We start from the raw sequence: 69712 nt of genomic DNA, 5'->3' as shown, positions 1-69712 counted from the left end.
TCTCTCTCTCTCTCTCTCTCTCTCTCCCATTGGCAGGTCAGCCCCAGCTTCTAGTGTGCAATGTGGTGTTTGCTTTCTCATGGCAGCACCCCCACTCTGGCTGGGATCCCATGTTCTGGGAAATGTCTTGACAGCCGCAGCTATTTAACTGCGTGCTCCCCAAGCTCCATTGCGCTGCTCCGCATTACCAAGGATCCACTGGAAGGGTCTCGATATGAAGCGCTGTGCCCCATTGGAATGTTAGCCTCTCCTCCCATCTCATGCTTTCAGGGTCACCAGGCTCCGATCAGTTAGGGATGGGAAAGACCAGGAGAGCATGTGCCTTCAACGCGGGGGTTGGGACCATCCTCCCCTTCCCACACTGCCAATAGGAGAGGATCCCAGCAGGATCCTGGCTTGGAGACAGGGGGTCAGGGAATGGAAAAGGTGTGAATCACTGCATTAGAGCCATCAGAGCCATTTACTCTTTGGGGCAGGGACTGTCACTTTGTTCTGTGTCTGTACAGCGCCTAGCACCATGGGGCTCTAGTCTATGGCTGGGGCTCCTAGGTCCAATTGTAATACAAATAGATAATGATCATTAGAGCACTGAGCCCATCCCCCTGCAAGGACAGGGTACGGGCCCCAGAGCCGGGACATCACACTGATGTGCTGCTTCGCCTTTGGCTGTGCCTGCCTGTGTGGGAGGGGCAGTGGGAAGGTCAGAAGCCGGCAGCTGGTGCCTTTTGGGGGTCTGAGCGCTCCTCCCTAGAGTGGGGGTCACCAGAGAACAGGGGCGGTTTGAGCCAGGACCCAGCCTGCTACTTGGGTCACAAGCAGTGGGGACCTTACTCTTCAAACAGCCTGGTTCTCCCCTTTACCCTCAGCCTGTGTAGCCAGGCACGGTGGTTCAACCCTCCCATTCCATCCTGCTGTGCTGCCCACTAACGGGATGGCCACATGTTCATGCCAGCTGGGGATGGAAAAGGCCTTGTGGGCCATCCCCAGTGAGGTTAGCACAAAGGCGGGGGCTATTCCCTGGGGCTTTGGCCAGCCTGTTGGAAATGTCCCAAGCACAGGGGGGCTCCCAGTGCTTGCCTGGAGAGGGACACAGAAAGATCTCTCCTTTGGGAAGCTTTTTCCCCTGATGATCTGCCTGAAGACCCAATCCAGAGCCTGCTGAAGTCACTCGGAAGGCTCCCAATGAGTTCAAGGGGTGTTCGATCAAGCCCAAATTGCTCCACTTGTTCAACTTTACCCCATTCCTATTAGTCAGACCATGCTAAAGTTCCCCATCCCCCCAACCCCGCCTTGCTGTTTTCTGCCTGTGAATCGTGCCAGCAGACGGCTCTCTTGACTTTCCATAGTTAGCAGCTAGCCAAGCTAAGCAGCTCTACGTATTTAGTGCCTCTGGCTGCCATATCTCAATGCAAGCACCTATCCATCCCTGAGCCCTTCAAGACTTTGGAGAAGGACCCAGATCTGACAATGCCCACACTTGGGTTGAGTTGTGTCTGGAGCCAAGCTCTGCAGTCTAGGCCCATTTCTAGCTGGAGGAGTTAATCAGTTGAGCTTTACACAAAGTCGCGATAGCCGAGTTGGGGTTTCGTTACGGACTCATAGCTTGGGCCAGGTTCACATGAACCTGGGGCCGGTGCTTTGCTTTTCTGACACCCTGGGATGCTTGTGGTTCCCACCTCAAAATCCAATGAAACTCTGCTATTTCAGCGGGACTTCCATTTGAGTTTCTGCCATTTATTCCACCCTGAAGTTCAAAGCTAAACCCAGGGTGCGTGGCCTCCCACAAACACTTTCCTGTGTTAACTGACATCTTTCCTCAGCCAGCGGTTGCAGCGCCCAATGATACTTGCCTGGGGTGATCACAATAACAGATGGGCCTTGGACTAGCTGCAGTGCAAACACTCTGCTTTCAGAAGTTTGTGCCTGTGACTAGTGATTTGGGGTACCTCACTTGTTAGCTTCCCAACTTGAAGTGCCTGAATGGGCTGTGATGTTCAGACAATGCTGAGCATCCCCCTCTGCAAGTTGGGCCCCCTGTAGGGTGTCTAGTCACTTCTGGAAATGTGCAGGCCTTTGATCAAAGTGACATCTGGACACGGTGGCTACCGGAGCCCTATAGATACCTGAGGTGAATGAAAGAACTTTAGTTGAGCAGAGAATGAGATTAGTTCATGACTGCACCAAGTGGAAAGCCCTACTGCTGCTTTTGGGTTCACGCACCCACTCCTGAAGCCTGTTGGAGGGAGATGGCTGGAATGGCATAATGATCTCCTGGGTGGGTTTGAACCTGTGAGCTACAGTACTGCAGCACAGACTAATATCACATCAGCTAAAGGAGTAGCTCTGTGAGCTGGCACCAGTAGTAGGCTATTATCCTGTCATGGACTAGCCATCAGAGGGGGAAGAGGCACTCACTTGGCCAGTGTGTTACCATAGGGTCCCTTCATGGGAGGAGTTCAATCTCTGCTTATTTTCCCTCTCAGATCATCCTGAACTTCACGTCCCTGGATCTGTACCGAAGCCGGCTGTGCTGGTATGATTACGTGGAGGTGAGAGACGGGTTCTGGAGAAAGGCCACACAGCGAGGTAACCAACAGGAATCTTGGACGGGTGGGCCAAGCTATGCTGTGCTGCTGGAAGTCAGCCCCTCTAATGACCCCTTCCTCCAACATTAACTCCCAGCTGTAGTGATGCTATCCCTCCCCGCATTCCCCGCCTTCTCTGCTTTATTTGCTTGTGGCAAGGAACTTTCCGCAGCGATGCTGACCGATCCACATGCTGTCAGCCAGAGTAGGCAGAATAACCAGTGTCTTGGGCCTGGTTGCCTCTCACTCACCCCATTGGTTTAAATGGGGTTAATCCCAATTGACATGAGTGTGAGATCAGAAACTCACCCAGAATCATAGGGCTATAACGCTGGAAGGGACATAAGAACGGCCACACTGAGCCAGACCAAAAGTCCATCTAGCCCAGTATCCTGTCTTCCAACAGGGCCAATGCCAGGTGCCCCAGAGGGAATGTACAGAACAGCTAAACATCAAGTGATCCATCCCCTGTCGCTCATTCCCAGCTTCTGGCAAACAGAGGTTAGGGACACCATCCCTGCCCATCCTGGATAATAGCCATTGATGGACCTATCCTCCATGAACTTATCTAGTTCTTTTTTAAACCGTTATAGTCTTGGCCTTCGTAAGATCCTCTGGCAAGAAGTTCCATAGGTTGACTGTGTGTTGTGTGACGAAATACTTCATTTTGTTGGTTTTAAACCTGCTGCCTATTAAACATCAAGGAATCATCTAGTCCAGTGTTTCATAAACGACTGGTCTGGGGACTGGCGTCAGTCCCTGAGATCTCCCTGACATAGTTTAGGAAGACAGCAAGCTGGTCCCTGGTATCAAAAAGGTTGAGAAACACTAACTAGTCCATCCCCTAGTGCCGAGGCAGGATTAAGTCTACCTAGATCACCCCAGATAAGTGTTTGTCTAGCCTGTTCTTATAAACATCCAATGACGGTGATTCACTCCCCCATGTTCACCCACATCTTCCAAGTGCTTTGCAAATGAAGCTAGTGCAACTCCCTCAACCTCAGTGGAATGACCTCTGCATGCGTGAGCGCTGCATGTGACCATTAGCAGATTAACCTAATCCGCATGGCCCATCTGGCAGGCAGGCGAGTCAGTCACCCCATTCTGGGAAACAGAGGCACTGAGAGACATGATGGGCCAGATTTTCCAAAGATCTCAGCCCTCCCTCAGCGACACTCTTTTGAAAAATCTGGCCCTTGAAGACTCGCCGAGGGTCACACAGCGAGTCAATGCTGGGAGCAGAACCCAGGAGTTACTTGATTGCTAGTCCCCGGCTCAACCACTAGCCCACGTTGCCTTTTAAAAATGGCTGATTCAGACTTACGGCTGTACAAGCCATTTTCAACCAACCAGTGTAGGGGCCTGCAGAATTCCTTACCCAGGGGGAAAAGGGGAGGACCTTCTTGGTAACTTGCTCTAGCCCTAGAACTTGATCTCTATGACAATGATGACATAAATGTTCCCTAAAATTCCACATCCTCACATTCTGGGCCACTTCTCTCTCTCTCTCTCTCACACACACACACACACGCTCACACTCACACATACACACACACCCTGGAAACATCAGATGTTTGTGAGATTGCATTGGATTGAATGGTCATTTTCCCATACCAAACTGGCCACATTCCAGTGCCAATCAGGTATTGTCGGGAAGCGATGTTGCCTTGCCAAATGCTTTGCTCCACAACTGCAATGCAGGGAGCAGAGGGCGTGAGCTGCTGGCAGTAAATGCCATCGAGAGATACCCAATAAAGCACGTGTCCTTCTCCAGGTAGGTTCTGCGGGAATAAGCTCCCCGAGCCCATCATCTCCACTGACAGCCGCCTCTGGATTGAGTTCCGCAGCAGCAGCAACTGGGTCGGCAAAGGGTTCTTCGCCGTCTACGAAGGTACCGGGCTTTGCCCCTGGGACTGGCTGAGTCGCTCGTGTTGATGCGGGGAGGGAGGTGACTCCAGGGGGGAGAGATTCCATGCAGTATCTCAAGGGTTACTTTTCTTTGGGGAGGGCTGATTAGGATTGTCAGTGCTAAGCCTTCTCCTGGGAATGGGCTGGGTGGTACCAGGCCCTCCAGATAACTTTCTCCCCGGGGGCTGCCCCCGAATGCTAGGGCCAGCCTGGCAGCAGCACCACCGCTCCCCCAGGCAAGTGTCACCCTGCTGTGCACTGCCTGGGCCACTGCTTACAGCCGGGCTGGCATTACCTTCTCTTGCAGCCATCTGCGGGGGAGAAATGAAGAAGGATAACGGCCACATCCAGTCTCCGAACTACCCGGATGAATACCGGCCCAACAAAGTGTGCACCTGGAAGATCACGATCTCTGAGGGCTTCCATGTGGGGCTCACCTTCCAGTCGTTCGAGGTATGGGCAGCACGAGTGTCCAGCCCGCACTGTGAGTGCATGCAGGGCAATGGGCACAGGGCATGGAACCTTGACGCTCGCCGTGGCCCAGATCCTGAGACATGCTGAGCTTCTGGGACTCTCTCTGGCCCTGTTGAGGCTGGCAGGAGCCCAACACCTCTTGGGATTTCACCCAACACTTCGGTAGCCTGAAGATTCCAAAGCGCCTCCGAAGCATTAATTGGTGAATCCTTGCAGCTGCTGGGCGAGGGGGCAGCATTGCCCAGTGTATAGGGCATTGGGCTAGGCTTATATGTTCTATTTCTGGCTCTGCTGTGACATACTGGGTGACCTTGGGCAAGTCTTTTTCCCTCTCCATTCCTCAGTTTCCCCATGTGGGTGTAATGATCCTTTAAGCTTCCTGAAGGAAAAGCCCCATATAAGAGTTAAGTATTGCTATCTTACCCACGGTAGAGCTGAGATACAGAGAGGGGAAGTGACTTGGACGAGGTCACTCAGAAGGTCAGTGTCGGGATTATAACGCAGAATGCTTGATTCCCTATCCTCTGTTTAAACCCCTTCTAAATCCCTTTGGCAGCACTGAGAATCTGAGCCCTAGATCACACCTCACTCATGTTAACAGCAATTCCCATTAGGCTGCAGCAAACGTGTACTCTCCTCTCTTTTCATCATCCCCTCCTCTTGCCCAACAACAGACAGGCTCACAGAAGTCACCACATGCCTCCACTCCGTAAGCAAAGCCACAAAACTGAGTCATCGGCACTCATCCGAAGTCACCCGCTGGCTCTTCTCATTAGAACAGCGTTCCTTAGCAATGAGAAACCTACCGGCGAGCTCGCTGTAGAGACCGTCAGAACTCAGAACATCCATCCCCTGGGAAATCCAGAAATTGCAAAATTTCCTTGTGCCCGAAATCACATCGACAAGTGAAAATTTCCAAAAATTCCCACGAAATGAAATTTCAAAAAACATGGTTTTGTGCTAATATCGAAACGATCTTGTCGAAGTGCTTGGTTTTGAAGGAAGCGTTTTGACTCTTGATATGATATTAATCGAAATGTAGTGCTTTGCCCTTATTGAAATAAAACCTGCAGATTATTTTTCATCCAAAATATTGATGACAAAATAGTGAAATGTGTCGATTCCATTGAATCGATGTTTTCCGACAGTAAACGGTTCTGCTGGAGGATTTCTGCCCAGCTCAGCTCTATAGCGGTAGGAAGCCAGCATGGGCTTGAGGTCAGAGCCGAATGGGGCAGGGAGTTGTATAATTGCACCTCAGCCGCACCTTGGAACAGCTCCGCCTAGGCAAGCGTCATTTGCCTTTTCAGGGTCTATGTACACTGCAGTGGAGAGATCCGATTGCAGCAGGGGGTGCCATCCCCGCGCTAGCTTTGATTGAGGTAACTTGCTAAAAATAGCAGTGGAGACTTAACAGCGCAGGTGAGTCCATACTGGGGATCCAAGGAGGGCTTGTATTTGGGCTGCTAGCCCGTGCGGCCCTGCCTTCACCACTGTTTTTAGCAAGCGACCTCAATCAAAGCTAGCCCAGGTACACGTGCTGCAGTGACACCTCCCACGCTTAGCACAGACATGCCCGTAAATGCACTTTACCTACCCCTTGTGGGCTGGCTTATGCTTTCTCGGTGGTGTAAATCAGGCGTCCCTGCTGAAGGCATTAGGATCAGACCAGTATAGAAGTGGTTCAAGTGAAAGCAGAATCAAACCCTGCATCCCCAACTTCCATTTTGTAGCTGCAGTACCATGACCCCCACTCACACACCTGGTCTATACCTCTCAGGCCTGGTTGCATGTCGAGTTTGTGTACTGGGGTATGAAATTGCTCGCACCTTAACTGAACCTGTAACGTTTCTCCTTTGGATCAGTTGAACTAGGTCCTACTCCCTTCTCTGCCACTGACCTGCTGGGTGACCTTGGGCAAGTCCCTTCCGTGCCTCAGCTTCCCAAATTTTAAAATCATGGTATTTCCCCTGCCTGCTGGGGCTGTTGTTCAATTGCTTTGGGATCGTTAGCTGAAAGGAGCTAGAGCGACCAAGTGAAAGCACAATGGTTTTGGCCATTGCTACTGGATTTGGGAGTTAACCTCAGCAGGTGAAGTTGCCATCTGACTGATCAGGCCCCTGAGCAGCTGAGGGATCCTTGGGAGCCCTCTGGTGAACTGCTGTCTTGCCTGCTCCCCCCGTCCCAGATCGAGCGGCACGACAGCTGTGCCTACGATTACCTGGAGATCCGGGACGGCAGCACTGAGTCGAGCAGCCTGATCGGCCGGTACTGTGGCTACGACAAGCCCGACGACATCAAGAGCACTTCCAACAAGCTGTGGATGAAGTTTGTCTCGGACGGCTCCATCAACAAGGCTGGCTTCGCCGTCAACTTCTTCAAAGGTACCGGAGCCTCCTTCGTCTCTCCTCTGCCGGCAGCATCTGGAGCTCATGTGGCAATGGACCCTTTCTTCTGAGCCTCCTGGTGTATGGGATGGGCTTGGCACAGCGTGCCGGGGTGGATGGACTCTGCTTGCCAGCGGGAAAGGGGCAGGCTGAGCTGTTCCCTCATGTCAGCTGGGGGAAGCTCTTTGGCTTTAAAATCCCAACCTTTATCTTTGGGCTTCCAGGAGCAGAGGGACCAAAAGCAAGCCCAGTCCAAGGTATGGCCCAACCCGCTAGCAACTGGCCAGGAGCTTAGCTTGCTCAGAGGCCTCTCTCTTTTCAGGCCACTGCTCCCCAGTTTTTCTCCTGAGTGCTCAATTGGGGCTGCAGTCCCCAGCCCTGCTTGGTTCCTGTCCTCCATGGGGGGCTCTGAGAATGGCACTGCCCCCCTTGCTGGCCAGCGCCGAGACGTGGCCCTGGCAGCCTGTTCCAGGTGTCCCGCTACCAAACCCTTTCTCTGCTTTTGTCCCCTCACAGAGGTAGACGAGTGCTCGCAGCCCAACAATGGTGGGTGTGAGCAGCGCTGCGTGAACACCCTGGGCAGCTACCGGTGTGCCTGTGACCCTGGCTACGAGCTAGCTTTGGACAAGCGCCGGTGTGAGGGTTAGTATCTACGGGTGGCCGTGACCCTTCCCTTGACCCTGCTGACCGCCCCAGAGCTGTAACTGCTCTTCCCCCCTGCACTTAGCCCTGCACTGCTCCAGCACACCCATCTGCTTCTGAGCAGTGCCTGGCCTAGAACAGTCAAAGTGTCACTCAGGAGGGAAGCCTGGCCAATGCTCCCATGCTTTGTACCCTGCAGCCGCCTGTGGAGGCCTCCTCACCAGACTCAACGGCTCCATCACCAGCCCTGGCTGGCCCAAGGAATATCCGCCCAACAAGGACTGCGTCTGGCATCTGGTGGCGCCTTCCCAGTACCGCATCTCGCTGCAATTCGAATTCTTTGAGACCGAGGGGAATGACGTGAGTACCAAGGCCTCATCTCCTTATAGGAGGAGCTCCTCCTTTCTAAACTCCTCACCGCCACCTGCAAAAGACCAGCTTGCTGCAACTCCAGGTGCAGATCCCCGCAAAATTGTAAGCCCCGGCATGCATGGTCTGGGGGTAGGGGGAGGCATGGCTGCAGAGGGAGGTCAGATGTTCATTTCTCACGGTGGTTCTATGTCCTGGTAAGTGCATGGGTCAAAGCCAATGTAGTAGCTCTCAGAGGAAGTGAGGGACTTTTCTACATCGGGTTGGTTGTTGCACTAGATGCATAGACTCCAAGGCCAGAAGGGATCACAGTGATCATCAGAGAACTTCCCTGAAATTAATTCCTGTTTGAACCAGAGCAGATCTTTTAGGGAAACATCCAATCTGGATTTTAAAATTGCAATTGATGGAGAATCCACCACGACCCTTGGTAGATTGTTTCAATGGTTAGTTACTCTCTATGTTGAAAACGTGCCCCTTATTTCCAGTCTGAATTTGTCTAGCGTCAGCTCCCCGCCACTGTCTAGCTAGTGCCGATACATTGGTGCAAAGCTTCAATATGCATGTGTGCACGGCTGTAAATCGTGACCTGCCTCCCCCCGTTGCTAGTCACTTTCTGCACTGCTGCAGCACATTTATAATGGCGGGTAAGCCCACTGTAGACAAGCCCTGAGCTCAGTGCTCTAAGCCATTGTCCAGATGAGCCGCTGGTCAGCTCCTGCTGGCTGCCTCTCCTTACCCCATCTCAGCCCGGCTCCTCTGTCTGTTCCCTCCACCCTCACCCCAGCAGGTGTGCAAATACGACTTTGTGGAGGTGCGCAGCGGGCTGTCAGCCGACTCCAAGCTGCACGGCAAGTTCTGCGGTGCCGAGAAGCCCGACGTCATCACTTCCCAGTACAACAACATGAGGATCGAGTTCAAATCCGATAACACCGTCTCCAAGAAGGGCTTCAAAGCCCATTTCTTCTCAGGTAGACCCACCAGCCTGCGGCCTGGGTGTCCTCTGTCCCTCCACCCCCACCCCATCGCTAACCAGCTCCAGCCGCTTACCTATGCCTAGAGGGTGCAGTCCCCAGCCCCTTTCACTGGAGGACACTCTGCTGCCTCCAGGAAGTTCTATGCAGATGCTTCCCCTGCCCCACCTGCAGCTGCACCGGAGAGCCAGGAAGGAGTGGGGAAACATGTTCGAGGTTCTGCAGCTCATTCCAACTAGGAGCAATGGCCAGATCCTCAGCTGGTGTAAACCAGCATCAGTGCTACACTGATTTACACTAGCTGAAGATTTGGACCAAAATCCCAGCCAGGCCCGTTTAAGGAAATTGGCTAAAAAAACCAACCCCCAACTAAGGCTGTTTCCAAAACTCTCCATTTAATAGGCAAAATCACTGTCCCTCTGGAGTTAGTTCCTGTGGGTCCCTGTATGCTACGGGGTGTGTACAGTGTATGGGTCACAGTCTGCCCCGTTACAGGGGTAAATCCAGAAGATGCTGAAGTGGCTGCAGGTCTGCACCAGCATCATGGAGGTGGAAATCTGGCCCAGTGTACTTAGGCCCAGATCCTCAGGTATTCAGGCACTGAACTCCTATTTAAAACACTGCGAGTCCGGTGCTGACCTATCTTCGAGGATGTGGGCATCACGGCTTACTCTGGTCCTCATTCCGCCACCCTCGCTCACGCCCGGTGTGCAAGTGCAGTCAATGGCAAAAAGACAGGACTCACCGTGAGTGAGGGCAGCAGAATGTGGCCTTGTGTGTGTCAGATATAGCCAGACACCCCCTGGAATGAGCCCGGGCAGCCCCAGTGGATCCCTCTGTGCTGCGTTCAGCAGTGACGTAAAGCTGCACTGTTACCGGGGTAAGTTATACACACTGGGCTAAATTCGGCTGTCAGCAACATGGCCTCAGCTCCCGTTGACTGCTGTGTGTGGCTAAGGATACGTCCATATGGCAGTCAGGGGATGACAGGCTCTAAGTAAGGGATACGTGCCGGCTAACACAGCCGTATGCCAGCTCATGCCTATGGGCCTTCATTGGTTTCAAACAAACTTCCCACATGAGTATTCCTCCAATGCAGGAAGCCTGGGCATTGTCAACTCCCAGCTAGGAAAGCTTTTAGTGGCATTGTCTACACAAAGACTGCGTGCGTGGCCAGCTGGGGTGTGAATCTACAGCCTGCCGCACATTAAGGGGCTGGGTGGACCCTGCTACCACGCACTAAAATTTCCCTAGTGCACTTTGGCACCTTGCTGCTTGAAATTCCAGCTTGCCACGCGCTAGGTCTCGGAATAGACACGCCCACATGCTTTTTATTTCATTTGCAAGGCTAGACGTTGAAGTCAGCCTCTAAACCTTTAGCCCCTGCAGTCAATTACAGGTGCAAAACTGCCAGAGCAAATGACAGAACCAGCGTACGGCTCCAGAACCAGTTGTCATTGCCTGCCTGACTTTAAAAGATGCTGAGCTCCCACAGGGCCAGATGAAGTTAATGGGGCCTGCCGGTGCTCAGCACCTCTGCAAATCAAACCCCAGATATCTAAGTGCTGTCATTTGTATATGGAATTATTAATGATGTGTATTGCAGTAGCACCTAGGAGCCTTAGTCATGGACCTCTTGTGTTAGGCACTGTACGAACACAGAACAAAGAGAGGCCCTGCCCCAAAGAGATGGGGCACAACTAATCAGATGGTCCTGCCATCTGATTAGTTGTGCTACATTTAACAGGATGACTCCTGGGAAAGCAATTAGTTGCCCTAGCCCCTGACTGCCCTTGGTGCTGGCCTTCCCTTTCCAGGGCACTGCATTCTCTAGCATTATTGTATCATAACAGCTTCAAGGAATTTGAGCTATCCGAGTGGGCCACTTCTCGCCTGGGCTACGAGTGTCTCCTCGCATCGCCACCTCCGCTTTGCCTCCCCCCGCGGTGCATCCCAATCCCTGGCTCTGCTTTGACGATGGCACTGTCTGCTCAATGCCTTTGGCAGTTGTCCCTCCTACGGCCGCGCTGGGAACGTGGCAAAGCATCTGCGCTCCTTCTCTGCTTGAGGGTGTCCCCTCTCTTCCTCCTCTTGCTGGGATGTGTGCTGATCTAGAATGGACTAAAAACTCTCCCTACTTTCCTCGACTAGTAACAGCGGTGAGATATTGACCCGTCCTACTGTCTTGGCTATGCAGGGTCATTTGGATCCCTGGCTTGTTCCTTATGCAGCAATGGAATTGTACTGGGTCTAAGTCTAAGGCATTGCACAGGGGTTTAAGTCTAGGCAGGATTTGTCCTGAGATCCCTTAATTATGCCGTGGTGGTGAATCATCTTTGATACATGTAGCCATTCAGCTGCCTACGCTCCTTGGGTTGGGTCTCCTTCCTTTAAAGCAGACAGGGAATGTTGGGACAGTTCCAGTGAAAACCATTACCTGCTTATTTCCTGTGTGGTGTGTGTCTTTCTCTTCTTTCCTACACCAATGCCTTGGAAGCAGTGTTAGCTTTTGGAAATCCTTTATCCGCTTCTTTAAAAAAAACAAACTCCTGGGTGAGCTGTCCAGCTGATGTAAATCAGCGTAGCTCCATGGAAGACCAGCTGAGGGGCTGGCTCAAGGACCCCAATTCATTTTTGTTTAGGACGGGTTTTAAGTCTGGACAGGATTTGTCCTGAGGTCCCTTCATTACATTGCAGCTGCAAATCGTCTTTGATACATTTCATACATGTTTAGGACATGGTTATCTTTAAGCGCATGCTGAAGTCCCAGTGAAGTCCAAGCGACTGAAGGACGTGTTTAAAGGGAAGCACATACTTCTTGAATAGGGATGAATTTAAGCATTTGCCTAAGAGCATTCCTGAATTGGGGCCAAAGAAAGTAGAGCAATGATGACAAACTCCTTGAATCCCCAATGGATTCCTCAAGGTCCTGGCCCCTTCAAGCCATCTGCCTGAGCAGTTTTGCCCCCAAAGCTCAGAGAATTTCCTACAGCTCCTGATGAGCACCCTGCCCCATCCCATGCTGCCACAGGAGACGTTCCAAAGAACCCATCCAACAGGGCTTCGGCAGCTCCTATAGCACCATCACGTTGCTTGTTAATCAAAGCCTTCTGCAGCGGCTGGAATGAATGAAGAGCCAATGGACGGGCTGCGGGTATGGTATTTTTGTTTTATTTTTTTAAATGAAAACAAGGCAAGTAAGGTAATCCGGCCTGGCCCAGCCGACAGGAATCGCCACCATCCAACAAAGAACAACCTCAGATAAGCTTCAGCAGCTGATCATCCAGCAGGATTGCCGAGGCATCCGGGTAAGTGTCTTATTTTCCTCTACTTCCTAGCTTAATGGCCTGCTCCTGGATCCTAGTCACCTAGGTGAGTGAAATCAGGGCCCTGCTGAAGTCAATGGGAATTTCATCATTGACTTCAATAGGGTCAGGATTTCACCCGTTCGTTTAGTGGCACTACTTGGGTGGGAAGGGGCTGCAGGATCCCAGGCGCCGGTTTAGGTCTTTCTCAGCCTTTTGATGTGCCTTGTGTTTGCTCCCCTGCCCCATCTGCCATTGTAGAAACACAGCATTCCCCAAAGACTTCCCAAATCGCACCTATCCACCCACAGAACAATTCAGATCCGTGGCTTTATAACTGCGATGGCTACTACACACCCTTGTTCGCATTTTGTGGCAACTAGGGAACCGTAGGTGACTTCTCAGGGAGCCCCCAGTTTGTCCCATGGGTTCTACTCGCTGGAACGTCCTCAGGCTGTGGATTACCAGAGGTGCCCACTGCTAATGAGGCCATAAAAATATCCCTTCTCTCTCTTCACTCAGGTCACAGCAAGATGAAGCTGGAGGACACAAAGAGATCTGGATTCCCTATTTGGTGTATCACCCCTATTTACTCCCAGAATATTCTATTGTTACAGTCCAACACCAGGCAGGGCCAACCATGAGCAGCTCCCAGATGTTTGTTTGGCTGGCTGGTCTCCTCTCTAAATGTATTCTTATACCCTTGGTCCTCTCTGGAGTTCTTGGGCCACTCATGCTCCAGATTCAGGCAGGAAGCAAAGCCTGGCTGCCACTGTCCGGTTGCACAGGAAGGAACCCTCCTATCTTTGTGACTGAGTCGTGTTCCTCACCTCCTGCGCTACTCTGGGAGCTGGGGATAAGCAGAGGCAGCTGGCAGGAGGCAGATCACTCTGGATTCTACCTGAGAAAACGCTGGCTGGGACCAGAACTAATGGCATGGGTTAATGTGGGTGCGTAAGTTAGACAAGTAAACGTGATCAGCAAGAGAGAGAGCCGTGGTGGAACAGCAGCTGTTGACCACCCAAATGGAAGACATTGGCTGGAATGTCCTATTCCTTAGCAGGTGCTGCAGAGTCTTGGTGCTTATCTAACCACGCTTAAGGAACCATTTCCACTGGAGCTGCCAGTGTCAGTGCTCAGGTAAGCTCCCCTTCTAATGTCCCTTCCACACTGGAGCATTGCTTCACAGCTGTATGTTTGTGTGATTCAGTACCTCTTGGGCTTAGGTATCTTTCTGGCCTTCCATTACTATTGTGCAGTGTTATCTGCCTACTTGTTGCCCTCCATCCCAGTGGTGGCTGCATTTCATCACCCGCTACATGTGGCCCTGCTCCAGGAAAGCACCTAAGCATATGCTTAACGCTGGAAGTCAGTGGGACTTAAGCACGTGCTTTGGCCAATGGTGTGCTTTCGTGAATCGGGGTGTGTGTCTCTACAAACGGGTGTATACAGCCCAATGCTGCATCGCTCGATTGCGGTGGGATGCAGACGGAAAGCAGAATTGGGCCCAGAGTTTGTAGGGTGCTTTGGGATAAATGTCAGACGATATCGTTATTGCTGATTATTTATTTTCAATGAACGAACTGATAGAATAAACAGTTACTAAAGACAGCTTTCCAGTGGGCTCTTTTCCTATGCAAATTCTTTCTTTTATCTCCCCATCCCAGGTGTCCCTCCTGAAGGGGGTTTATTACGCACAGTTCCCTTTGCAGCCCCCTAGTCTTGATTGACACGCTTCTCCCCCCTGCTCTGTTTGCTGCCTGTACAGTTAGGCCTTTCAAAGCCCCCTCCTCTGCCGCATCATGAACTTTGAGCTTTCTGGTTATAAGCCCCCAGGAAACAGGTCTGGCCATGTGCAGCAGTGGGCGGTCAGAACAAGGGGGTACATATTGTTGCACATGGGAGTTGTAAAGGCACGTCACCCCTGTTCTTAACAGCAGCCAGGCTCGTAAGAGTAACTGGACCATGCATCATGCTAAACAGAGCCCTGCGTGCATGTTTAAATAAAAGAGCCTCCTGAATGCAGCCTGTAAGCGGTGTTTCACCTGGACCCTTGCACACGGGAGACACCTGGCTTCCTGGGGGGTGTTCTTTTCCCCACAAGACAGCACGGTCACACAAATTTTGCTATTCTTTGTATTATAGTAGCACACCTAAAGGCTCTAACTGAGATCAGGCTCCTATTGTGCTAGGCGCTGCATGTGCACAGAGTAAGGGACTGGCCCTGCCCGGCGGAGTTGACCATTTAAACAGACAAAGGAAGGACTGTTAAGCCCCAGTTCTACAGATGAGGAACTGAGGCAGAGAAGTGAAGCAACTGGCCCAAGGCTGCATGGGGAGTCTGGGAACAGAGCCTGGGTCCCACGAGTCCCAGTGCGATGCCTTAACCATAAGACCAGCCTTTTGCTCCAGCAAACCTTTCCTGCATTCGTGCTGTCTTGTGGGGAAAAGAACAGCCCCCCGGAAGCCAGTTGTCTCCCGTGCACAAGGCTCCAGGTGAGACACCGCTTATAGGCTGCATTCAGGAGGCTCTTTCAAAGTGTTCCTGCATTCCTTGTTGACTAGAAATGGGTGCTTCTCGCAGACCAATCACTCTTGATGTTTAAACCCTTGACTGCGTGCTTGGCACTGTACAGAGCTAAAGGAACCACAGCCCCTGGGGGCTTACAGTCTGAACATGCAGTGCACGCGAGAGCTCACTGCAAGACCAGGGGCTGGGGCCGACTTACTGCTATTTTTAATACTTGGTTGTCTGCCCCCAGAGTCAGAATCTGCCATAAGTGGAAATCTCCAAATGCCCAGTCTTAACTGTCCTGTTATTGTTATTTGTATTCCAGTGGTGCCTCAAGACCACAGCCGAGATCAGGGCCGTGCTGTGCATATACATAGTGAGCAACAGTCCTTGCACAAAGAGCTCACCACCTAGACAAGGCTGACAAAGGGTGGGAGGGGAAACAAGAGGCCGAGAGAGGGGAAGTGTCTTGCCCAAGGTCACACAAACAGGTCAGTGGCAGAGCTGGTAAATAGAACCCAGGTCTCCTGGCTGCCAGTCCAGTACACTATCTGCGTCACCGTGCTGCCTCTTGACCTGTCCTACAGCCAAAGAAATTGCCCATAAAGATCATCTAACCTTCCCAGCTGGAAGCCCTTGGGGAGCCCTAAGTAACCAGCCTTCCTACACATGCTCCAAAGCCTGGAGACAACGTCGCCTTTCAGGGAGTTCTGCTATGTGCAGGGGCAGGTCCTTCCCGTAATAATTGCAGCCAGGGTTCAGCGGAGCAGAGGTAAGTGGGCAGGCGGGAGGATCTCCACACACCATCCCGTTCCAGGTGCCCAAAGTGCAAACAACGAAACCTCAAATATGGTCTTCCAAAACCTCCTCCAAATTAACACTCTGCAAACCGTGGGCAGTTCCTGTGCCTTCTCAGTTATCTATCTGGAGGGCTATCCCCCACGATGCTCATGTCCCCCACAGGAACAATGTGGAATTTGTATTGGCTTTTAGCAGGCAACAGCTAGTGAAGACTTTATTTGACTGATAGCTTGAAAGGGCCAATTTGCTCCCAATACTCCCTTGTCTCAAATCTCTCTGGAGTCTGCCAGCCCACCTCTGCCTCCTTGCATTCGCCTCTATGCAGAGCTAAAGCTGTGTTAGACCAGCGAATGTAGGATAACATGGGAAAGGAGGAGATGCTTCTGCCCTGAAAGGAACACTCCCCCAAGCGCCTTTAGGGGGTGCTGCACCAGAAAGTTCCTCCCAACTGGCCCATTCATCACATAATGCTGGAGCTAAAGTTTGCTTTCAAGAGCCAGAGGGAAAGGGCGGGGTGTGACTCCGTGGGCTCCGGTAGATCTTGACGCCTTTCCCTTGTGCTGTGCCTCTCCTGTAGTTTGGCAGCAGTAGCTGTGTCTGTGCTTCCCCTTTTGTTCGGCTCTGTAACACTTGCTACTGAGTATGCCCCCCGCTCTCTGCATGTCCCACTGCCCCCCAGCCCTTTACTTGGCTCCCTTACCTTGGTGTCCAACTCTCCTTCCGGGCACAACAGCACCGATTCATTTTAAATTTTCTCTCTCTCTCCCTCTCTGTCATTTCAGAAACGAAGCAGCAGCCGCAGCCCCCGAAAGCTCGCCCACCCGGCTTGAAGTTCCGCCTGCAGAAAAGAATACGAGGCCCTAAAGGAACCCGGCCAATCCTCCGTTCAGTTCCTCAGGAACACCACTGCCCCTCCAAAGGATCCAGGGAACAGGGAACCAATGTCCTTCCGTTCTGTCCTAGTTCACAGCCTCGCTCAGAGAGTCGCCCAGGCCCCAAATTCCTTGCTTGACAGAACTGGTTGTTGGCTTTTTATTTTTTTTTATTCACCATTGTTTTTAGACTCCTCTGGTTTGTCATTGACCAGTTGACCTTTATTTCCAATTTTTATTGTGTCTGTGACATTTCCTATTGATAAGTAAAGAAGGACAACATGTCCTGGTCTTTCTTGCATCTTTGGTTGTCCTTGTGTCTGTTTTTCTACCTACCCGTCTGTACAGTAAGCAGGTAATGGTTGTGTCCCATATATATTGAATTGATTTCCATATGGAGTTAGCACAGGGCAAGATTTGTAGACACGGAGCTTGGTTCTCCTCTCGCTTGCACTAGTTTTGTGCTTCAATCACTGCATTCGCTTTGGTGGAAGTGAGAGTCAGGGTCAGGCCCATAGATCTGGTTGCTGCTGGAAATAAGAACTTGCTTGTCTGATAGTTTCCTTCCACTGATAGCTGAACGTTTCGAGTCCAGGTCCAGGGACTTTCAGTAGCAGAGCACTCAGAGTCTGGGAATAGTGAGTGAGGTATCATTTAGGCACTAGTTGGCACAATTTGTCTCCATGGAAGATGTTTCCACTCGAACAGTCGGTGGTATGGATTGAGGTCCCTTAAGCTGATGTTCACCCCAGTGCAGAAGGGTCATAGGGAGGCCCTGGACACCAATTCAGTCATGGAATTTAAGTGGGATTTTGCAATGCACAGAACCTTGTGAGTGAGCCTTCTGCACTGGGGGTGAGTCTGGCCCTTTCTGAACGGCTCAGCTGCCCTAGATTTCACCCCATTGAGAAGGGCCGTCCATTGCAATGCTGGCGATTCACCGTAACCCAGCAGGGAACAATACCTAGGCCCTGCTAAACCAAGGACTGCTTCTTTTCTTCTCCTTAGACAAAGATGAATGTTCGAAGGATAATGGAGGGTGCCAGCACGACTGCCTAAATACCTTCGGCAGCTACCAGTGCCAGTGCCGCAGCGGCTTTGTGCTGCACGACAACAACCACGATTGCAAAGAAGGTATGTGTGTCCCCAGGACGGCAGGGAAGGTTCGGTTGGCTTGCTGGGCTTCTCAGTGCACAAGGTCTCTGAAAGGTTTGCTGCCAGTGTCCTCTGGACCGTGCACAGGTTTCCCCATCTCTTCATTTTTCCCAGCAACAAGGGGCTGGCGAGGGGATAAACAGCTTAGCTGGCCCTTTGGGAGTGTTGGGTGAGTGAGTTTGGGGGGTGGAGGAAGGATGGAGAAATGACCCTTTGGGGGATAGCCCCTGGCTGACTCCTTCTTTGGGATCCTCTTCCTGCAGCCGGCTGTGATCACAAGGTGACATCCATCACTGGTACCATCACCAGCCCTAACTGGCCCGATAAGTACCCGAGCAAGAAAGAGTGCACCTGGGCAGTAACTACCACACCTGGGCACCGCGTCAAACTGGTAATGTATAGAGCAAGGGACTACCAGCAGAAAAACACACATGTGTTATAGTGACCGCAGCCACCGGTCCCTGTGTGAAAGATAAGACATCTAGGAATTTCCAGTCCACTTCAGACCAATGGTCTGTCTAGTCCATTGTCCTCTCTCCAGCTATGTCCAGTACCAGATGCTGTGCAGGGATGTGTATAGCCTCTATAATGGACAATGGAGCCATGACACACATGGGAGGAAGGGGACAATTATGCAGTAACATCCCCAGGGGACATTTCTTGTTAATGTTGCTTTGAGAGCAGTCAAATGGGATGGGAGTAGATTGCGGACAAGATGACCTCTGCACAGGGAAATTGCCAGCTACGTCCAGACTAATGTGGCTACTAACAGCATAGCCAGAGATGTGCTGTGTATGGGACTTGGAATGGCCCCCCATCACTGTCGTGACTTGAGATCCATAGAACTTCGGTGCTTTGCCACCTACTGTCATTGTTTCCCTCCGTCTCCTTCCCTCTCCCAGACCTTCACAGAGCTGGATATTGAGGGTCATCAGGAATGCACTTATGACCATCTGGAGGTTTACAATGGGAAAGATGCCAAGGCTCCAGTCCTGGGCAGGTTCTGTGGGGCTAAGGAACCGGACCCCGTCATCTCCACCAGCAACAAGATGTTCCTCAAGTTCTTCTCTGATAACTCCGTCCAGAAGAAGGGCTTCCAGGCCACCTATTCAACAGGTAACTGGGTTTTTGTTTACTTGGTGTTTGGTTCAGTGGCAGGTCCCTAAAACCTTCGGAGAGTCGTGGTGATGTCAGGCCAGGTGTGAAGCTCTGGTCCCAGAAGAGAGGGGCTGGAATATTATCCCACTTCACCCTTGTGTCTCCCTAGGAACTGTGGTGCTTTAAAGACTCCAAGGCTTGGCGTGGTTCAGTATTTTGTATAAGGTGTTAAATGTGTGGAGAGAGGCAAGGGGAGGAGAAGAACAGAGAGATTAGGGGTCATCGGCTGATAGTAAAGCAACGTTGAGAGGCGCTTCTTTTTGAAGTCACAATTTTGGGGGGCAGGATGGCTCAGGAGATCAGTGCTGGGACAGGGAGCCATTCACTTCTGCATGGCCCTTCTGGCCATCTATCTCACGGCTGCTCAGCAGATCCTGTGCAAAAAACACCCAAGGTTGGCAGACTATGCAGAGAGGCCAAAGGCTGGATGGGGCCAGAAACTGAGCTCCACTCTCTCTCCTTCCATAACACACAGATGGGGTGGGTGTTTGAGCTCCAGGGTAGAGAGAGGCCCCCCGGGGCTGCCAGAGGGAAGACATTAGGAAATAGAGAAGAAAGGAGATGACCCTCTCTGGCAATAGGTGCCCACCTTTCTTCACCTCCTTGCTATGCGCGTGTTCTTACTTCCAGTCTGCGGGGGCCAGATGCGAGCTGAGGTGAAAACTAAGGACCTGTACTCACACGCTCAGTTCGGAGATAACAACTACCCTGGGGGCTCGGACTGTGAGTGGGTGATTGTAGCGGAGGAGGGCTACGGGGTGGAGCTCATCTTCCAGACCTTCGAGATCGAGGAGGAGGCCGACTGCGGGTACGACTACATGGAGCTCTTTGACGGCTATGACGGGACAGCGCCACGCCTGGGGCGCTACTGCGGATCCGGGGTAAGCTCCTCTGCTGTGCTCACTTCCTTCCCACCCCTACCCTGCTTGGCCCCAGAAGGAGGGGAGAGCTGCACCACATCCCGGAGTGAAACCATGCGTCGCATGGCGCTCTGAGCCAAGAACTGATTGTTCGGTTTGGTGGCTGAACGGAAAAATCCAGGGGAAAAACCAAATGTTTTTGTTTGACCCAAAATGAATTTTTTCCCAAGGATTTTATTATGGTTTGTGGTGGTCTCCAGCCTTTTTTTTTTTTAAGTTTAAGCAAATCTAGCTAAATTTCTAAACAAAAGTCAAAAAGGTTTGTTTCGAAAATGTCTAAACGAACCCTTTTGACTTTTTCTACTTTTTTTTTTTCATTTGTTTTGAGACTAAACTATTCACTGAATTCAATCTGGATTTCCAACCCGGATAGGGGGTGGAGTCTGGACTGAAAAATGCCTTTTTTGGCAAATAAACTAGACCCTGAAAAAAAAAAACTGGCCCAGCTCTAGTACTCAGCTACTGCAGAGATGGGCACAGTGTAAGAACCTATAGAGAATGGAATAACCAACGATAATGCAAAGCACAGCAAGCCCATTGGAGGAGAGGGGGAAACACCTACCCCTGGCGGGGAAGTGATTGAGCTTTCAGAGCTGGGGGAGAAGTGGTTGAGACTAGGGAGGGATATTTCAGATTAACTTGGGTCCATTAGGAAAGAGAGGTTTCAGAGTAGCAGCCGTGTTAGTCTGTATCTGCAAAAAGAAGAACAGGAGTACTTGTGGCACCTTAGAGACTAACAAATTTATTAGAGCATAAGCTTTCGTGGACTACAGCCCACTTCTTCGGATGCATCCGAAGAAGTGGGCTGTCGTCCATGAAAGCTTATGCTCTAATAAATTTGTTAGTCTCTAAGGTGCCACAAGTACTCCTGTTCTTCTTTTTAGGAAAGAGAGGTAAGCCAAACCGAAATCAGTGTCCACCCAGTGTCCACCCATTGAACTAACCCAGTTCAGGTGGGTGCATAGATAAGCCTTATGCTGCTAGCCCAGTGGCCGCCTAGGCTCAACTGTGCCAGTGGACGCCGCCTCAAGCAATGTGGGGTGTAAACTGCCCTACCCCAGGAGTTGTCCTTGGATTTAGCCCTTGCTGTCACCCCCTGGTGCCTTCGCCCTGCTCCCTCCTGGCTCCAGGGCTGTTGATGGTTTGCTGCTGACCTCCCTCAGCAGCAACTTATGAGGACGGGGAAGATGAGCCCAGCCATCCCAGAGAGCCTGTCGACTCTCTGGCCCCTGCAGTCTCTCACCCTCTGGGTTTGTGAGGGAGAAACAGTGTGCCCTGACTGGCTCTCTCCACTCCGTTGCCTCCCTCCCCAGCCCCCGGAAGAGGTCTCCTCTGCCGGCGATTCGGTGATGATCAAGTTCCACTCGGATGACACCATCAACAAGAAGGGCTTCCACCTGCGGTACACCAGCACCAAATTCCAGGACACTCTGCACACAAGGAAATGAGGCCCCACGGCCACCAGGGCCCTCGCCACCCCATGCTGGAGGGACAGTTCTTTTCTGTATAGAACAAATACATGCGCGGGGAGGTGGGGGGAACCAGACAGACTGGATGGAGAAACACACAGTGAACCTCAGCACTAAGACACACTCACACAGAGGCTAAGGCACAGTCAGCTGCTGGTACCAACCAGATGGAGGGGGGGGGTGTCTTATCTCTTTAAATATCCATTCCTGGGCCTCTTTTTGTTCTTTGAAGCAGGGGACCGCCCAAGCCAGCAGCAAATGTTCTTCTTAACCACTTTGCAACTACCGTTGATGAATCGATTGTATCCCCCAACTCCCATAACCCTCCACCCTCCCCGGGAGGTATCGCTTAATGCAGGAAAGTCCAACTGTATGGCAGATGTTTTCCTTTATAAACTTGACAAAGCAGGTATCAGCTCAGCTCTCTGAATGTACAAACCCCATAGGAGTGAAGAGCCCAGCAAACACACAGAAGCTGCTGGCTATCTGTTGTAACGATGTAATAAAAACTCTATCTTGTAAGGAGATGGCCATCGGCCTCTTTAACTCTCGTCTGTTTGGGGTTTTGTTTTAGTGATGCTCTTCTGAGAGACACCTAATGTATCGGAGTCCTTTTCCCCAAATGTACGTTCGTTCTTTTTAAAAGTCTGATCTCCAGTTGGAGTGTTGTCTTCTTTCATGACACATCAGTTGATCTAGAGACAGCCTCAAAAGCAATTGCGGGAAGGAGCCAGGCGCTACCTCCGGTCCCACTTGGAAAGTCTGCATCTAATAAACGGAAAGTGTTGCAAACAAAACTGCCTGGAGTCCTTGCTGGTGTGCGCCTGCTATCCAGGTATTCCCATCTGTGCTCACTCTCTTTTGGATCCTTTTTGGATCCGCTTTCATCCTCTGCCATCTGGTGGTTGTTTCCAGCGATGCTGTCACTTTCTGGGGTCTTGCTTTGCAGAAGCCATTGTCTCATTGGGTTCCAGTGGTGCTGGATCCTTCTTGGGAGCAATCCTAATCTCTTGGATCTATGCTCGTGCCTGTTCTCCAGCTCTGCCGTCTCTTTCGGGGCTCCTGTGGTAGTGTTCTGCTCTCCAGATGTTTCCAGCTGTGATCTCTCTTGTGTGGATCCTTTTCTGCAGCCTTCTGTATCTCTTAATCTTCCATGGGTCTGATTCTCCTTTCACACTCACGTTAATCTGGAGGAATTCTAGTGGACTCAATGAAGAGTGTCCACTATATGGTAAATGAGAAGACTAAAAAAGGCTCTATCTATCTGAGGCTTGAGTCAGCAAAACAATTAAGCAGTTGCTTAAAGTTAAGCGAGTACTTGAGTGCTTTGCTGATTCAGGGTCTTTGGGAGACAGGAAGGGCTTTATTGATCATATTTAATAAGTACTTTTTAAACATGTTTTTATATTCAAATAACATTTCCCCTTGCCCCATGTTGTAAGGGAAATAGCAGGAAAATATTACAGAGAAATTAAGAGAGACAAGAGAGACCTATAAGGTAACACGGGCATTTACAGTCAGCAAGGAGCAGAGTCCTGGGTCTGAACCCTGGCACGTCTGCATCTCAGGTTTGCTAATATGAAATGGTCAGTTGCCGGCTCATTTTGCAGGAGGCGCCACACGTGCAATGCGAACCCGTGAGTGGGTCTCTCTGAACCAGAGACCCAAACTCCAGAGTGTCAGGAAAGCTCAGAGCCAGGGCTGAATTGTGCAGTCCAGGCCAGCTCTGATTGCAACAGCCATTCTGAAGCTGAGGAGCCTTTAACTGAGGCTTGGAACAGATTTGTAGAGCTCTTTGTCAAATGCATGTCAAGGGCAAAATGCAGACACTTGGATCAAACTCTCCATTCTCAACCCAAACAGTCTCCAGAGTCCTTGTGGGCAGAGCAGTCACCAGCTCTGTCATGGGTGTGTGGGAGACACATGGGAAGGGAAACCACGCCCTGGAAACATTTATCCTCAGCTATCCCAAACTCATCCCCCTACTCCTCCTCTGTATAATCCAAGAAACAAGCTGAAGTTTGATATTGCCTCATCCCCTTGCCCAAGCCTGCCTGTCCCTCTTCCATTCTGTCTTGTGTCTCTCTCTACATGAGCTGCCTGGATGGCTTCTCTCCTGTGGCTCTGAGAGTAATACAGTGCTTTTCCTCCAGAAGGCTCCCAAGGCACTTTGTGAGACCCATAAAGGGTATTAGCAACATTGGGAAACAGTTGCCCCTGGGGTGGGGTGGCAGCTCTGTCGACAGCTAGCCTACAGGGCTGTGGGAGATTGGGAGACAATAGCAGAAACACCGACTCCAAGTGCCAAAAGATCTTAATGTCTTTGCAGAGGACACAGGATGTCAGCCTGCTCCAAAAGACACAGCCTGGGGTCTCATCTGATCTCCCTCGGAAGGATAAAGGTTAGATGCTCTAAGCACCACCAGAGACCTGCGTGGCCAAATCCTCAGACCCTCCCTCAGTTTTTAGGCAGCCCTTACTCAGCAAAACTTCCAGTAACTCCAACCAGAGTTTGCTTGATTAAGGAAAGAGCAACTATGGACTAAAACCTGAGTCAGGACCTTGGGAATTGCATTGTTCTTTCCATCAGCTGCAGCATGTGCTGTAATTACCTTGCTAAGCAAACTGCTTCATTCAGAGTGTCCCCTCCATCCAAACGCTTAAGTTTCTCTTTTGCCAGCTGTAGCCTGTTGCTCCTTCCTCGGCCCAGTGGTGCTAGAAAAAGAGAATGGTGCCCAAATACTGTGACGCTGGATATCCTAGAGTAAATAGGGTGGATAGATTTGTTATCATTGACCTTTTCCAAAGCTGCATTCCTCTAGCCAGGGCCTAGCTGGGACCCCCCCTCTCATTTAACAACATGAGAAGGGCAGGGAGAGCATGACCCCCCACAGGGCCGGCTCCAGGCACCAGCTTACCAAGCAGGTGCTTGGGGTGGCCACTTCGGAGAGGGGCGGCACGTCCAGCTGTTCGGCGGCAATTCGGCGGACGGTCCCTCGCTCCTGCTCGGAGCGAAGGCCCTCCCGCCGAATTGCCACCGCAGATCACAATCGCGGCTTTTTTGTTTGTTTGTTTGTTTGTTTGGCTGCTTGGGGCAGCCAAAACCCTGGAGCCGGCCCTGACCCCCCAGCACCAGGTCATGGCCCCCAGCTGGAGAACCCTTGAATTTCAGGATTCCATGACACCGGTCACTGAACTTTGTCCCGAAAGTGATTAAACTGAAATCCACCTCTTGAAGGTCTCTGATGACAGCCTAGGTATGAAACATGCTTATGACATCACCCGGGCAGCTGCTGATGTCACAGAAACCCCAGTGCCGGGCACAATACTCTTAAGTGAAGGTGGTATGGAGATGGGTCAGGTGAGCAGACAGGGAGCAGCATGAGACTCCAGAAAGAAAAATGGAAGGAAATGCACTACACCCCACGGCAGCTTTCCAAGAAGATTGGAGTCACCTACTCCATGGCCCAGTTCATAGTGCAGAGCTATCGCAGGCCACAGCACGCCAAAGCTCGCCAACGTGTCACCCACCTTCAGCCAACTCCCAAAAAACAGAACGTGACTGTGTATAAGGCCCAGTGCACGTATTATGTCAGGACCAGGGGCCGAGGCCAGGAGTTAGCGGACTCTGATGCACCTTTGACATCTTGCTGCAGAGCAAAGGGGAAAGCGGAGGAGGATATGTGTGGCTATGACGCTCCGTTGACATCTAATGCCAGGGGGAAGAGGGGAGCCAAGAATATGGGTGACTCTGATGTGCCTTCTCTTCACATCTGTTCAAGATCTTATTCCAGGGCCAAGTCCAGAAAGAAGGGCGTAAGCCCCTCCACATCCTATTCCAGACCGTGCAGGGGAAGAAGCTACAAGGCTTCTACTAGAAAAGCAAAATTTTCTAAAGGAAGGAGGGGAAGAAGGAGGCAAAATGTAAAAAGGAGAAAAGGAGCCCGGGGTGGGAGATACCAAAGGGCGAGAAAAGCTGTCCCTTTTGTGCCTTCAAAGCAGCCCTGCCAGAGAAGAGGCAGAGAAATACCCATAAACCTCCTTCTGGAGGTACCATTGAACATATACCTGGAGGATGAACAATGGGCAGTGAAAGGAGAGGAGAGGCAAACAGGCAAGAAACGGAGGAACAAAGGTGTTGCTGTCCAAGTCCCTTCCATCTGCACCACCGAGCTGGTAGCAACAGATGGCTATCAAACTGATTCTTCTTGCGGACACGGGGAATCCAGGACCAGGCAGTGGTCTGCAGCTGCATTTACGACTGTAGCTGAGAGCCCAGAGGAGAGGAAGGATCCTATCCCTGAGGAGATTTCTTGTGAACATGGGGCTCGTCCAATAGGAGGAGAGGTCCCAGCAGAAATCAGCAAGGAATGCACTAGCTCTGGGTGGTGGGAAAGGATCCAAAACTGGCTGCTGTCCTTCGGAATGTATTTGGAAAATATAATAAAGTCCTAGCTCTCCCAGACAGATCCTTTCCTGTTTGCTATTGTTTCATTGGTCCCTAACGTGAGCATGTTTAGAGTGCTGAACCAGGGACCAGCTGCATCACAGTGGGATGTGGGCACTTGCAGGTAGCCTGCTGTGAGCCGCGGGAGAATCTAGCGAGCTAGGCTTTGAGGACCTGATTTAAAGGCCACAGGAGTCTTTGCAGTGACTTCACTAGGCTTTGAATCAGGTCCTTATACAGACCTCACTACCGACATCTGCTGAACACCTCACAGGCTGCATCCCAGGTGATGGGGATGATCAAGTGATTACCTGGTCCCTGGCCACAGCCCCATCGCCTGGAGGCAGCTTAATTAATCACAGGCTGGGGGCTGAACTAGAATCCCTTTAAAGGACCAGCCCATCCTGGGAGAGTCCCTTGGATTTTAGGGGCCCAACTTGAGACCTCTGACAAGGACCTGGTTTTCAGAGGAAGGGAGGGAGGGTAGGTAGCTGGGTGGATAATAAACACTGTCTAAAAATTAGCCCCCGTTAAGGTATCTCAAGAAGAGCTAGGTGGGGAACAACAGTTCTCCATCCTGGCAGCGTTTTTGAGAGTTCCAACCTTTTTCCCATCCCGAATTGGGATGAAAAGTCAAAACTCCCAAAAACGTTTGTGACCTGACGATCTGAAAAAATTTTTTGTTTCGATAACTTTGAAACATCTCCTTTCCATTTCAACCTTTTTTTCCATTTTTAAAGCTTTTTTTTTTTTTTGTATAAATTAACTAAAATGTCTGAACAGAAAGTTGCTTTGCACCGGAAAACGAAGGTGTTTGTTTCAGTAATGTCAAAGCGGGATGGTTCTACAATTTCAGAACTTGCCCTTCTCAAAGGGGGAGAGTTATCAGAACTGACCCTCCTCCACAAACAGTTCTAGCCCCAGCAAATTGACATTTTCTGACCAAAAAAACCTTGGGTTGGAAAACTCCCGACCAGCTCCACTCTCAAGTGGGGCACTTGGATGCATGAGTCGCTTTTGGAAACCTCGGCACACAATTGCTGCTCCTCGGAACCTCTGGATGGCACTTTGATTTAGGTGCCGCCAACTGCGGGGAATGTTGGCTTCATTTCTCCCTTTCCCTGACTCCCTTGCATCTGCCCAACTCGCATCTGGATTCAATCTCTTTTGGCCCTAACACTGTCTTTGTATCATTGCCCAGCCAGCCGTTAACATTTCATCAGCCACAGTTCTGTCACTCAGAGAATGCAGCTTCTTTCAGCTCCCCGGGCTGTATCTCAGGGTTGACATCAAGGGCACACCCGGTCACCTGTGAAGCCTGATTTGCAATAATTTGCAGCCCAGTCCCAGTTTTAACCTGGTCTTTTCAGTAGCTGTCGATCAGCCCTGTGCTAACTGGGCCAACTTTTAGGCAGAGACTGAGTGGGGAGAGCAGACCTGAAGCACATCTCTGCTGACTAATGAAATTTTGCGCTAACTAAGCTGGCCGATGTATATGTGCACCACTGCCCTCTACTGGATGGTATCTGAACTGCTCAGCTGTGTGGCATGAGTTATACTATTGATAACTACTAATAGAGATTTGATGGGTAGCATCAGCATCATCACACATGCATAGTCTACTGAGGACCACTGCACCAGCCAGAGTGACCACGCTTGATGGTGTCGCACTAGGCCTTGTGTAGTGAAGTTCCCAGATCTGGCTCAATCCTGCAAATCCACAAATCCTTGGGATGGCCCTGCAAAGGGCTCCAGGTAGGGTCAATGGAGAGTTGTGGAGAGCATGGTGTGCTGGGATGTTTTTGTGCACCCTGGCAATGTGACCGAAGAGCATGCAAGGCTGCTTTTGAACTTAATAAGCGAAGAGAATTCGTCTGAAATCAACAAGATGAAATACAATGAGAATAAGCACAAAGTACTACACTGGGAAGGAAAAATCAAATGCCTAACTACAAAATGGGGAATAACTGGCTAGGCGGTAGTACCAATGAAAAGGATCTGGGGCTTATAGTGGATCACAAATTGAATACGAATCGTCAATGAGGCTATCATTCTGGGCTGTATTAACAGGGTGTTGTAGATAAGACATGGGAGATTCTTGTCCCTCTCTGCTGAGCACTGGTGAGGACTCAGGTGCAGTATTGTGTCCAGTTCTGGGCACCACACTTTAGGGAACATGGATAAATTAGAGAGAGTCCAGAGAAGAGCAACAAAAACAATAAAAGATTTAGAAAACCTGATCTATGAGGAAAGGTTAAAAAAACTGGGCATGTTTAGCCATGAGAAAAGAAAACTGATAACAGTCTTCCAGGGCCGGCTTTAGGCATCGCGGGGCCTGATTCGAAGGAGCTGCCGCCGAAGTCCCGCCGCTGTCTTTGGCGGCAGGTCAATCGCTGCCACGGAGGAAGGACCCTCTGCCAAAATGCCACCGAAGACAGCGGCAACGATTGAGCTGCCAACGACGACAGTGGCGAGACTTTGGCGGCAGCTCCTTCGAGACGTTGCAGGGTCCTCTTAAGGGCACGGGGCCCAATTCCAGGGAATCGGCTGAATCGCCCTAAAGCCAGCCCTGCAGTCTTCAAATATGTTAAGGGCTGTTATGAAGAGGATAGTGATCCATTGTTCTCCATGGCCACTGAAGATAGGACAGTATAACAATGCAGGTAGTACACAGGTTTGATAGATCCTGAACTTTGTCTCAGCACAAAGATATTTTGGCATCCATAAGCGAGATGTGGACATCATGCAGCAGGCAGTGAGAAATACTGTGACTTTGAACGCGGCTTGCAGCCTAGGTAGATAAACTCATCAATCTCTCCACAGAACTCGCCTGCAACAGGGGCACTGCTGGCCCCACTCTGTGGTTCTGGCCCTTGATCTTCTGCCACGAGAAGCTCAACTCCATAATGGAGCGGCGCCTTGGAGACTTTGGAGGGGGGAGGCTGAAATACTTGAACTTCTCCACCAGCAAGGCAGTGTCGTCAGCAGAGTCCGATCAGTGAACACTTTTTCACCACCCTTGATTCTGACATGTGGAGTGGGAAGTCCCAGTATCCAATCGATCGCTCAACACAGAATAGCGGCGGGAGGAGAATGCATCCCTGTCTCATGTTGTGTAGAAATGCGGCAAAAGTCATGAACCAAATGACAGTGGCCTGTGCTTTTACAGTAGCTAGCGCTGAGTTCTCTCTCTGCTGGTATCATCGTGAAGTTCTGCAGAGCCTTGACATGCAGCACAATCCTGGCATGGTTTTGTTTCACCACACCTTTCCGCTGGGGATCACAAACGATTATAACCAGTAAGCAGTGATTTGCAGTGAGATGCGTAATTCAACACATTCACTCCAGTTCCCTTCTGTTTGTCAGGCAGCTCCAGTCTGGGGGTTCACATCTGGTCTCAGAGGCAGTGGAGAGGGGTTGGGGTGGGGGAGTGAACCCAGCTGCCAATGCACCATGTATAATGTCCCTAAGCACAGATGTCATCTTGCTGGGGGCAAAGAGCAGGACACAGTGTGAGGCTGACACCCAAGAGAACACAGCAGAGGTAGGTAATTGAAATGGTGCAGAGATAACCGGTTTTTCGGCATAAATCTTGTTTCCTGGGAGCCTGGATTCAGGATTCTGCATTCAGGAGGTGGCCGCTGGCAGTCGTTTTCAGCACTTAAGATATGGAATATCCTCAGGTCCACGTGGGAAACAAAGGTGAGTCTAAAATGAGACATACTCCCCTAGGGAGGAGCGGATGGGAGGTAGGCTAATGCCCCTATGCACCTACATTCCCCCTGGACTTTGTTTAGTGCCTTTGCATTTCAGAAACAAGACAGCTTTGCGGCTCCCCCTTGTGACCAAACTAGCTAGTGACGGGATTAAGCTGGGGATGTGGGCAGGGGGCGGGGGGATTGTCAGCCTTGGAATAGCCTCCATCCTAATGTTTCTCCGAGGCTGGTTTGTTCTAAGTGTCAAGTGGTGTCTGTGTACTGCACTGTACAGTTCTGGGGTGGGGGGCAGCAGCGAGCAGTGGGGAATGGGGGCGGGGGTGGTCGAGAGCGGGGGCTGCTGAAGAGATGGAGTAGAGAGGGCACCGTTGCTAGGGGCATTGTGAGGGTGTTTGTTGCTAGGGAGCATAATAACGAGGGCACCTGTTACCGGGCAGGCGTGGCAGTGAGCTCTGATTGCAGGGGTGCTGCGGTGTTCAATAATATTTTTTCTTCTTTAGAGGGTGGGGAAAGATCATGGTTTTAAGTAATTTGCAATTTTCAGTGTCAGTTTTAGGGCAGCTGCAGACATGGCTCTGTGTATGTGTGTGTGTACACACACACCCACGCTCCTTGGAGAGACCTTCTTTAAAACCTACACGCCTCCCCTCTAGGTCCCAGGTTGTCTAGGGGGACAGAATCACACAGTTCTGCTATGAAAACAGGAAAAGGGAGCGGTGGGACTGGATATGCCTGGGTTTGCTGGTGGGTTACAGAGCTTCACCACTAGATGGAAAGGTTCAGAAAAGGGCAACAAAAATTATTAGGGGTATGGAATGGCTTCCGTATGAGAAGAGATTAATAAGACTGGGACTTTTCAGCTTGGAAAAGAGATGGCTAAGGGGAGATATGATTGAGGTCTATAAAATCATGACTGGTGTAGAGAAAGTAGATAAGGAAGTGTTGTTTACGACTTCTCATAACACGAGAACTAGGGGGTCACCAAATGAAATTAATAGGCAGCAGGTTTAAAACAAATAAAAGGAAGTATTTCTTCACACAACGCACAGTCAACCTGTGGAACTCCTTGCCAGAGGATGTTGTGAAGGCCAAAACCATAACAGGGTTCAAAAAAGAACTAGATAAATTCATGGAGGAAGGTCCATCAATGGCTATTAGCCAGGATGGGCAGGAATGGTGTCCCTAGCCTCTGTTTGCCAGAAGCTGGGAATGAACGACAGGGGATGGATCACTTGATGATTACCTGTTCTGTTCATTCCCTCTGGGGCATCTGGTACTGGCTACTGTCGGAAGACAGGATACTGGGCTAGATGGACTCTTGGTCTGACCCAGTAGGGCCATTCTTATGATCATCCATCCAACTCCATCCTTGGACAGTAATGATCAAAAGCTGTCTCTGTCCGAGGGGTGCCAGGTGGCCCATGTGAAATGAGTTTGCTGGGTCTTGGCCCAGTTCAGTAGGCATCAATATCACAAAAACAATGATCAGTTGGCACGAATTAGTCCCCTTGGTTGGTAGCTTCAGCAAAGAGGCCATGGACTAAATGGGGCATTCAGAGGAAAGCACAGTGTGGTCTAGTGGATAGAGCATGGTATTGGGAGTAGGGAGACCAGGGTGCTACCTAGCTTTCCCACTGTCCCATCTCTGTGCATCAGTTTCCCCATCTGTAAAATGGGGTTAATTATACTGACCTCCTTTATAAAGCACTTTGAGATCTACTGATGAAAAATGCTACAGAAGAGGTAGATGATATTATTAGTGGTGGGTAGGAGTGTAGGGAGAAGCTTGCACTGCCTGCCTCTGCCTATGCTGTACTTGCTCTGTGCACAATCTCCAGGCTTGTCTCTTATGATGCAAATTGTAGATAAGAAAGCTGAATATCCTTTGGGAGAAAACCCCGACCTGAGGGTCACAGCTAGATCCCTAGTATAAAAGGCAACTAGTCCTTACCCCTACTCCAGGAGGAAGGAATATGCATGCAAAGTGGCAAGTTTTCTTTTCTTTTTATGTACTTCATGCTAATATTACGAGTGGGATAATAGTGCAAAGCATGACGGGTAATTGCATGCTAATTGCCAGTTAGTATCTTATTTAGCAGTGCTTGCTCTCTCTCTCTCTCTCTGTAGCTTGCCTAATTTGCAAAGGGAACTTGTGTGTGAATAGGATCTTTTCATATATAATTTAATAACAACAGATTCTGGGATAAAGAAGAATGACATCTGCAGTGACACTTGCTGGGATAAAAATTTCATGGGCCATCGACCCTCATGCTCCCCTGCACAGGCTGCCCACCGGCCAGGGGTCAGGAGGAGACCCTGCACTCTCACCCCTGCCTAGCATTGTACCGCACAGTTGGCCAGGTGCGTGATGCAGATGTGCCAAGCCTCGTTCATTTAGATTAATTGCCAGGCAGCTTCTGAAGCGCCTTGCTCTTGTGGAGATGAATTTTGCAGCATTTTAGATGAGTAATTTAAAATGTCTTACTGGTAACATCTATGAAATCACAGGCATTTAAACTGTCACAGCTTGGAATGCTCTGCATGATGAGTGAAGCTTTTATTTATTTTTTTACCACCCCTGAAGCATTTGGCATTTCTTACTGATAACAGACTGGACACCAGCCTAGATGGACCATTAGTGAGTCCCAGTACAGCTGGAGGCAGGATTCTGTGCTGGATGGTCTATCTCAATGCAGATGAAGACCAAGAGAGAGGGCACTGGGCTCTCTCAGTGTAGATCGAGACCGGATACTGGTGCCGTTGGAGACCAGGCTAGATGCACCCATGTTCTAGTCAATGCAACAGGAGACAGAATTCCAGACTAGACTGACTTCAGGGCCGCTGTGAAGTAGTGACTTCTATGTTCTGAATACGAAACCTCTTCCTGCTTTGTTTGTGTTCATTGCAAATTCTTTTCCTCTGATTTGAAGGCACTTTGTGCACAGATCCTCAAAGGTACTTAGGCACCTAATTTCCATGGGAGTAAGGTGCCTAAATACCTTTGGGGATCTGGGACTTTGTGCCCAGTTCCAAAAACAGAGCGTTAGCCAAACTCTGCAGACCTGATTGCAAGGTGAGTGGCCAGTCTGTGAGCAGCATTCGAGTCACCTCAGGGCAGATGGGGAGGAGGGGAATGGACCCATGGGCTGCAAGATCCTCTCCACCCTCACAGGGAGAAATACTGCAGTCTTCTGTAGTGCTAATGCCAAGTAGGGTGGGCTATACTCCACAGTTCTTACTCAGGCAAAGTCAAGCACTGAGTAAGGACTGTAGGATTTAGCCTAGTAGAAACTCTTTTGTAACCTATTGTGCTTGGGGTCATTACTGCAGGATACTGTTGTGTTTTTTGTTGCTGTAGTATTAACTACTGCTGAGCAGTGATATGCTCTTTGAAATTCGATAATATTGTTTACTGTAGAATATCATAGCATTCATTTCTGTTGACCATTGTTCTGTTTTTTTAGTGCTGTAGTATTAAATACAGTTGAGCAGCGCTGCTGGATCTGTTTCTATGGCGTATACTACAGTATCAATTACTATGGAATAGTGTAGCAATTCTTTAAAGTAGGGTAAAATTCCTAGTTCATCCTGCAGGCTACTCCTGTTGTATCAAGACCCCATAATGTCATGGCTCAAAGCCAGAGCAAAATCACCCAAACGTGGCCCTGTTAGTGTCAGACGGAGGTTGCGCTGATCTCATAAGATCATGAATGTCCCCTCAAGACTCCATCCATCCATCCATCCCATTGCAATTGTGGTGGGTAGCAGCCATTCCTCCTTAGTTGGTGTGTTCTATGGGGGCCTATTCATTCATAGTCCTATACTGATCCCCATTTTTTGAGACACCAGCAGGTGGGAGAGGGAGAAGCCAATTTGGTAGCCCGTCACGAGTCTGCTTAGGAAGACCTTCAGTACAGAGACCCCCAAAGGAAACAGGGAAGCCATGTTAGCCACCCAGGAGCACCCCAGCTGTACAGAGAGGCCTTCATGGGGGAATGCTACAGCAATAACCCCAGAGATTACTGAGCTGGAGGGTATCTTGAGGCCAGGCAGGAGGTCAAATGGCAGAGTTACTTAACAGGACATGGTTGCTGGGATGGGGTGGGGACTCTACATTCACCATTGCAACCTCATCAGGTTTTAAGCTTTTCTTCCTTTTGAACTTAGAAGACATTTCAGGCTCCGTTCAGTTGGGAGAGCTTCAGCAATGGACCAGCCACTGCAGCCCCCATACCCACAAATTTCCCACTGCCTCATGCACAGCCATATATAAAAGCCCTCTCCTTGAAATTGGATCACCTCCCTGGTGCGCCCACACACACACACACATACACCCAGCTGCCCCGAGACACCAATGCAAGTAGCAGGCTGGGCTGCACACAGGTTGTTAGTTTATTGATACACACTGTCAGCACAGCACAGGTTTGTAAGGGGTTTTCTTTACAGCGTGCATCATACACAGAGACTGGAAAAGCACCACATCAGGCCAGGGATGGTGCGGACACTGCCACACAAGCGCCATGCTGCGGTTGTCAGCCACGTGTGGGGCACAGAGGGCAAAGGGAGATGGAGTTTCTCAGATCAGACACGACCCCTTCTGGCTCCCACCCTGATGCTGCGGAAAGGGAAACCTAGCCTATGTCGCCTTTAAAGGGACAACAAGAAGCTCCCAAGCAGAGAGCCGCTCCCCGCTTGTAGACACCCTCCCAGCCAGATTCTGACTCTCCCCTCCTGGTCTCATGGGGGCACCTACGTCAGTCTAAGTTCAATCAACCTTCTGCTCCAGAGTGTGCGTTACACCAGCCTCGACTCCCCGACTGTCACATGCATTGGCCAATGGGCAACTTACAACTCCCTTACACAACACCTCTGAATTGGGCCCACTGATTCAACGAGTTCACAGTCAGCTGTGCCACACACCTCCTCCTCCGGTCTCTAGAGAAACTGTCAATCCCACTCACCACCTCCCCCATCCAGCTGTCTCTAGGAAAGGCCGATTGTCACCAACCCCCTCCTCCTTCTGTCTCCAGGGAAAACTCTCCGGGTAGGTCTACACTGCAATAAAAAACCCATGGCATTGGGTCTCAGAGCCCAGGTCAGCTGACTTGGGCTCGGGCTGCAGGGCTAAAAATTGCAGTGGAGATGTTCCGGCTCGGGCTGGAGCCCAGGCTCTGAGACCCACCCCCCTCATAACCTTGGGGGAGCTTGAATGTCTATATTGCAGTTTTATAACCCCACCGCCTGAGCCCCATTAGCCTGTGGCAGCTGACCCAGGCCCGCCATAGCTGTGCCGTGGATCTTTCATCGCACTGTGGATACACCCTTAGTCACCACCACCCTCCTCCGCCTGTCCCCAGGGAAGGCTGACTGTCACACCTACCACTCCCTGCCTGCACCCATCTCCAGTATATTACCTCAATTCTCACACTGCCACGAGCAATGAAACATAAGTCACATGGTGCTGTAAATCCTGTGGCCGTTGCTGGAGTGATCTATCAACGTTACTGCTTGGAGAAGCTTCCAAGAATGCAGCAGCCTTTGGGACCTCCGTGTCAGTATCCACACACAGGCCAGAGACCAGCCAGGAAACCATGCACTGCCTGTGGGCATCATCAGCCTCTGCACAAGCCACGTCCCAATGGACGAGTGTGGGTTTTTTAGTTGGCGTGGCTGGATTTTGCAGTATGAGGGGAAAATCAAAAGCTAGTGTAAAAAAAGCCAAGGTCCTTATCGCTTCCTGGCTGCAGCACTAACAGCACAACACCGTGACGGCACACAGCAAATACTGCACAGCCGGATGCTCAAGCACCCCAAACGCCACTAAGAATGAAAACACTACTGTGCTCGCCAGAGCAGGGCCTCCCTTCCCGGACAATGGCCAGCGCTTGACATTTCCCTCCCTTTTAAGGGTGACTGCTTGATAATAAACGCCCTGCTCTATTTCTCTGGGCAGCTGGGGACATGCCGGGTATAGAATATGACTGCTCACTAGGAAACTATAGGATCTTTATCTGCTGCTAGTGGCTGGTCTACATAAAATCTGTTGTGAATCTACTACTTCTGCTGCTAGCAGGGGGACTTGCTCCTTTAACTCACACAGTACCAGCTCAGGCTTTTAAAGCTGAAGGTTCCTGGGTTCAACCCCCTGCTGGTGAAGAGGACAGCAATCAGAATTCTGGGACGCCGAACATCTTCCAGCTGTTGGTACCAGAGTCCTTAGTTCATTTGATTGGACCTGCTGCTTTGGATGCCCACAAGCTCCTCTGTGGGTCTTATCTGATTTCCAGATGCCGAAAAACCTCTCCATGCAGAACATCCCTGTTGCCTCTGTCCTCCAGGCCCTGGCCCCAATCTGCAGCGGGGTGTGGTGAAGGGCAGACTCTGCATCTCTCTTCCAATTTAGGAGATGCCCCCTCATCCTGGCCTGTCTCGGGGCCAAGGGCAGCTTGCAGGCATGGCTAGAAGGCTGCTGGGCACCTCACGCCACATGTTCGAGCAGACTGGGTGCCGGCAGACTCCCCTGGAAAGCTAAAGTTTTCACATAGCACAGAAAGCCCAGCACTATTTATAAAGAGGAGGGAGAGAGGCCCAGCCTTGGGAGGAGGTGGTTGGTGGGGGGAGCAGGGCAGGCCTGGGGCAGGAGCGTGAGGAAGTTCTGCTAGGCTCAGGCTGCCTCAAGTGATGGACAAGTTAGGTTGAAGCAAGAATGGGGCTCTGCTGTGAATGCCTTGGGATCTAGCCAAGCCTCTCTTCACCCATCGCCTGGAGAAAAATGCAGCCCTCAAGACCCCTCTTGGGGCAACACATCAGTGGCCGTAGCATGGCAAGCAGATCATGCCCGAGGGACATGGTAGCAGCAAGGAGGTCCAGCGCTCCGATCAGCTGGTTCCATGGTGCACAGTGGCGGGAGGCCAGGGGAGAGCCGTGCTTGGAGGTGGGAGTGGGCAAGGGGGACAAAAGGAAGAGAGGCTGAAATTGTTCCTCATCCCAGAAGCTGGCAGATCACTCCAGGACATGGCTGAAGTCACAAGCAGGGAGGCTGCATTCCTCCCCCGCCCAGCCGGGGCGGGAGGGGGCCTCCTGGGCAGGGCTAGGCTCCACCTGAGACAGGGGAGCAGGTACATTCATGCTGCAGCCGCCCCCGGGAATTCCAACACACCCCAGGAGTGCCACGGGGCCTGTCGGGACTTGCAATGGGGCCGCTCGCCCATCCTACATGGCGCTTAACCAGGTAAATAAAGGCTGTGAAGCAAGAAGCTCCAGGACAGCCTGGGGCTGAGACAAAGCCCAGATGGAGGAAGCTGAGGGTGAGGAACCTGCATGCTCTTTCCTGAGCCTGCCAATCCTCCAATAGCTGAAAGTCCCAACCAGGAGAAAACAGCAGGCTCTAGTTTCACAGCTGGCCATCTAAGCTAGGACCCACACCTGGGCTAGGTGATTAAGTGCATGCTGGATTCACAAGCTCCCCCCCCGTGCAAATCTATCTCCCTGGGCTAGGAGGCTGGCTCCCAGCTGCAGTGGGACATACCCTTCAGGGCTCCCCAGGTGGGAATCAGGTGGCAGGTGAGGATCTACCCCACCTGGGCAAGGTAGGAATTGACTGAGCACTTAGCAAAGGGCAGGGTTGGGGGGAGTAGCGGAAAGGGAGGGGCTCATTGAATTGACAGGGTAAGGGAGGGCTGAAGGGGCAGACCTAGGAGAAGGGGAGCTCATATCAGAGAGGGAAGAGCTCCGGGTTCCCCTGATGACAACATTTCCGAATTAACCCAAAGCTCCTGTTCTTTCCAACTTGAAAATGGCAATGAATGGGCAGCTTGGTTCCGAGGGGGCTGGAGCTCCCACTTCCCAGTGGGGCAAGTGCAGAAGGGGTGGGTCTTTCCACCTTGGCGTGAATCAGATTAGCAGCCAGCTCAGGAGCTCAGGTGTTTCCCTTCTCACACTGACCAGGGTTTGTCTGCAGGAGTCAATAGAAGCCAAGATCCCATCTGAGCAGCACCGGAGGTCCTCTCTCACTCGGGCCGGGATCCTGCCAAGTCCATATTGACATTGGACAGCGAGGCATGCACAGAGAGATTGGAAATCCACAGTACACACTCACTCTGGCCACAACTCCCATCCAGGTCCCGGTTTCCACCCCTGCCCCCATCCCAGACCACGTCCATTGCAGAGAGCCTCAGGTTAGTCCAGTCCTGCCTCATGCATGCCTCCCCACACACGCATCCCCTCCAGCTCCCCCCTCAAGTCACTAGCGCCCCACGCTGATGTTGCACGTCTTGCAGCTGGGGTCTTTTTTGGCATCAGCAGTGGAGAGGCTCATGAGTTGGTGGCCGCTGATCTCTCCCAGCACGCCCAGGCTGAGGTCGACGGGCTCGGTGTATATGACCTCCAGGATGATGTCCTGGGCGTGGTGATAGACCAGCTCGCCGTCCTCCATGCAGCAGGTCAGGAACTTGTTGCAGGAAATGTCCAGCTGGGGCAGGCGCTCCCGGCAGAAGTGGTCTCCCGGGGAGCCCTTGGGGGCCAGCACCAGGACGACGTAGTGGTAGGCGGTGTACATGCAGTAGAAGTCCGCAAAGTAGAGGTTGGTGTTGGGGCTGAAGAGGCGCTGGGCGGGGATCTGGAAGCGGTAGCGGCCGTAGGGCGAGTCCTGGGGGGGCTGGCCTGTGTTGAATTCGGTGTTGCAGCTGAAGAAGATCCCATGCAGCATGCCGCTGGTGGGTGAGCCGTGGCTCCCGCTGTTGTCCTTCAGGGAGGGCTTCATCATGTTCCCACAATGCATCCTGAGAAGCAGCGGGAGAGAGAGTGTCAGCCCAGTGGAGGGGGTATGGCTCTTGTGCTCCATCGGCTGCACTAGAGACTAGCTGCTCCTCGGGGTTACCCCAGCACACCCCCACTGAAATCCCGGTTCGGATACTATTTGCTGGTGTGGGTACACCACAAGCTAGTGTTTGTGGACTAGTGGTTAGAGCAGGGAGTGGGATTGGAGCCAGGACTCCGGGGTCCTATTCCCAGCTTTGAGAGAGGGGTGGGGTTTCGTCTATGGGTTAAAACAGGGGACCAGGCATCAGGACTCCTGGGTTCTATTCCCAACTCGGGGAGTGTGTTTGAAATCGGTTTTACTTTCGAGCGAGTGCAGATAGGTCTGGGACAGGACAGGGTCAGAGGGGAGCCCAGCCTTGCAGTCCCAGCTCTGTGTTCTTTGTGCCCTCTCATTCTAGGTGAGGGAAACATCTCCTGGAGATGGTGCTTCTTCCCCCCAACCCCCCTGCATTTGCTAGGCTGGGTGTGTGTTCCGGCCCTGCTAGGGGAGCTGCGGGTGGGGGGGGGTGTTACCTGACGTGCTGGAAATATTCCTTGTGCTGGTTCCTATAGAAGACCGAGAATCTGAGCATCCTGCCCGCAATGAGCTCAGCCTTCTCCTGCAGCTGGGCCAGGTGCTCCTTAGCATAGTCTGCAAGGGGGAGGGAGATATTGGCCATCACCTACATCAGTGCAGCCAGCTCCCCACCTACCTACCCCTCTGCAACCTGCTGGGCCCCTCCCCACTCCCTCCAGACAGCTGGCTCCCCAGCAGCTCAGGCTGGCTCCCCCTCCCCACCACAGCCAGCTGGCTCCCCCTTTGCACCTGTGGCAATCAGACAGCTCCCCCTCCCCATTCCCATCTTTCTGCCTCTCTCCTATGGCTGCAGCCAGCTCCCCCCACCCCTTTGTTTATTCCTTCCCCTGCCTTTACAACCAGTTCCTACCCTTTCCCCTAGCTGGCAGCAGCCAGCTCCTCCCTCCCTTTGCTTCCCCCTCAGGGTGTGACTAGCTCCCACACCCTAAGCCTCCCACTCTTCCACTGTTGCTCCACAAGACAGGGTTTTGCTACCTCCATCCCCCGCAGCCTCTCTTCTGCCTCAAAGTCAGCAGCCCCCACTGCTCTTGGGTTTTTTATATGCCTTTAGCACAGGATGCTCCCGCCCCTCTTGGGCTGCCCTGCATCCATCCCCCTCTTCTGTCCCCTTTCTCCTCAGCCCAGCCACAGAACACCCACAGCCTGCAAATAGGCTCCTGCTCCAGGGCAGGGGGTCTTTGACTGCATAGGATGCCCCTGGATAGCAGTACCATTGCCCCAAGGCTCAGAGGACCGGGGATTGTTGGGGAACAGAGACTCCCTGGCCAATTTGGGAGGGGGGGACAGGCAGGGGCACACACAAAGCCTCCCTCTGCTGCTTGTCACTATGGAATTGGGGGGGGGGGCTCCAACCTGTCTGAAAGCAAAGCAGGGGAGCAATGATCCCCCCCTCTGACCCCACCCCAGCTAATGCAGGAGAAAGGAATCTATTTGTGGGCATTGTGCTGGTGGCAGCCGGTCTGTGCCAGCCCCCTCAGACTTGGCAGCAGGCCCATTAGGGAGCAGTCGCTGGCTAAGAGAAATGGCTGCACAAAGAGGCTGGAGCCCGAGGGGGCAACTCATGGGCAGCTCAGTTCTCGTTTAATATTCAAGCAGCATGAATCTCCCCTCTCCCCCCAGGGCTCGCACAAACAGCGTGAACTCCCCAGACCTTGCATAAGCAGTATGACACGACAGAGGATTTTTTTTTCCCCCCCAGGGCAGATGGGATGTGGGTCCACAGTGAGCTCAGCTCTGAGAACCAATTCCCCTCTGTGGTGCAGCAGGCTGGAGATTCCCTTCCGAGGACGGGCCGCGGGGGCTCATCACAGTCTGTGCCAGCTGGGCACGGACCATGTGGCTGAGGTTCCGCTACCAGCTATTGCTCCTGATTCATCAGGGCACACTCACCCCCCGTGCAGAACTCCACGGTCTCGCTCCAGCCGGACACCAGGTACTCCCCATCACTCTGCTTCACTGCTGTCTGCACGGCCACGCTGTACTCTGTCCTGGGGCTCAGGAACCAGTGGCCTCTCACAGTCATGGGCAGTGGGACTGCCTTGGCGACCAGCTTGGTGGGTACATCCTGTTCAAGGGCAAGAGCCATGCCACACATGCAAAAATAAACCAGGCTTGGTATTGAAGCAGTGTGGCTAGTGCTTCCCCCCGCCAAAGCTGCCTCCTACGAGCAGCATGACACCCGGGCCCTGGTACCCTGGGAAGTACAGCACCCATCCAGGCATAGCCTCAGAGCATTGCACAAGGCTGATCTGGCAAGACCCTCCAGCAGCTCCCCTGAACTGGATGTGCATGCCTGTAAGGGAGCCTGTGCCTGCCCATGATGAACAGAGAGGCAGGTCATGGAGACCTTGGGAAAACCCTTCTTAAAAACAATCTTAGTCTATTACAATGACAACCGCCATGGCTCCACGATCTGCTGTACAGGGAGCTGCATGACCTACTGGCGTGGAAAACTGTTGGGTATATTGCTACAGTGGCCACTACTCTAAAACAACTGTCACTACTACTGTGTTGCTCTTATATAGCATAGACTGACCGAGAATGCTGCCAAATTCACTATAATAGAATACCATTGCTTTCTAGCATCACCATAGCACTCATTACTGGAGTACACTGCAGAGTAGTACTGTTACTAATATCTGTTACTGTAGTATTTGGTGCCATAGTATCTACTGAAGTGGAATACTGTCGTATCTGTTACTGCAGAGTATTATAATATTCATTAGCATACTATTAATATCTGTGGAATACTCTGGTACTTGTTATTGCAGAATAATTTATTACCATGGTATTTACTGTTGTAGTACCTGTTACTGCAGAATATGTAGTATCTATTTACACGATACTCACTGCAGTGGAACACTGCAGTACTTGATATTGCAGAACATTGTTGTCATTATTGCCATGGCATTCATTTCTGCGTAACACTGTAGTAATTATTGCCATGGCATTCATCACTTTGGAATACTGTAGTACTTGTTACTGCAGAATGCTGCAGTATCAATTAACATAGCATTCAGTCCTATGGAACACTAATTCTTTTTCTGAGCAATGTCTGAAATGGTGCCTTCTGTGTTGCACCTCTAAGGCGCCAATATACATCCCACCCCACCCAGCAAGAGTTGTGCCCAACTCCTCTTGCATGCAAGATGGGCAAAGAAATCTCTCAGAGCCCTGGAAACAGCCAAACAAGCTCTGAGGTGTCCTGAAAACCTTTGTTTTAAGGAATAAATTGTCGTGTCAGTAGGCCACAAAAGCATCAGTGCAGCGCAGTGCCGTTTCTGTGGCAACGGCAAATGCTGAAGAGTCAGGAGACGTGGGGGAAAAAGAAGCTTATTATTGGGGAGGGGGGAAAAAATAATGTTTAACATTAAATAGCATCACCGTGGTAACCACCGTGCTAAAAGGATCCTGAATTAGTGACTCTGTTCCAGAGGGAGAAGGAAGAGTGAGTAATTCACTCCACGTCTCCTCTGGTTATGTGTTGGAGGGTACGTTTAGCACTCCTCTCCATGCTGATTTGAGGGGTACAGCTGCCTCCTCACCCATCCCCATACTGGTTCACGGGAGCAGGCCTCAAGTCTTCCAGGGCTCACTGCTGCTCTGGCCCCCTGGCATCAAATCTCCCCAGGCAAAACCTCTTAACTTCACAGCAGAGTTGGGTGGGGAAAGGAGGCTCTTTTTCCTGGCTCAGGCATCTCGGGCTGGTGACACTAGAGGGCTGAGAGTCTGAGGGGTTCAGATCCAAATCCTTCTCCCACTGAAAGATTTTGACAGTAGTGGGACCGGGCTTTGAACCTGACTCTTCTAGTTACCCACAGCACCAGGCACAGCACCCCCCCATGCTGTCCCCACCCATGAACCTAGTCCCTACCCTGAAGGAACCCCTTCCATGCTCCATAGGACATGCACCCCTTGGGTCCTTCACTGGAGCTGCCAACAAAGGGACCCAGTTTGGAGGCATCTGGGATGTAGATACGCAGCTGTGCTGTGAGAAAGAGATGGCAGCCGATGGCTACACGGGGAGTGACTCAGCGCTGGGCTGAGTACTCGGGAGAACAATCGTTGGCTGAGGGTGGCAACGAGCATCCAGTTGCTACCCACATTTCCCCCCGCCCCTTGCTCACCCTGTGTTTGAATTTGTTGGAGTTCTTGTTCTCCTTCTTGTTGAGGTCGATGAAGTAGTGGGTGACTCTCTCCAGGTCTCCCCCGTCCATGGCCCAGGAGATCCGGAACGAGTCGCACGTGATGTTGTTGATCTCGATGCTGCGGGGGGTGGAGAGCAGCTCCATGGTCCAACCCGCCTGGCTCCTACGGCACAGTGGGGGGATCAGTATGGTGACGGGCAACCGAGGGGTAGAGGCCATAAAATCAATTGGCCTCACGACCAGATCCGGAGCCCATTAGAGTCAATGGACAGATTTCCCTTCACCAGAGTGGGTTTAGCCTTCAGCCCACAGCATGGCCCCAGGGCAGAACCCCCTGCCCCAGCATGGGACTCCATTGCAGATTCTCATCCCTGATGTGAGAATTTGGGGGTGCTCTGGGGCAGCCCCTCTGCCAGCACTGGAGAGAGAGTACTCTGTGGAGGTGTATGTTTACACAGCTACCTGGATGCACACGCAGCTTCTGTGGTCACAGCTCTGTCAACGGGGAGTGAAAATGCTGGCCCTAAATGAAGGGGGAGCGGGGGGGAGCTGGGACTCGGGAAGCATGGGTGCTCACATGGCTAGGAGGCCATGCTGGGAATGGCTGAGCACGGCCCAGTTGTACCTTGTTGTCAATGCACTGGCCCAGGACTCGGGGGGGGGGGGGGGGGGGACCTGGATTCCATTCCTGGACTCCCTTGGTGCTTTACATAGGTCACTTACTGTCAGATTTCCAAAAGGACTGTGCTGTGTGTGTGCCCCTGATAGGCACCAGACGGCCAGCACATGCTGTGTTGGGCGCTATGGAAAAATCTGGGCCCAGCTGTGGGTGGTGAGCTCTTGAAAAACTGACCCCTCGCCACTCTGTGCTTCAATTCCCCTGCTGTAAAAGGGGGCCACTGACACTTCCTTGGCGGGCCTCCTGTATCTAAGGTGTAAGCTCTTTGGGGCAGGGACTGTCTCTGATCCTGTGGCTGTGCAGGGCCCAGCACCATCTTGGTTGGAGCTACTGGAATACAAATAATAGCACAGAGAATAGCCCTTCCCAAAGAGCAGTAACTCAGGCAGCGATTCCCCAGCTTCTGTCATTCTCTCGCTTCCTCTCCCCATGTATGTGCCCCTCTCATCGGAGGAGCCCTAATTAATTCCATCTGAATCCATGGCGCCAGCTGAAGAGCGGGTGTCAGCCCACACGGAAGTTTGACAGAGCAGCCGGCACCTTGCAGGTGTTGGTGCCAGCAAGTATATCGCAAGCCTTGAATGGGACAGATTCGGAGCAGATGGTGCTGGGGAGGGAAGGGGCTCTGGGCCAACAGGCACGAAAGGAGGAGGGATTTGAGGAGGTTTTTTTGTTTTGAAAGGAGAGGAATTGCAGGCAGGGAAGGGGGAGGAGGGTTGTGCATGCCAGGAGCTAGAGAAAATGTGAGAATGCCAAGGGGGAGGGGGGTTCAGGGTGGTGTCTGGGTAACCCCCAGTTTTAACATCCCCTTTGTCATTTCAGGCACTGCTTTGCACTGTGCTTAAAGCAGCTTGATTGCCGTCATTGTACAGAGGGCAAGATGGAATGGCAGATAGCCATATACTGCAGTTACAGTGGAAGTGGGGGTTTATTGCACACGCATGCAGGGTGTTGTGCATGGATCAGGCAAGGGAAAGTGAACAGCATATGCGGGGCGTGCAAGGTGCATGTATGTGCAAAGAATGGGTGTGAACTGGGTGCAGATACTGTCAGTAAGGTGTGTTTTGATTGTGTAGGTGGTATGTTTGTAACATGCGCATACAAAGTATATACGGTGTGTGAGCAGAGGTAACGGGTTCACATGACATTGCATGTGTTACATATGTGTGCAGTGGGCAGAACCCATGGGTACATGTGGCATGGATGTAATGGGTGTGTTCATACAACATAAGTGTGTGCTCCATGTGTAAAAAGGGCACCTGGTGAATTGGTAACATAGGCAGATTCACTCTGGGTGCAAGCCCAGCGTGAGACCCACTAATAAAGTGGGTTCTACTATGTATTACTAGCTTCTGATGGCAGCCAATAGGCAGCTTTGGGGTGTACATGGAACCTGAGTGGTACATGGGCAGAATTTCACCCAGCATTCAGCATGAGTGCAAACAGAACAGATTTCCAAATGCACTCAGCACCGAGCAGCTCCCATGGTGATCCTGGGAGCCCAGTTTTCAGAAAAGCCCAGCAGCCAACATCTGCTCAGCACGCTGAGCTCTGGGTCAACGTGTGGTGTCTGGAGTGGTTGCACGACATTATTTCTTCCACGCCTCTTTCATTTGCAGTGAACCCAAATCTGTGACCTTCACGGATGCCAGCAGCTTTGATGTAGGGATTATTTAAGAAGCAAAAGGCAAGAGCGCCTAGGGCTGGGCTGAAGCTGCAGTTCCTTGTAGCATTATGAGGCCCGAGAGGAGTTTTTTCCATAAGGAGGAGCTAGGCATGAGACTCTAAGCTCAAACACAGAGGTGTAAATCAGGAGAGATTTCATTTCCATCCACTTGGCCCGGGGTGGGGGAGGAGGAGATGAGATGTGACTTGGAGAGGCAGGCATGGGTGCTCTTCCGCTGCAGCGCTCCCTGGGCGGAGGGGAAGGAGCCCTGCCAAGAAGCCACCTTTATAATCTGGGTGTTTCTCTTTAAAGGGATGGCACTATGTTTGCTTAATGTGGGGCGGGAAGGAGGGGGGGGCGGAAGAAAAACAACAATGTAGGACTTAGAGTTGGGGAATGTATAATTACATGTAAATGTTCTCCCGCCCCAGTTCTTTGTGCTACAGGGAAAGCTGCTTTTATACCCAAGGCCCAGCCAGCACTGAGGCCTCTGGGCTTGATTCTGGGATTCTATCCTGCCACTGATTTATTGTTTGATCTTAGGCAAGTCACTTGCCCCATCCCGCTCTGTGCCTCACTTTCCCCATCTGAACAGTTGTGAATAGTTGCTACTGCTCTGTTTCATGGGGGCATGGAGACTCCGCCCACTGATATTTGTAAAGTGCTTTGAGTTTGATCCTCAGATGAAAGGGGACAGAGGTATTCTTGGCTGAGCAGGTTGGGCACACAGAGTTGGCCCTGGTGAGTTTTACATTCGCTTCACTTTGCTCTGGCTTCTTGGGAAACAACTGTGCAATCAGTTTCAAAGGGTGAGGCTTTTATCTGGAGAGAACAGGTCTGATCACCTGTGCTTCCCTGGGTGAATCACTAGCAGCTAAAAAGCCTAATTCCCTGTGCTCTGAGCACCTGGGGCTGAGCCCTCCCCAGCTAAGTACGTTGAGGCCTGGTCAGTGCTTGGATGGGAGAGCTGCTGAGTGGACAGAAGTGGTGCTGGCAAGTCGGCATAGGATGTTTGGAGTCAGTATTGAAAAGCTGCTTTCCAATGAGATGTAAAATCAAGCTCTAACTAAGCTGCTGTGGTCATTAAAGATCCCTTGGTGTTTCTTCCATTAGCAAGACCAACATCTACTCTCCCAGGGATGCTACACGACCTTTAGAAGGACAGATTTGCAAATGTCTCTCTTTTCTCTTCCCCCACTCCATCTCTCCCCTCCTCCCACCCCCTACTCTCTCGCATGGGCACAGGCTCCTGCAGCAGGATCACAGTTTGTTTCGTGTCAGATTTTCCTAATTGTCTTTCTTCTTTTCCCCCCGCCGTCATGGTTCCTTTGTGTTTGGGAAGCAGGTGCTTTTATTTATAGCTGTCACATGAACAGCCCACACCTTCGCGTTGTGTTGCGATTTCTCAGAATTCAGCACATCAGAATTTAACCCTGCAATGACTCAATATATCCAACCATAGGGAGTTATTGTTGCGCAGCAACAGGCGCTAGCTGAGGGGGGAAAGGCTGTTACCTGGGTGATGCACATTTTAGAGGGTCCGTGCCACAGTTAACAAGGACCCGAGTGGGGCCGCTTTTGTTTGCTTATAACTGCATGCAACAAAACCAAACGGCCACAAACTCTTTTCTAATATCGGGGGGAGAGGAGATGAATCCAGGCCTCAGCTTAGCACATATGAGCAACTCTACAATAATAACCAACTAGTGTGCAAAGCAACTCGAGAATAACAATTAACCAGTATGCACAGCACTTGTGAAGAACCCTACAATGACAACCAACCAGTACGCACATCTCATGAGCAACCCTGCAATAACAACCAAGTGTGCACAGCACTTGTGAAGAACCCTACAGTAACAACCAACCAGCGTGCACAGCCCAAAAGCAAATCTACAATAACAACCAACCAACATACACCGCACATGTGAGCAACCCTACAATAATAACCTGCCAGTATGCATAGCCCTGGTGAGCAGCCCCAGTGTGTGCCTGCACTAATACCAAACCATCGTGCACATGGGTGGAAGCAATCAGGTGACAGGAGACAGGGCCGGCTCTAGCGATTTTGCCGCCCCAAGCAGCAAAAAAAAAAAAAAGTTGCGATCGCAAGCGGCGGCAGCTCTACTGCCGCTTCATTCTACGGCGGCAATTCGGCGGCAGGTCCTTCGCTCCGAGAGGGAGTGACGGCCCCGCCGCCAAACGGCCGGACATGCCGCCCCCCTCTTCATTGGCCGCCCCAGGCACCTGCTTGCTACGTTGGTGCCTGGAGCTGGCCCTGACAGGAGAGGTATCCAGAGCCTACTGTGGACATGGTGCTGTTAGTGACTGAGTGTGAGATAATCCCCAACCCCAAATCTCTATTGGCTTCATTCCCCTGCCAACCACCCTGCTATGGACAGAAAGCTCTGAAAGCCACAGCTCCACATGGGTGGGAGCCCAATCAGTGTGAAGATTAATAGCCAGCGGCTGCTGCTGGTCTCAGCTGTGCTGTTTGCTTAGAGACCGATCCTTGGGGATCCGACCAGGCCATTAACACTGTCCTTTAAATCAGCTGCTGTCCAACCTGCCAGCAGGCTACTGGTTTAATGAACAGAGCTGTGTCTTGTGACTGTGGCTGAGGGCCTGATGCAAGGTTCCAGGGAGCAATTCATTGGCCCCCTACAGCCCTGCTCGGCTCCAGCATGGGTCCCATCTGCTCAGCACCCCCAAACAATACCAGTATTTTTCCTTTCTCTATTGACTCTTTTTCCTCCCTTCCCTCGAGTGAATTTAGCTCTGGTGAAATGTGCCAGGCTGGCAGCACTGAGGAGGAGCAAGGCCCTCTGGCTTCAGGTCTGGTGTCCATCCCTCTCTGGAGCCAGAGGGGAGTCCAGCCTCCCTGCTGAGGCTGCTGGCAAAGGAAGGGGAGGTAGTTGTGGTGGTCAGTGGGTTGGTAATAGCCACCGCTGTCCACTGAGAACGCTGTACCAATTCACAGATCCAGTGCGCTGATGCCATTTTCCTCCAGCGCCTCCTGCTGGGAGAGGCTTATCTCTCTGCAGCATGATACGGTCCAAGGAGAGGAGGTTCTTTGTGCAAGCTCAGCACTTCCTGATGATCGAGGTTGGCTTTGAAGCAGCTGCAGCAGGTAGGCTAAAAGCTCGGCCCTTTGGCCCCATCTGGTTCGGTGTGGCAGAGGATGCAGGAGGAAGGACTTGGGGAGAAATTGCTCCAGAGTGGTATTTCTCAGCCTGGCTGTTCTTTCCTCTCTTATCTGGAGGGAGGAGGGCAGAGGCATGGCAGCCAGAAGCAAGGGGTGAAAGAGGGATCAAACTTTGTGGCCCCTTGGTGTGGCTGCTTCTGCTCCCTGCACAACCTGGTCTTAGGGGGAAAGCATTGCCAGGAATCCAAACGGAGCAGGAGAGAGGCTGGGTTCGGCTTGGAGCCTGGAGATCGGGAGCAAATGGAGAGAAAGAGAGTGGGAGGTGGATGGGACAAAGGAGGGAGTGAGGATGGGGAACAGACGCTGGACTGCCCCATATGCCCTGTTGATGCACTTGGGTGGAGCTTGGCAATGCACCTTTCATAGCTGGCCAGGCCCCTGCCCCAAAGCACTTACAGCCCAATAAGGGGCGGACAGCGAGGCTGACTGGATGAATGAGCTGAAGTGAAATGTGCCTCTGCAACCACCATACAGGGAGGCCGTCAGCGCCCGGCTAACCCGGAGACCCATCTCAGCACCGAGCGGGGCTTAGCAAAGCATAAAATACTGTCAGGAGCGAGTGCTTGCTGCTCTCCTTTTGAAAGTGCTCCACGGGGATCTGGATGCCCTGAAGCCCCACGCGCCATTGGAAGCCACTCAGACAGCATTTCCAGTACGGGTCCTGACCTACACTGAATGTACAAGCAGCTCTCACTGCGGAGTACGAGAGTGCACAGCGAGAGCCATGGGGTAGTGAGCTGTGTGATTCCTATGTACCCCTTAGCAGGGTCATCCCTGGGTTCCCCGGCAGTAACACAGCACAGTCCAGAGGTCCAGTGAGGAACCCTGACATGGTGCATCTAGAGAAGCTATGTTTTTGGAAGGGAAAAGATACACACACACACACACAAGTCTCATCATGCATGGGGTGCCACCAAACAAAATCTAATCTGCAGCCCTACGGTCAAATTTGGTGCAATGTGTACATGTGTTTTTATTACACAGACCTTGGCAACGGGTATCAATGAGGGGTTTTGGATGACCAGATCAGATCAGTCTCTGGCAGCAATTGGCATAATGTTCCAATCCATTTTTAGCTCCAATTAATAAGTGGCGTTTGAAGAATGCATAGCAGGCTGTTCAGCTAGTCTGATGTACATGGGCTCATGCAAAGTTAGTCATAAATGCATGCAGATCTCCCACGCATGCAGAGGCGTGAAGGCATGTGTGGCGATCCACAGAGAGAGGGAGAGAGAAAAAGGTGCATGTGGAGAAGGAGAGATTCCTACAGGTACAGCACGGTGCATGCTCAGATACAGAGAAGTGAGCAAAAAGAGAGAACATGCATGGCAGTGCACAGACATGAAGACATACAGAGAGACAGCCACATCATACACGCATGCAAGCTATTGTTTAGCTTCTGTGTATGCACAAGTATACAGAGACACATTCATGTATGGCAAAGCACTTATATGAACAGCGACAGGCCTATGCAGATACACACATGTGCAAGTAATTGCTTGGTCTCTGTTACCGGAAAATATATGCAGGTATGTACCGGAGAAAAGGCACATACACAAATAAGGAGGCACATGCATGAACAATGACAAAGAGACCCCTGCACAGAGCAACAGACCCAACTGTGTGTGTAGCTGTCACAGAAAAAGAGCTGTACACATGCATGTATAAAGCAAGGCACAAGTGAATAGCACTACATATACATGTCCAGTAATGGAGAGGAAAACACACATACTCAAGGAGATGCTGGTACACATGTGTGAAGCTATTGCTTTGCTTCTGTGTACGCAGACGTGCATAGGGATGCACACACAGGAATGGGGCAAACGGAAGCACATACATGTTAAGCGATCACCTTATCTTTGTACATGGTCAAAGAGAGGTGCCAATGTGCATGTACATCAAGACATACCGAAATGGAGACACATACATATGCACACCTGTGTAGCTCTCCCTTTATCTCCCTGCACGCTCAGGGCACAACGCACAATTACATATATGAACAGTGGCAAGCACATGTATGAGGTGCACACGCAGGCACAGAGAGCTCAAGGAATGCACAGATGCAGCTGTCACTCCCTCTCTATGCATGTTCAGAGAAAGAAATATACAGAGACAAAGACACACTCATGCTGCGACACTCACACATGCTCAGAGGAACGCGTTACCTACACTATGCACAGGCAGAGGAAGACCTGGACTGGGACATAAACACAGATGTGCACACGTGTGTGCACACACTCATGTAATTGTGCACACCCATTTCACCCCCACACACATACCCCACCCCGCAAGCACAGAGGGCTCCATTCCCACCTCTGATTTGTAAATGAAAAGCCACTTGACTGAAGGGGAACAAGGTGCCTCGGCCAGCACTCAAGGGAGATAGCTCCCACGCTTCTAGCCCAGATCCAAAGCAGGGCATGGAGAGAGCCAGGAAAGAGCAGCATGTGTGTGGGAGGAGTGGGGAGGGCGCTGGTCTCTTCGGGGACTGATGCAGAACCAGCCTAGCAGCCTGCCTCTGATGTGAATGCCACTTCAAAAGAAGGGACGTGGGAAGCAAACGCAGCCTGTCCCAAACCCCTGCCTCGTGATGGGGACAATTCTGACCTCCTTGCTTATTCGCCTGCATCTGTGCCCCTTTAAACGCCCGTCCATCTCCCCACACGGTCTCCTTCCAGCCCTCTCACCCTCACTCAGAACAGCAGGCTCCATTTTCACCTGTCTGAGCCAAACCAAGGAGATGGAGCAGGGGGGTGTTGGAAGAGATGGGCTCCCTGCTGTTCAATAAATTGGCTGGGTGGCCTAGTGTTTCTACTAGCTGCCTATAGGAAAGCAATGGCCCCCTGCGTCCCCTAGGCTCTAGCAGGCAGAGTAATTCCCTGAGCAGAGCCTGCCAGGAACTAGAGAACCTGAGCTGTAGGGAGCCAAGATCACCAAAAGCAGCATGTTACCGAACCTCAGAGATTAGTGCAGGCGGTATGAGGGTGCAGCTTGTAACCACCCCCCATTCACATGCAACCCCTTCCTCCTCACAGCCCTCACACCCACATGCAGACATACTCACACGCATGTGACAGCCACCTACACATGCACACACACACACCACTACCTGAACACAAGCACACACATATACATACATACCCACTCACAAGCACATGTAAACACAAGTACACCCATTCACAGCCACTCAGACACCTGAGTATACACACACACGCCTACTGAAACATACATAACTACAGGTATACAAATACAAACACACCAATTCACATTAGTGCACACAGCCACATACACACACACATTTCTAACTGTATACGCACAAACACATATGTATGCATACATACAAACCCACTCACCCACATATATTCACAACCACCCATCCGCAAGCACACACATATTATGCATCCATGCACATGCTCGCAACCACATACATGTATCCACTCATATCACAATCAACGCATCCACTCACAGCCATGTACACCTAAGTACATATATACCTGCTCACAATTACCCATAAACATATATACCTACAACACATCCCCATATATATTTACATATCTACATGCATTCATATACAAATACATACCATACATACCTCTACATGCATGTCCATACATGCAAACACAGAGAAAACCATGCACATGCATGAATCATATTCAGGTATAGACATTCATTAACAGATATACATACACACCCTGCACCCATATACTTGCGTACAGACTATACAACCATGCACATACAGTACATACATACCCATTCACAGATACTCCATACTCACATATATCATGCAAGCACACACACACACCCACTCACAGCCATTAACACATATTCCTTCCCCCCCCCCCACAGACACACCAATCTGGTCTCCAGTGGCAGCTTTTTTTAAGAGCATGGGATTTCAGGCTGTCAGAGCTGCATGACACATTAGCCCCCATTCATGGAAACCCAGTTAAAGTTCTCCGATCTTCCCCATTCCGATCAGCTGTGTCGTGAAGAAAGGAGAAGGTCGTTTCCTTGGGGACAGTGAAAAGCAATGTGACAGGTACAGCTGTCTTCTCAAGCCCTTGGAACAGATTCCAGGGCTTGGAGAGATTGACAGATGGGGCCCTTGCCTGGGCTGGTTAACCTCCCTTCCCCTGCTGTACTGTCTTATTATATGGGGGCTTTTCCTGCCTCAGGGCTTCTGAAGCACCATCCTCTCTATTAACACTTACCTAGCGCTTCTTGTCCTCCATGCGCTTCACCAGATTTGACTGATTAATCCCTGGGAGGGAGGGATTTCTTGCTCCCATTTTACAGATGAGGAAACAGAGGCAGAAGTGACTTGCCCAAGGCCACACAGTGAGTCAGTGTCACGGCTGGGCTCAGCACTCCGGAGTTCATGGCACCTGGTCTGGTGCTCAGAACCACACACACACCCCATCTCCGAGTACAAGGTAAAAGCGCCTTACCTGTCTCCACAGGGAACCTCTGATGCTAAGAAGTTAGTGTGGCTGCCGTGTGTATTAAATGTGTGTCACGCACACAGCTGGGGTGAGGTTTCTGGTTTGCAGAAACTTGGCTGCAAAAGCAGTCTCTCCAGCTAGGTGCTGCTCCTTCCCATGCAGTCCCCTGCCTCCTTCTGGGCTAACACTGCTCCTCTGCCTCCGGCTGCTATTGCTGCTGCTTGCTGTTGCCCAGACTCTTGCAAGCGCTAGGAAACAGCAGACACCCTAAAGAAGAGGAGGAAAAAAAAATCAAAGCAGCATGGAGGAGAAAAAAAATACAGCCCTTCTCCACCAATCGGGTCTCAGGCTGCAAAGCATCAGGTGATGAGCAACCACGTTCCCTGCCTAGCTTCCCCAAGCTGCATCCTCCGCTGTGCAGGGATAGCAATGTGAAATTATTGAGGCTTTTCCCGTGGTGGAGGGTGGGGAATCACAGGATCTGGGACAGGGAGGGGAATGCGGCCTCAGGTTGGGTGCAGAAGTGTGATGTACTGCATGCATGGTACCAAAAATGGGGAGAGACTGGTGGTCACTAAGCAACACTGAATCCTTATCAGAAACTTCAGAATAATGGGCCAGACTCAGCCACTGGTTTGACAGGAGTTGCAGCAGTGATATATTTGAGCAGCTTTAGGCACCATGCTTGCATTTATACAGCCAGCCCTGACCCTATTCACACTTGGATGCTTACTGGTTAACTGGGAATTGCTAACTTGGTTGGATTCTCAACCTTATTCAAAGTCAAAATTTTTCACAATCCCCTTATATTTACTATAAAAGTAAGAATAAGAAATGTCTTGATGATAACACTATAAGCCCATATAATGTATTTGTGTGTGTGTTTCGAGAGGTTCGCAGAGCATACTTGCCCTTGAAGGGGAAGGTTTTGTGGAGAGTGGAGAAGCCAGATTTTCTTTGCTTTAGAACGGTAGTAAAATTTTCAGTGCTTCATGACCCCTCTGGCTGCCTTACATCACACACACACACACACACACACAGTCCACACCCCGCCGTGGGGTTACAACCCCCCATTTGAGAAGCACTATTCCTGTGGGTAGAGTGGGGTAATTGTTGGGATTCCTGGGTTCTGTTCCCAGTTCGGGGAGGGGCTGTTTGATTCATAGAGTTTAAGGCCAGAAGGGACCATGAGATTATCTAAACTGCCCTCCTGTCGATCACAGTTTCACCCTGATGCCAGTATGGAGCTCAATACGTTGAGTCTGGCTAAGCCATCTCTTCCAGAAAGACAGCCAAGTTTATGTGAGTTCCTCTGGAAGGCCCCTCATCATCCTGCCTACTGAGTCAGGGCTGCTCCCGGTGCAGGGAGTTTTACCTGCAAGTTTTACTTGCAGAGGAATCACGGGAAGCAGAGGCGGGCCATGGATGCTGGACTTTCCCTGCCTACATGGCGGAATAGTTCCATTCCCAGTGGCTTGGATGGAAAAACCGGACAGTCAAGTGAAGGGATTTCAGGTTGAATGGAAGTCTCTCCATTCTCTTCCACAGTTGCCCCATCATGTTTCAGAACAGCATGCCCTGGGCTGCAGCTGGGACTCGCTCAGTTGCACACTGAGTAGAGGTAACCGAGATACTGGTAATTACATCATCCATCTATCTGTCAGCAATCCAAGGGCAGCCGGGATGCTGCCACAGCTGCCCGGCAGAGCCTTTAATGATGTCTCTCTGTCACTGTCCCCTCTGTTACAGCCAGAGCCTGGTAGAACTTGCAACACTGCCAAAGGATAGTTCACCTACCCTAGCCTTGGGCTTCCCTCAGCCCTAGGCTCATTGCCAGGGAAGCAGAATGGGGACAGGGAGACAGCAGGTGTGAGGGGTACATGTGAATGGTCATGTCAGTGAGCATTTGTGTGAATCTTCGTGTGTGAGTATTTGCTTAAGTGTGCATCTGCTTATGAGTGTATGTTGATTTGGCACCTAGATACCTTGGGCACCATCTTTCTGCTTATGTTATCCCAGTGCAGCAGTGATCAGCTATGACCTAGTCCCTGTGCTCCCGCAGCATGTAAGTCGCACCAATTTACAACTCACTTAGATTTAGTGATGTGTAATGGCCATATATGCCAGCTGTGCTTTGGCTCTGTGTGGTGTGTGTGTGAGTAGGAGCACAGAGGTAGGAAACAGCTCAGGCGTAGCCCAAGCTGACCCTAAATCTCTTTATTCTGGATGGGTGAAAGTCACCCATTAATTCTTATTAAGTGGGCCTAAAGTGGTTCATGGACCTTGGACTGGCCTGCAGCACAGGGGAGAATTCACCTGAGGAGCAGATGTGACCCTTCTAAAAGGTTTGTAATTGGGCATTACTAACATCCGCTTGTTCTGGACAAGCAAATCTGAAATTTCCTCTCTGTGTTCTGTTCCCCACCTACAGTGCATAATGAAAACTAAGGTTAATTAGGAAAGGATGAATCTAGAGGTGCATGAGAGATTATCAAACTTCTAGAATTTTTTTTTTTTTTGTAAGTGTGGCTTTGTGAAACTTTTGTGAGTTTTGCAAAATGTCTGTGTATCTAACTGGGGATTCTCAGCTGATGTAAAGCAGCAAAGCTCCATTGAACAGGTCCCATGTATACCGTTATTTTTCAAGGGAACTCTTATTGAAAATGATGAGCCAAATTCTGGTCTCCTTTACACCAGTGTCAACATGGGGTCTTTCTATTTCTGACTCCAGATTTACACTAGGAAAAGTGAAATCCGAGTTTGACCCATGCATCTATTTCTAATGACAAGAAAGCCGGTGCTATGCAGAGAATAGAGATTCTTGTTTAAAAGTCATTCTTGAGTGCTTCTAGCCTCTTACAAAATAAAATTTAACAAAAGAAATCATGTAACAGCCCCAAATTTGTGTTTGGACAGAGCTAATAAGCAGAGCCTCAGCAGTCCTGTTCTAAATCTAGAACCCAGATTTTCAAATAGGATCAAATTTTGGCAAACTGAGTTCTCTCTTCCCTCCAATGAATGGGTTTTACAGGCACATTCAGGGGTGACCATACAAGCACAATGTAGAGATGGTGTGGATACTGCAGGAAACAGGACAAAGGGATATGGAGGTGGATGAGGACCGACTGCAGCAGCATCCTTACTTACCCCTCTTCACCTGAAGTGTTAACATGCTCCATTACTGCAGTTTCATGGCACAACAGATGTCATGAAGGAACCTTTAATTTCTGAGGGGCTGGTTTTAAAAAACACCTTTATCTTGATGCGTGAAAAATGAATTTGATAGCAACAATTTCAGCTAGTGGGATTTTCCCTTAGGCTTGGAGGGCCCACTTTCATTGCCTATATACCTCCCCTCCTGCAGAGGTGTTAAATTAAAGCCCAGAAACACTATAGATTTTTCTATTGTCACTTAGCACTAGTGAGGAGATACTTGAGGCTCTTTCCTAGCAGGAAGCAGCCACTGACAGGAGCAAAGGACTGTTTTGGTTTTTATAGAGCCAGGGCTTGATTTTGAAAAGCAGCTTTGGATTTTTCTCCAGCAAATAATTGCAGGCCTAGTTTTATGGGGTCAAATAATTGGATGTACCATACTTTGACATGTAGCTGCTTGGCTGCCTCCTGGAAACCAGGTGATTATACATCACAGCGCTGTAAAGAATGTCTGCAAAATTGTGTCTGAGTGTATAGTTGTGTGGGTGCAAAATTGCAGTTGCAAATATTTCCAATCCCCAAGCATTCAAAAATCAAGAGCCAGTCCCTGAGAAAATCATGAAAGTGGCCTAAAATTTATGAGATTTAAAAAAATAATGTTTTGTGTTTTGGTTTCTGAGCCTTTGGAATGCATCCAGGTCACATTCTCAAGCTTTTCTCTAAAATGAGAGCTAGAAATATACTTTTTTCTTTCAAATAAAAAAAAAATCAGTGAAATCTCATGCAATCCATATCCTCCAGGAGTTGGGGCTTTTAAGAAAAACAGTAAGTATTGCAAGAGTTGGCAACACTGATTTGCAAAGAATAAGATGAAGGGCATCAGGTATTTAAACCATGGATGCCACTGGTAAGCTTCTAGCAGCATTTACCTCCTCTCATCCTGGGGAATTGTGCTAGTGACAGTCTACGGTACAATTCTTAGCATGGGCATTTAGATGCTAGTGTGATCTAGAGGGTTGGTTGGCAGGGTGATTGTGGCATTAGCGTAGGTAGGTACTAATCGCAGTAGTGGGAGAAGAGTGATTGGGAGTCTGGACTCCTGGGTTCTATGCTTGATTTGTCCACTTATTTCCTTTGTCACCATGACAAGTCAGTGCTCTGCCTCAGTTTCCCTCCCTGCCCACTAGCAGCAATGATTTCCCCAGTGTAGTAGGCGTCTTTCACAAAGATGGCGCCTCCTTCCTCCTATGTCAGCGGTCGCCCCTCACAAACATGGCGGCACGCTCTTTTCTCCATTACGAGTGCGAGCCCCTCACAAACATGGCGGTGCGGCGGGCGTCCTTCCACTTTCATTGCCCCTCACAAAGATGGCGGGAGGACGCATGCGGCCTAGAGTTGAAAGGTCACTCGTGGGGTCACGCTTCTTCCTGCTTGCTGCTGCTGGCCGAGGCCGGGATAGGTAACAAGGGTTGGGGTCTGATGGGGGGTCCTGAGCCCTCTATGGGAGGTGCGTGTCTGGGCGGGGTCTGAGCCCCCTATGCGGAGGGTGCGTGTCTGGACGGGGCGGTCTGAGCCCCGTATAGGGGATGCTGGTCTGAGCCCCCTATGGGGGGGGTGCGTGTCTGGACGGGGGGTCTGAGCCTCCTATGGAAGGTGCGTGTCTGGACGGGGCGGGGGCCTGAGCCCCCTTGGGGGGGTGCGTGTCTGGGCGGGGGCCTGAGCCCCCTTGGGGGGGTGCGTGTCTGGACGGGGGGAGGAATGAGGGTGATTGAGGTTGCTATAGGGGGGTGCCTGGAGATGGGAGTAGGTTCAGAGGCTCTTATGTGTGTGAGCATGACCATGGGTGGGGTGGTGTCAGAGCTCCCTAAGGGGGTGCACACCTGGAGATGGCAATATGGGGTTGAAGCCTACTGGGGGGGGGGCTGCACGCCTGGAGACAGGTGGTGGGGTCTGAGCCCCCTATGGGGTTGCCTGGAGATGGGGGAGCCTTGAAAGGGAGGTGTCTGAGACTCTTGCTGTGGGATATTGAGCCCCTATAGTGAGGGCTCTAAAGAAAGAGGGAGCCCTCCCACTTTGGAGAGGGAGAGTTCCCTCATAACATGGACGCTGGGAGGTAATTGAGCGCCTGCGTGTGGGGAGAAGTGAAGGGGTCAAAGCTCCCATGTAATGAGGGGGATCTGATCATGTACAGCAAAGGTTCCAGGTGGGTGTGAGCGTGAGCCCTGAAATAGTGAGGGCTGAGTATGTGGGCCTTCTTTCTGATCCCCTTTTGGGGAACTCGTCCCAAGTCCAGCAAAAGGCCGATGACCTACAGAAAAGATCTCCCAACTCGGCTGTCCTCCTGTGTTCAGTACACCTTCCTTACATGCAGGCTGTGCCCTGTCCCCCGCACCCTCCGAAGGTCACTTCAGTTAATCATGCCCCTGGTATCTCAGGTCTCTTTTGTCCCTTGTGATTTGTTAATTTTTTGTCCTCCACTTCCATTTCTTCCGGCCGGGGAAATGAGTTTCCAGGTGTCAGCTCTTTGGGTTGCTGGAAATTTCAGCTGTTTTCTTTCCCCCTCTGATGTTTCTCTTCCCCAGGTAACTGGAAAGGATGTCGGAGGGGAGTTCAGGCAACGACGCTGGAAATCCAGGCAGCCTCCGGCCTGGACTCACTGGGGCACGGGGGCTGATAGGGAGGAGACCTGCCACCCCCATTACCCCCGGGCGCCTCCCCTCCATCCGTTCCCGAGACCTTACTCTTGGAGGAGTAAAAAAGGCAAGTGTCCGCAATTGCACAGAGAAGACTGCCCTTCTGACTTTCTTTAAGCAAATAAGTGGCCCATAAAATAAATTTGATCTCATTTTATAGAACCTGATCCTGCACCCACCAGAGTCAGTACCACTGACTTTACCATGTGCTGGATCTCGCCTGTAGTATCCATGACGTGGTGCTACAGTGATCAAGAACACATAGTCACTGGCACAAAGAATTTGTAGCTTCCACAGATGTGCTTAGTGCTGTTACAGGGACACTTCTTTGAGGGATGCTGCTAATTGTTCTTGGCTCCTTTTTGGAGTCTAACGAAAGATGCCTCCTCCTGACATTAAAAAGCTTAGAGACCTGATTTTTATTACAATAATTCCAGTGTCAACTTGTTTTTTTGTATCTTTCTGCCTGTCTCGGCTGGAGGAAGGGGCGTAAGCTAAACACTAACTGCTTGGGTTAAGAAGAAAGTTGTCCATTTTGTGGTGGCTTACACCTTCCTATGCAGCATCTGATAAGGAGGAGACAGGATACCACACTAGATTGACCACTGGTGTGGTCTGATATGGCAGTTCCTATGTAGTATAGTTGTTGGATCAGGAGCCTCTGCAATCAGAACTCCTTGTTCTGTTCCCTTCTCTGACACTAACTCCTGAGGCTTTGATCAAGTCACTCTTTCTATTTCCTTTCCCCATCTGGAAAGTGGGGGAATACGTATCTACTCGCCTTATAGGGCAGGATGTGAGGGTTAATCAATGAATGTCTGGAGAGCAGTTGGAAAACAAGCCTTAGATAAACAGCATTATTCTGCTTTGAACTGGTAGCCTGGGCAGGACCTTGCCAATCTCTGCATGTTTCCTTGTCCTCTGTAGCCTCTTCTTTCAAAGGCTGCCCTCTAACCCATTCCTGATGTCACGTGAGCAATTTGTGTAACTGGGGCTGGCACCTTCTGTAGAGGTAACTGGGCAGGGAGTTGTATGGGACACAAATGCATTGTCTGAGTCTGCAATGCAGCCAGACTGGTTCTGTGCCAGGCTTCCTCACTCCTGTTTGTAAAGCATCTTTCATCCATAAACGCTGAAATAGTCAGAGCCTAGACAGACATTTGGGTGCCCGTGCATAAGATGGCTTGTAAACAGCACCTCCAATGGGGAGAAACTATTGTACCATGATAAAACAAGAGACTGATGTAAAGTACCTCCAGACGGCAAGATTTACGTCAAGGGCCCAGGGCCTGGCTCCCTTCAGCTCCTACTGAAATCAGTGGGAGCTGAGGTCTCTTAAGATCTAGCACCGTGTTACAGAGCTCAGCAGCAGATGGTGGGGTCATCAAATAGGTTCCCATTTGTTTTCTGAGGCTTATATCTATCACTTTCTGAACAAGTGACGTAATCATTTTTTTTTTTGTTTTTGTTTTGTAGAAAACTTTCACCCCCAACATAATTAGCAGGAAGATCAAAGAAGAGTAAGTGGCCACCTTATATTGTCTCAGTGGAGTGGGATGTGATCATCTAAAACCAAAATTAATGTGTTCTGGTTGCTGTGCACTATTAAACAGCCTCCACGTTCCACCCCAGGGGTGGCTGCTTTGCAGTGATTGCTATAGACAGTTTGTAAAATATTATGCCATCTTCTGAGTGTATGTAACTACACTATAAGATGTGAGGGTGGATCATTTCAAGTGTGTTAGGATTTAGCAGGAGCGTTTTAAGCTTGCAATAAGCAATACGCCATCAAACCTTTTTCTCCAGGCCAAAAGAGGATATCTCCATCAAGAAAGAGAAGAAAGAGAGAGATCGGGATCGGCAGCGAGATGGCCATGGGCGAGGCAGAGGGAGGCCGGAGGTCATTCAGTCCCACTCCATCTTCGAGCAAGGCCCAGCTGAAATGATGAAGAAGAAGGGTACTGTTAGCAGGAGTGTGGACAGCACTTACGGCTGTGGGGGCAGGAGGGTGTCACAGAAGCCACTTTTCCCAGAGTCTCCCTTCTGCTTTGCTTTTTCTCCTTGGAGATGACTTAATAACGAAGGCCAGTGGTAGGGAGAGATGCTGCATTTCGGTGGCAACTTGAATGATCCCTGTGTCCGGCTTGCATGTATCTTTGTGTCAGAATTGTTAAAGCACTTTGGAATGAAAGGTGCTGTCCATGGGTAGATTGTTTTTGTTAACGTTGGTACTGCCTTTATGCAAAGGTCTGAAATAAAATGATCTGGGGTTTGGAAGGGCTCAGTGATCCACGTTGGGGTAAGAGAGCTCTTTACCACAAGGTTACTAGTTTCAATCCAGCCCATTAAAGTCACCACTGTTCGATTCATTGTGTGGTGGGTCTCAGTGCTGTTCCTAGTGGGCAAATGTCCTGGTGGCTTGTGCAACATGCACTTGGGGAAGTCAAGACTGGAGAGTCTTCCCTGGCTGGAGAATGAGGTCTTGTCTTCACAGCAACATGAGTTCAAGCTGTAACCAAGCTCCCGTTTGCGTGCACACACCTAGCTCGAGTTAAGTGGTGCTTTAAAGTCAAGCTAACTGAGCTGTTGTGGAGTTGTGTGGGTTGATGCTCAAGTACTGCTAATGCTCAAGCTACTAATGCAGTGGGGATGCAGCAGCCTAAGTTATAACAACTCATCAGCTGCTGATCCATTCACTCTGTGTAACTTGAGTATTGTTTTGCACTGTCACCATGCTCACTCGAGCTAAGCTAGCTCATGTAGTAACTTGAGATAACTTGCAGTGAAGATTAGCCCTGAGCTACCCTCTCTCCCCAGAGGTGCAGTTCTTCTAGGCCAGAGTGGGGACACATTGGCAGGCTAGTGTTGGGGAGAAGCTTGCACTGCTTGTGCTGTTCTGTTCTAGAGTGGAACAAAGGGATCCTGGGCTGCAGGGCTCTGAATCTAGAACCACTTAATTCACACCAAGAAAAGGGGGATTGAAGTACAGTGCTCAGCAAAGGGATTAACCCTGATCCAAACCTTCACTCCTGCGCTCTCCTTCTCTTTCACACAGGCACCTGGGATAAGACCATGGACATGTCAGACTTTGGACCTTCCCACATCATCAACATAAAGAAAGAGAAGAGGGAGACGGATGAGGAGACCAAGCAGATCCTACGGATGCTGGAAAAGGATGATGTAAGCAAGGCTGGGAGGACGGGGCGGTACCATCAGGGACGCAGGGCTATAGTTCTCCAACCTGCTGGAACAGAAGAGCCTACTCCAGGATTGTTCCATTGGAGGGGCGTGGGGAGGTTGAGGAGGGAGTTTAGGGCTTCTAATTCCTTGACATTTGTTAGTCTGGGAGTCCCCAATTCTAGCCCTGCCAGCAGGACACCTAGGGCCTAGTGGCTGTTTCCCCAGAGGCGGGGCGTCCCTGCTGCTCCCCAAGAGTCAGTTTCTGCACCCAGCAGCGGGAGCTTCAGGCTCACCACAGGTTACTCTCCTGACTTTACTGCCTCGTGGAGAGGAGAGGATACTCACATAGCCTGATCCTGCAGCAGTCATGGACAGCTCCCACTGACTCCTGTGGAGTTGGCCTGTACACAGATCAGACCAAACACTCTTACAGGTGGCGCGGAGTCATAGAATTACAGTATCTGGGCATGGTTGGTGTGCAGGCCTGGAAGGCAGGATTCCCAGGTCGGGTCCTTAGCTCTGCTGTCAACTTGCTATGTCAGTGACAATTGGCTTTCCCCTGTACCTCAGTTTCCCCTTATGTAAAATGGTGGTGGTGGGGTGCCTATCTGCATAGGGGTTATGAAGTATTTGTCTTTGTGTCTGGTGGCCCTGATAAGTCCTGGCTGGCAGCTCTCCCCTCTCTGGCACTGAGGGATATTCTACCTTCTGACTCTTTTCCCTCTCCCTCTTTCCTCCTCCAGTTCCTTGATGACCCACGCTTGAGGAATGACATCCGGAACAAGCCAGTTCAGCTACCCCTGGCCCACTCAGGCTGGCTATTCAAGGAGGAGGGCGATGACCAGGAAGATGTGAAGCCTTTGGCCACCAGCACCAAGGAAGAGATGATGGACGTGGATTTGCCTTCAGTGAAAGGTACTGGATCCAAGCCTATCATGGTCAGACTCTGTGCTGGGATCCCTGTGGGGATACACCCTGGGGGCTAAGCTCACCAGCCCCAGCTACAGCCTCGCAGCTTGAATGCTTGGGGTAGTGGAGCATGGAGCTGATCTGTGCCCGTGTACTCACAAAATCCAAGCATTCAGCTAAGCGTACTGGCTATTGACTGAAAGGTGTCCCTGGGAGGCCTCCCTAGCAGGTCTCATACATTTGGTCTGGCCCTTCTACTTCCAGCCTCCCTGCCCCAGTGAATGGGGAGCAGAGGCATATCAGGGGTCCGCTGATCAGAAGAGGAGCAAGGTACAGAGGTTGCAGGGGGTGGAGGGAAACCGCATGGGGATGTGACCTCTTAGTATGTTGGACCATTCACAGCAGCACAAGAGGTACAGTGCTGTACAAGTCTGTTCGCTCTGACTAAGGATGGTTCTTGTCTCCAGCTCCTGAGAAGGGGATGAGAAACCACCCAGAACCAAGGGTGTATTCAAGAGGCTCAGTGTGTAGCCCAGACGTTAACTACATGTGGCATTTCCTGTCATCCTAGTCACTAAGGGTCAGGTCCTGCATGGTGCTAAGAGCCTCAATTCCCACTGACTCCCAATGGGAGTTGAAGGTGCTTAACTCCGTACAGGATTGGGCTTGACAGGTGAAATAAATGCACCAGAGGTCAGCATTCTTCCTGTGCCCCTAGCTATTCTGCTGCAAGATTCGCTGCAGGTGGCTAGAGCCTCTTTCCCTCCCACCCCCAGGGGGTGTGAAGCGGACATTCCCAGAGCATGGGAAGGTGGCTGTTGTCTAACAGGGTGCTCGTGGTGGAGTACAGGTAGCCTGTGACCTTATCTCCACCCCAGTGAGCTCTGTGGTTTTGTCTCTGCTCTTAGTGAAAGAGGAGCCCCGCGATGAGGCGGATTCAGAGGAGCCACCGGCGGTTGCCAAGCCATCTCAGGCAAAGGCACCTCCCAGCTACCCGCAAGACATCTCCGTGGCAGAGCTGCTGCAATGTCTGAGCCTGACCAAGGAGGAGGAGCTAGTCTTCCTGCAGCTGCCGGACACGCTCCCTGGGCAGCCGCCCACGCAGGACACCAAGCCCATCAAAACAGAGGTGCAGAATGAGGAGGGACAGATGGTGATGGTGAAGCAGGAGAAGAACCAGGTACAAGGTCAAGCGGGACCCTCACTGAATCTTCCCTGGTGTGGGAATGAGATAGACGCTGTAGCAGGGGGCCGGCATGCTGTGCGTCACCCCTGTTAGAGGGGAGCTGTATGCATATATTGTAGCTAGGCGCTAGGGAAGCATGTGGGCTCGGGATGCCCATCAGCAGAACTTGTAGGTAAAGCCTAGCTAAGAGCTGAGCCCTGTCAGATAGAGGCTCCCCCTGGGGCACTGGTGTGCATGTGCAATGGGAGAAGGAGCAATGCAACAAGGGACAGTCTGTGTTGGCATTTCTGGGAATTTTGCTGTATCCAGTGGTGAGAGACCTGGGGTGGGGAGGGCACACAGGCAACTTTAACAATGCTCCCCAATCCCTTCACTGGGTCCTTCACACACTCCCGGAAAGCACCTAGGATTTCATCGGTGCAGTTTTTGTAAGCAGCTCAGTCTGCGTCTTGGCTCATAGCAATTCCCACTTCCACTATGCAAGTTTCCCAAACCCGTTGGCCTTTGACATCCTACCAGCTTGAGCCAGGTGACAGATATGCTTGCAACCTCGGCACGTAAGGAAGGCTCTGGTTTTGAAGGAGGCTGCTTTGTTTCGACACTGATGGAACTTGCATTAAATTTTGAAAGAGGCAATTAGCGTCTCTCCAATGATACAGCACACCTGAGCCTCATTGCATGGAGATGGAGATCTATCGTTCAGGTTCTCTTACTCCTCTTTGGAGAAACTCCTTCCAGGAAAGGCATGAGCATCCCAACTCTTGACTAGAGAAGAGCACTGGGGTGACCAGGGCAAAGAAGCTGCACCACTCTAACCCTGAATGTTTCTCTTCTCTCCACAGGAGGCCAAGCAGGCTGAGAACATCTGCACCCTGGGGGACCTGCCAGAAGGGCAGGTGGGGAAGCTGCTGGTCCGCAAATCAGGAAAGGTGCAGCTGGTTCTGGGCAAAGTGACTCTAGATGTGACCATGGGGACCCCCTGCTCCTTTTTGCAGGTATAGCTCGCTCAGCAGCCAGCATGCATGGGAAATGGCTCGGTCCTTGCATCTATGGTGAATTTAGTGCTGGTGAAAGGTGACAGGCTGGCAGCCTGGGGAATGCTTCCTCCATCCCTAAATGCTTGCTTGCTGCCCCATTGCCTGTGTGTTTCATTGCATGACTTGGCCTCAAGGGACCCCCCCTCTACGCTTGAGAGGAGCGTTCTCTCTCCAGGGTCTGTTCAGTCCTTGGCCTCTCGACTGAGATGGCTAGTGAGAGCCAGTTGTTGGACATCATGGGCCACAAAATCCAGTACATCCCTCTGGTATATAAACACCATCTTATGGACCCCTAGCTGCTAGGAATTGGGCTGAGGCTCCAAAACTCATTTCATGAGGGGCCCATCCAGCAGCCGTCAGTAGCAGTTACTTTATCTACTCTCCACCTGGGCCTGACTTGAACCAGCGCCCCGGAGGTGCAAAGTTCTGTATCTAAATCTCACTCCCCTGAGCCATCCACTTGATGTGCCCTTTGAGGACTGAGAAGAGCTGCTGCTATCTTATTTGGGGTCAGGAAGAGGCCCCAAGATATGAAGGCTTATAGCATCCACACCCCAGCACTGGAAGTGTGGAGATTATTTTGGGGACAGTGGATGAGAGAGAGAACCCCAGCACACTTGCTTTGGGAGGACTGGGGGAGCCTATAGTTTAGCAAGGATTTGGCCTACCCTAGTCATCTACTGGCTATGTCTGTAACCAGCACACGGGGGATCCTGGTGCCCAGGCAGCCAGAAGGTAAGTTTCTGGGCTCGGCTCTCCCTGCTAGGAAGGAATTGCTTCCCCTCCAGAGTTCAGATGCATACAACAGAGCATTAGAAATCAGTGCTTGACGGGAACGTAACTCACTCATGGAATGAATCAGGGCCAGGGAGTTAAGCTACAGCATGGGTCTCTCGAGTGGTCATGAAGATTGCATCTCCCTGGCTTGGGGAAACTTTCTCTTTATATTCATGGGCAGGTAATCTCTAAACGGAGTGGATCTGGCTGTTTTTAATGGTTTCTCCTGTGTTGTTGAAAGGAGCTGGTATCTGTGGGCATTGGAGACAGCAGGACTGGAGAGATGATCATCCTGGGACACGTGAAGCACAAGCTGGTGTGTTCCCCAGACTTTGAGTCCCTGCTGGAGCACAGGCATCGATAAGAGAAAGGAAAGAAGGGGCGGGGTTCTCTGTGGGATTCTCCTCTCCTTGGTGGAGGTTCAGCCCAGAGGTGGGCTGCTCCTCTCGTCGGCCTGGGACATCCATCCCTGTTCGGGTTCTGTTCTGGCTACGGGAAGCAGGTGCATGTCAGAGGAGGGTTTCCCACTGGGGCCGTGCAATGCCCTCTGTGCCACTACGCTGCCCAGGGGCATCTTGCTCTTAGAAGCCTCCCATCCATGTTCTTTGCTGACTGTGCTCCGAGCGAGGGGAGTTGGGAGGGCTCCTCCCCTCCAGCTGTAGCTATAAACAAGAATTACTGGGGACAAATGCACTCCTGTCCCCACTGGCACAAGTATACATATGTTCCCACCCTGTGTATATAGAAAAACTACAGTGACTCCAGCCTCTGCCTGTGGACCTAGCTCTGGACTTGAGACAACTGGGGTTCGGGTTTCAATCACAGGTGAGGTGTGCCATAGCCTTTTGGTACCAGTGAGGGAGATTTCCTTCCCTACTCCTGACTGTATATGAACCTGCAGCATCTTACCATGTCCACCTGCCTTGCATTGCCAGAATCCCTGCATCTAGCCACCACCATTGGGCTGAAGGAGGACTGGTCCAGGAGGCACGACAAAGCAACTCAAGCTGCTTCCTTCTGCTCCCTGTGATTGAGTGAGCTGCCGTTGCCTCTGCCTCTTTCACCCTCCCAAGCCCTGCTGGGAAAAGCCCGGAAGCCAAGCCCAGGGCCCCATCCTGGAGACTGTTAAACTTTTACCAGTGGTTTCCCTTTGGCCAGAGATATAAAGTGAGCTGTTCCTATGGGCTCCCTGATCTGCCTGTCAACACCCAGGCTGAAATTCTGCCTCCTTAGCTGTAGCAGCCTGTATGTGTCTATAGGATGTTCACACTGCAGTTAGACACCCTCGGCTGGCCCATGCCTGCTGACTCAGGCTCTCTCTAAAGGGCTGTTTAATTGCAGTGTAGCCTTGCGGGCTTGGGCTAGAGCCTGGGCTCTGGGACCTTCCCATTCTCAGGGTCCCAGAGCCCAGGCTCCAGCTCGGGCCCGCAAGTCTACACTGCACTTAAATAGCCCTGCAGCCTGAGTCAGTAGGCACAGAACAGCCGCAGGTTTTTATTTGCACTGTAGACATACCCTGAGGCACTACTGCTCTTTAGGAGGGGTATGCAGTCATTCAGGGGCTGGCTTTCACATCACCCAGTGATTGCCCAGAGAGAGACACTGCCTCTCATCCTGGCATAAGTATTCCTTTAAAAGGCTAGGCCCTGTGCCCAGTAAATGTGTGATATGGCTTTGTGGGTGAATTTCCCTCATCTGTGAAGCTGAGAGACCTGTTTGCCAATGTCCAGATAGCACTTGGAACTCCTGAAGTGCTGTCCAAGTGCGAAGTGTGTGTTTTCCAGCCTGCCCCACTTGGAAGCCATGGGAAAAGGTGCCAGTAACTTTGCCAGTCTTGCTTTTGGGAGTTTAATGTATTAAAATGTGGCCTTGGTCCAAAATGCATTCAGCACCCTTCAAGCTCCCCGACCTGGCTGCTGACGTAACAAGTTCCCAGTGCATTCATTGTATTATTGAGGCTGTAGAGAAACAGGATGGCCAACACCGCCTGTGTTTAATGACCGCTTAGGTTCTGGAGTACTCCACAGAAACCAGCTAATTCCACCTCTTCTGCTGAGTCTTCAGACACCCCTAACTCCTCCTCCGGTTTATGTGAGCGGCTAAAGATAGCTGTCTACCTCCCCCAGCTGCTTGTGCCAATGAAGTGGTTTCCCACTGGGGTAGTTGCTCTTGGAAGACCCAGCAGCTTGTCTGTGTCTGGTGGAGCCAATGGAAGGAGCTGCACTTGCTGCAGTGTGGTGTCAAGGCTGCTAGATTCTACCGGGAGCATTGCATGGGTTGTGTGTGGAAATCAGTGGAATAAAACTGCTTCCGTGTGCACAGGTGGTATAGGTGTGTGGGCTACAGCTTATTCCTAGCAGGCTATCATGCGTCCTCTCTGTACTTAGTATCTTGCGTGCTCTCCTGTCTCCCTGAAACTCGCTATCCCCTCCACCCAGCATTTGGGAATCTGCTCTTCCTTGTTGCAGTTTTCCAAATCTTGTCATCCTAGAGGCCACCTTTTCCCATCCGTCTGCCCTCTAGCTCCCTGCAATGTTGCGGTTATCTTTCCTCAGAAGTATCTTATATGCCCTTTTTGCCCAGCCCTCTTTCTGACAGGTTGGATGTACTGTCACAAGCCGGGTCAATAGAATCTGGGCGTTTTCTGTGGGGTTCATCTTTTCTCCTCCACCAAACCTGTTACTTGAGATGGGCTTGGTATCCTAGTCTGCTCAGTCCCTAACTCTTGTTTAACATACACTATATACAGATACTACTGTAGGAGGCAAGGAGAGTCATTCAGTAAATATTCACTATCTGGTTAAAACAAGCAGCCACTCCTGGTGCTACTGCAGTTTTGATAGAAAGCTGTGAAATCTCAAGGCTTTATCTGATGGGAACATAAAACATCCCGCTCTCTGCAATTCAGAAGGCAGGAGCAAAGTCTCACTCATCCAGATAATCAGCTTTATTGGCCTGAAAACTAGGTCTGCATGCTGTGAGAAGTGAGGGTATTAGAGGTATGTCCGTCTGCAATTGCTAAGGCCATTGGACATGTTTCTGCTGAGATGAATGATGGTGTAATGGTCAACCTCTGAGTTGGGCTCTATGGTTTAATGTTCCCTTGACTCAAAGGAGGGTAAAATAAGGTGGAAAGTGCCCATCTTTGTAAGCCCAACTTGCTTCTAACAGTTTGGCTGTCTTCAGATGCAAGCCCCCAGCATATTCATGGCATTGATGCACTACACCAGTGTTTCTCATTCTTTTTGATACCCGGGACTGGCTTGCTGCCTTCCTAAACTGTGTCAGGAAGTTCTCAGGGACTAGCACCGGTCCAGGACTGGTCGTTGAGAAACACTGCTCTACCCAACTACAATGGCCAGGAATGTTTTTATTATTAGGAAAGCCTAGTGGATGGGATTTCTATAGAAAGGCTTTTAAGTCTCAGAATTTGGGTATTGTCTGTGCTGACAGTCGTACTGTTGCAACTCGTATCTCTTACATGGCAAAACATCAGAATCTAGAGCCTAGGCCCACTAGCTATTGCATTGTCCCCTACAACGAGGATACTGGAGGAGTGTACCTTTCTGACAGCCGAAGCTGCAAGCAAGTCCTGTTGTTGGAGGGTTGTTCAGGCTCTCAGGAGATCCTTAGTGTGCTGTATGTGCCCCCTCCCCTGTTTGAGCATTGGCCTGCTAAACCCAGAGTTGTGAGTTCAATCCTTGAGGGGACCACTTAGGGATCTGGGGCAAAAATCAGTACTTGGTCCTGCTAGTGAAGGCAGGGGGCTGGACTCGATGACCTTTCGAGATCCCTTCCAGTTCTATGAGATATGTATATCTCCATATTAGCTAATTGGCTACTGTCTTGCTTAGCAGGTAGGTTTGGCAAAATGCACCTGTAGAGCTGCCCCTTAAATCAAATCGTTCCATTGGGACTTAACTACCATGGGATGCTACCACATCTAGCCTTGGAGCCCTCCAGAAGGAATGCAGTTAATCAACAGGGCAGCTCCGTACCTGAGTGGGGATGTCCTGCAGATATAGGAGTAAAGAGGAACTCATGGCCAGG

General features: G+C 51.0%; 3 protein-coding genes across 6 annotated transcripts in view; 2 read left to right on the top strand and 1 right to left on the bottom strand.

Moving 5' to 3' along the window:
- The window catches only part of BMP1 (bone morphogenetic protein 1), an 84797-nt gene extending 62609 nt beyond the window's left edge, over positions 1–22188 (top strand). For 2 of the 4 annotated variants that reach the window (XM_034761895.1, XM_034761897.1), the window contains exons 9-20: positions 2484–2586; positions 4360–4476; positions 4801–4946; positions 7156–7351; positions 7871–7996; positions 8196–8356; positions 9153–9336; positions 17838–17963; positions 18248–18375; positions 18887–19100; positions 19773–20023; positions 21376–22188. In XM_034761895.1, the coding sequence (XP_034617786.1) occupies positions 2484–2586; positions 4360–4476; positions 4801–4946; positions 7156–7351; positions 7871–7996; positions 8196–8356; positions 9153–9336; positions 17838–17963; positions 18248–18375; positions 18887–19100; positions 19773–20023; positions 21376–21510 (1887 nt within the window). In that variant the 3' untranslated portion in view covers positions 21511–22188. Of the gene's footprint in view, positions 1–2483; positions 2587–4359; positions 4477–4800; positions 4947–7155; positions 7352–7870; positions 7997–8195; positions 8357–9152; positions 9337–16739; positions 17131–17837; positions 17964–18247; positions 18376–18886; positions 19101–19772; positions 20024–21375 lie in introns of those variants that run through there. The other 2 variants (XM_034761896.1, XM_034761898.1) reach the window with 2 other exon arrangements.
- A 12619-nt stretch (positions 22189–34807) lies between these two features.
- Positions 34808–53176, bottom strand: PHYHIP (phytanoyl-CoA 2-hydroxylase interacting protein). Its single transcript, XM_034761894.1, has 5 exons — positions 52734–53176; positions 42718–42901; positions 40481–40655; positions 39028–39145; positions 34808–38474 (listed from the first exon to the last, which is right to left on the bottom strand). Exons 2-5 carry the CDS (start codon positions 42880–42882, stop codon positions 37940–37942), a joined length of 993 nt encoding a protein of 330 aa, XP_034617785.1. The 5' UTR covers positions 42883–42901; positions 52734–53176; the 3' UTR covers positions 34808–37939.
- A 4079-nt stretch (positions 53177–57255) lies between these two features.
- POLR3D (RNA polymerase III subunit D) lies at positions 57256–67988 on the top strand. The gene is made up of 9 exons (XM_034761893.1): positions 57256–57339; positions 58463–58640; positions 60050–60093; positions 60380–60531; positions 61629–61753; positions 62497–62668; positions 63571–63842; positions 64691–64843; positions 65904–67988. The coding sequence occupies exons 2-9, from the start codon at positions 58476–58478 to the stop codon at positions 66024–66026; spliced, it is 1206 nt and encodes a 401-aa protein (XP_034617784.1). The 5' UTR covers positions 57256–57339; positions 58463–58475; the 3' UTR covers positions 66027–67988.
- The last annotated feature ends 1724 nt before the right edge of the window (positions 67989–69712 follow it).

Source organism: Trachemys scripta, chromosome 2 (genome assembly GCF_013100865.1).
Source record: "Trachemys scripta elegans isolate TJP31775 chromosome 2, CAS_Tse_1.0, whole genome shotgun sequence".
NCBI lineage: Eukaryota > Metazoa > Chordata > Testudines > Emydidae > Trachemys > Trachemys scripta.
Note: the sequence above shows the minus strand (reverse complement) of the source record. Positions and strands in the feature narration are given on the sequence as shown.

Bases quoted from the DNA above. Each gene is read 5' to 3' on its own strand.
- PHYHIP (XM_034761894.1), bottom strand. From the start codon at position 42,882: ATGGAGCTGCTCTCCACCCCCCGCAGCATCGAGATCAACAACATCACG. The intron at 40,656-42,717 runs GTGAGCAAGGGG...GCCCTTGAACAG, and splicing joins CCAACAAATTCAAACACAGG to GATGTACCCACCAAGCTGGT. The intron at 39,146-40,480 runs GTGAGTGTGCCC...TCCCCCTTGCAG, and splicing joins CGTGGAGTTCTGCACGGGGG to ACTATGCTAAGGAGCACCTG.
- POLR3D (XM_034761893.1), top strand. From the start codon at position 58,476: ATGTCGGAGGGGAGTTCAGGCAACGACGCTGGAAATCCAGGCAGCCTC. The intron at 58,641-60,049 runs GCAAGTGTCCGC...TTTGTTTTGTAG, and splicing joins CTCTTGGAGGAGTAAAAAAG to AAAACTTTCACCCCCAACAT. The intron at 60,532-61,628 runs GTACTGTTAGCA...TCTTTCACACAG, and splicing joins TGAAATGATGAAGAAGAAGG to GCACCTGGGATAAGACCATG.